Source organism: Quercus robur, chromosome 5 (genome assembly GCF_932294415.1).
Source record: "Quercus robur chromosome 5, dhQueRobu3.1, whole genome shotgun sequence".
Taxonomy (NCBI): domain Eukaryota; kingdom Viridiplantae; phylum Streptophyta; class Magnoliopsida; order Fagales; family Fagaceae; genus Quercus; species Quercus robur.
Window position 1 is genome coordinate 31,309,052 of NC_065538.1, and position 72,089 is coordinate 31,381,140.

Sequence of the window (72,089 nt, forward strand, 5' to 3'; positions counted from 1 at the left end):
CAAATTTATGCCTAGTAGGAAGGACAATGCAATCATTTATTGTTTCCAAACGTAACTCCACTATAAATTTCTTAAAATAGTAACACTTTTTTTTTTTTTTAATACGAGGGATTTAGATTTTATGATGTCATCAATATTTAAATTAATACTATTAAATTATTACTCTATACTATTATTTAAAAGCATTCTTATTGAAGGTGCTAAAAATTCTAAATACTATTTTTTAGCATTTTTAGCACCTCAAATGATAAAAACACACTTCCATCAAACATGCTAGATCTTAAAAAATTTAGCACCAAGGTACAGTGAGCTGTTATCAATAATAGCTCACTATAGCTAGATTGTAAAAAAAAAATTATATTCTCACCAACTCTCATTTCTCTCTTCTCTTTCCTCTCTCACTTCTCACTTCTCTCTTCTCTCTTCTCTCTTCTCTCTTCTCTCTCCCGATGGTTGTGGTCCAGCAATAGTCGTGGGTCGTGGTCTGATGGTTGTGGTCCAGTGGGGTGATTTGATTTTGTGCGTCTGGGTTTGTGGGTCTGGGTTCATGGGGCTAGATTCGTGTGTCTAGGTTCGTGGATCGTCGACTTGACCAGTGTGGATCATTGACTTGATCGGCATGGGTCATCGACTTGATCGATGTCAGTCTCATTGGCGTGGATCTCTGATCGTTGTGGTGGCCATTGGAATTGTGGTGGTTGGTGGCTGGTGGTGGGTAGGATTGCTAGGTTGAGACCCAAGAGAGACAGAGAGAGATAGTGAGACCAAGAGGGAGAGAGGATGAAAAAATAAAAACAAAAAAGGAATAAAAAATAATATTTAAATGAAGTCATAAAAAAAAAAAAAAAAGTTTTGATGTTGAATGTATTATAAAGTGAGATGTTAAATATTATAAAGTGGCTTTTTGAGATGCTAAATGCTAATATTTTTAAAATTCTTGATGTGAATGCTATAAGGAGCTTCCCTTATTTGGACCGGATTACTACAGTTTTCAACCACAAAAAAAAAAAAAAAAATTAAAATAAAACCTAAGAGTATGATGAAAAATTATTTCACCACATATAATACTCATCACACTCCTATATTTTTTTTTTTTTTTTTTTTTTTTTTTGTGATTAGAAAATGTAGTGATCCCAAATTATATTGGATACTCTAAATTAACCTTTACCCAAAAAATAGAAGAGTCTCTGAGTACATGCGTGAGTTTGTGGGTCTTAAAGTGTAGGTGTTTTAATTTACATATTTATCTCTGTTAGTTGAAAACTTGTAAGTGGGTCTGATGAGGGTATTTTAGGCATCAAAATTGAGGAATCCAAATAAGGGAAGCCTCTTAAATAGTAGTATGGATAATGGGTTTTAGGTCAATTTCTGAGTGGGTTTGTTGTTGGATTTCATAGTTTCTTGTTAGGTTTCAATTTGAACGCCAAGAAAATGGTGAAAATCAAGATGCTAAATCATATTTTTCATCTAAGTTTTGTGTGTATTTGTTTCCAAAAAAAATTCAAAGGGAAAATGAAAAGGAGGGTAAGAGAAAAACATGAAAAAAAGGAAAATGGATAAAAACTTCAACCAAAAAAAAAAAAAAATTGTTAAGTACAGTATATTTTTTTTAAGTCACATCAACCAATACTCATATATTTCTTCATAAGCATTCACCAAGTCCTTAAAGAAGAAGGCCCTCACTTAAATTGAACCCAATCACTTTTTTTTTTTTTTTTTTATAAAATGAAAACTGAAGGTTTGGACCACGACGACTCAAACCTTAATTCATTTGTTAGTGGTTCATGTATAGCCCAGAATTCAGATAGCTACAAATTCTATCCTTGTAACAATAACAATTAAAAAAAAAAAAAAGTGATTGTGTTAATAAATATTAGGACTAAAATTCCGTACTAGTACTAAATAAACTAATTAAATTAAAATTTAACATAACATTTAACACAAATAAACCAAATTCCACCACTAGGCCATGTAGCCTGGTGGTACTCAATACCATGTGTATCTATATATAGGCATCAGCATACAGTTGACTTTCTCAGTTTCTTGTATCGTCTTTCACACAAGTTGAAACCTAGATGAGAATTCAGAAACCCAACTCTGTGATCAATAATGTCTAAATTTGTGAAAATGGAAAAGAAAATATTGTTGTCCCAGGAGCGTGTCCCCAACAACATCCTAATTGGGCTACCATTGAAATCCTTAATCCAATTCAAGTGTGTTTCTAAATCTTTTAACTCCATCATCACCAACCCCAATTTCATTACCACAAATCTCAACCAAGCTATATCACTATCCAATAACAACAAAAACAACATTGGTTATTTTCTATATATGTAGGGCTGTAAATGAACCAAGCAGATCATGAACAACTCAGGCTCGGCTCGAGAGAAAGCTCGTTCATATTTATTTGTTTATAAATAAGCCAAGCTTGAGCCTTAGTTTTAGGCTCATTTAATAAACAAGTCAAGCCCAAGTAAAAAAATTTGTTCACAAACAAGCTCGTGAGCTATTAGGCTTGATACAAAATAATTCAAGTATATACTCATTTATAATTTTATATATGTTAACTAAATATACTCATTACACATATCTTAATAATGACATGACCAACATGGGACCATTGCCCATTACCTTAATTTTTTTCCTTCCCTCTAAACTGACCAAGAACCATTTTAGACTATAGTTACATTTTTTTAAAAAAAATTAGTTAATTAAGCAGGCAACATATGATCCTTTTCTAGCAATTATCTAAAATAAAGTTATAAAAAATGTTAGTATTTTATCATTCATAATAGTTACAAACAAGTATTTTTTTTTTTAGTTCTTTACCGTCTAACATGAATGTAAAAATTGTATTTTGAATAGTAGTAGACAAGAAATGATGAATAAATTAATTTAATTATATAAATTTTTAATTTGAATAATGACTAATCATAAGTAGGACCAAAATATCGAAGACTGTTTCCTTATACTTAGCAGAGTTAGTCTTACCCTATTGTCCACTCTTGTTAGTATTTTGCAAGAAATAAGTGAAAAACTCATTCCAAAACCTTATTAGTTCCTTTTTTTTCTACCTCTTTTCTAGGCATATCATCATGATAGAGTAACCAAGTGTTTGTGTGTCATGTCTTTCCTTATTTTTTCAGTTGACAAAATTGTCGTAGGAATGGAGACCCTTCAATAGAGCGGAGGCGAATTGATCAACGAGAAAGAAGCCCTACTCACTATAAACGAATATACCACAAGATCGAACTGCACTTATGCCTCTCTCGCATCAAGTTGACCGACCCCCTCACCCCTTACGTACATGATTGATAGAATCACTACGTAGGTAGGGCCCTCCACTTTGATTGATATATCATAAAAAAAGAAAGCCATTTGCACCAAGCGCACTACACTTTCCCTTGCCCGGATATACAATTTTTTTTCTTATTAGAAATACTGAATGATTGTATTGTATTTCTCAAGTAATAGAATATATATAATTGTCTTTATATAAGTAAGTGTGCTATACAAGTAAACAAGGTGGGCTCAAAGCCCACATACCCTAATACACATTAACAGCCCCCCTAAACTCAAGGTGGATGTGAGACCAACTTGAGGTTGTCAACCAAAGTACGAAAACATCCCTTAGGATGTGACTTGGTGAAGATATCTGCAAGTTGATCTTTAAAGGAAACTGAGATCAGCTTGAGAGCACCATGGACAAGATGATAACGGATAAAATGACAATCGATCTCCATGTGTTTAGTCTGTTCATGGAAGACATCATTGTGAGTAATATGAATGGCACTCTGGTTGTCATAATAAAGAGAAGTAGCAGAGGATGTGGACACACCTAAGTCTTTGAGAAGCTACCGTAGCCAGAGGAGCTTAGATGCGGTATCAGCAAGGGTACGATATTCTGCTTTAGTACTGGAGCGGGCCACATGAGTTTATTTCTTGCTTCACCAAGAAATCAGAGAAGAACCAAGAAGAAAGCAATAACCAGTGGTGGACCTATGATTAGTGGGATCTCCTGCCCAATCAGCATCAGAAAATGCACCGAGAACAAGAGGAGACTGAGCAAAGTAGAAAAGACCATGGAAGAGAATGCCCTTTAGGTATTGAAGAATGCGTAGAATATCAACATAGTGAGTCGATCGTGGAGCAGACAGATATTGGCTCACCTGGTGAACAGCATAGGAAATGTTTAGACGAGTGACAGTGAGATAAACTAGGCTGCCAACCAAGCGTCTGTAAAGAGAGGAATTAGACAATGGTTTCCCCTCTGACGGAATCAGATGCGCATTAAACTCAACTGGAGTATCAACAGTCTTGCTATCAGTGAGTCTAGCTCGAGACAAGAGTTCAAAGGCGTACTTGGCTTGAATAATATAAAGTTCATCTATAGAATGAGTGATTTTAAGACCCAAAAAGTAGCTGAGATGTCCAAGATCTTTCATCTCAAACTGCTGACTGAGAAAATCCTTGAGTTCTTGAATGCCATTAAGGTCATCACCAGTTATGATCATATCATTCACATATAGGAGAAGTAAGAAGTAAAATAGTGCCTTTATCAGTGCAACGAAGAAATAAGGCAGAATCATAATGACTGGCCATGTAACCCAAGCGAGAGATGGTAGAGCTGAATTTGGCAAACCAAGCTCGTGGAGCTTGTTTAAGGCCATAAAGTGCACACTGAATGTGACAAAACTTGTTTAATTCAACAGAAAGAGCAGGAGGAGGTTGCATATAAACTTCTTCACTTAAATCCCCATTAAGGAACGCATTTTTGACATCCATCTGAAAAATGTCTCATTTACTAGTAGCAGCAACAGCTAAGAGGGCACGAACAGATGAGATACGAGCAACCGGAGCAAAGGTCTCTTCATAATCAATCCCATACTCCTATATAAAACCTTTTGCAACAAGATGAGCTTTGTAGCACTCAATGGACTCATCAGAGCGAGTCTTAATCTTGTAGATCCACTTACAACTAACCACAAATTTCCCAGGGGGGGGAGTCACCAAATCCTAAGTATGATTTTTAGATAATGCATCAAGTTTCTCTTTCATTGCAATTTACCATAAAGGGTCAGTGGAAGCCTCACGATAGGTGTGAGGCTCGTGCAATGTAGCAAGGGCAGTGTAACAATGATAATCAAGTAAATGTGTAGGAATGGATCTTACCCGAGTTGAGTGACGAGGTGGAATGTCTTGTGTAAGATCTTCAAGCAGAGTAGAAGCAGGAGACCCAAGCTTAGGGTTGGATAGCTCATCTTCAACCTATGCATCTTCCACCTGTTCATTAAAGGGTAAACTAGGAAAAGGATCAAAGGTATCTAGTGGTTGGACAGAGAAGTCTATAGGAGAATCAAGAGCAACTACAGGAGGATCAAAAGTAGCTACAGAAGGATCAGGAGCAACTATAGAAGAAATATATGCCTCATCTGGAAAAAGATCTAAAACAGAGGAGGAAGATAGGGTGGCACGGAAGTGAGAGAGCTCGACAAAGGAGCGATGTTCCCAAAAGACAACATTGCAGGAGATACGAAGATGATGAGAGACAGGATTATAACACTGATACCCCTTTTGAGTTTCTTCATAGCCAAGAAAACAACAAAACCTTGACCGAGGCTCAAGTTTGTTATGCTCATATGGTTGAAGAAGAACGAAACAAGCAGAACCAAAGGAGCGAAGGTGGTGATACTCTGGAGAGGACCCAAAAAGGCACTCATATGGAGTTTGATTTTGAATAACAGGACTTGAAATGCGATTAATAGTATGAACAACATGAAGAGCAGCTTCGCCCCAAAAAGGAGCAGGAACTTTGGCAAAGAGAAGAATTGCACGAACAGTGTCAAGAATATGACGAAGTTTTCATTCGGCTCTACCATTTTGCTGAGAGGTGTCTGGACAAGTTAGTTGATGAACAGTGCCATAGGAATGCAAGATAGTTTGGAAAGCATATTGAGTATATTCAAGAGCATTATTAGATTGAAAATTTTTGATACGTTTGGAAAACTGAGTTTCAACCATTTTTGCAAAATTAGAATATACTTACAATAACTTAAAACGATGTTTCATATTAAAAATTCAGCTATAGCGAGAGTAATCATCAACAAAGATAACAAAATATCGAGACCCACCAATACTAGAGACAGAGGAAGGCTCCCAAACATCAATATGAATAAGGTCAAAGATATCAGTGGATATTGATTCACTAGTATTGAAAGGCAAAGCTAGTTATTTTCCTAACTGACATGAAACACAATCAAAATTTTCTGTAGACACTGAATCTAACAAACTCCTAGAAGCCAATTGTTGAACCCAAGAGGAAGATGCGTGACCAAGTCGAGCATGTCAAAGTACAAGGGAAGGAGTAGAAGAAGCTGCAGTAGCTGCAGCAACAGAAACAAGAGCAACAAGTGGAAGACAAAGGTTGTCCACGGGAAATATACGCCCAACTCTAAGACCAGTCCCAAGCTCCTGTCCCATATTTGGATCCTGCACAATACACTCAGTATAATCAAAGATAGTGCGATAACCTAACTCAGCTAATTGTCCCACAGAAAATAAAAATCAGGAACATTAAAGACACTAGGAACCGAGAGATTGGAGGTCGAAATGGAACCTATATTATGACCAAACATTGTGGAACCATTTGCTGTGTGAATATTAAGAGGGTGTGGTGCAGGTTTAAGTTCAGAAAATAAGGACGAATGAGGAGTCATGTGATTGCAACAAGCAGAATCCATAAGCCAAGAGAAATGAGACATGCTATATAAAGTTGAGAGAGAAGAGGAATAAGATGCATTACCAACCATACGAATGACATTGACGATGATATTTTTAAGGTCATCTGTGGATATGGTGAAAGTGCGTCCTAAAGACTTAGACTGTGTAGAGATGGGAGCCATTGGTTGGACACTCTCAGTGGTAGCAACAGTAGCAGCAGAAATTGAAACAACTAATTTATTGCGATGATAGCAAGTCTCAATATTGTGGCCAAAACGTTTGCAAAAATTGCAAAAATAGTTGCTAGATTGTCTGCGATGATTGTAGCAACAAGAAGAAGACTTGTCCTTATTCTTCATTTAGAAGCACAATATGCAAAAACGGACTGTAAAAATGAAATCTACGCAAAAAACTGGGTAAAGAGCACCTAAACTGCAAAAAGTCAACTCTGCCAAAAAGTCAACGGTCAAACTAGGTCAAAGTCAACAGATGACATCAACAAGCTGATTGGCGATGACGTCAACAGAAGAGAAGATGACATCAGCAGCAACTTGGACGATGATGTCAGCTAGGGCTAACATGGTAGAGTGACGTCACAAATGACGTCAGCAGCATTAAGGATGGCGGAGCGTGTAGCGCGTGAGACGCGTAAGAAACTTGCTAAATACTTCAACGGCGCTTGAGAGTGCGTGGGAAGTCCGATGAGGCCAATTCTTTGCCGGTAATGTAGATCGAAGAAGGACGATTCAGATGACGGCGGCGGTGAGATGATCGGAGCAATACAAACAGCGCGTGAAGCGCGTGGAACAAACTGCCGAATATTTGACCAGTGCGTGGCGGCGCGTGGAAGGTCAGATGGTGATGATTCCGGCGGCATTGTGTAGATAGATTGAAAATCTATATGGTGATATGTCTTATGTCCTAATCGAAGGTCCTTTGTGGAAGATCTGACGAAGGCAATGATCTTTGTGGCGGTGATCGAGCTTCTTGCAGTGAGGATTCAACCTTGAGCACCTCTGACGACGGTGGAGCAGTCAGGAGAGGGCACGGAAAAGGTTTACTAGCCAAAGAATTCGAGACAGTGGAAAACACCAACAAAGATAAGACTGCAAGACACAAGAAAGTTAGAGCAATGGCTCTGATACCGTGTTAGAAATACTGAATGATTGTATTGTATTTCTCAAGTAATAAAATATACATAATTGTCTTTATATAGGAGGCAGAGTGTGCAGTACAAGTAAGTGTGTTATACAAGTAAACAAGGTAGGCCTAAAGCCCACATACCCTAATACACATTAACATTCTTCTTAATTTTAGAGATTTAAACATTTGATAATGTAATTTTTTTAGATTTCAAGCTCAAAACCTTGACCTAAGCTCGAGTTTAAACTTGATATTAAGCTTGAGCATGGCTTGACTAATTAATTAAGCTAAACCAAGCCAAGCTAAGCTCAAGCTTTTTAGCTTTCCCATGAGCTCAAGCTCAAACACTATTATTAGACTTATCACAAGTTCAAGGCAAGTTTGAGTTTTTGACTTTTCCTGACGAGCCAAGCTTGAACATGTACAACATCGTTCATTTGGGGTTAAATTAAATCCAAAAAAGAAATGTGTACGGATGTTTACAATAGCGACCACACTTTGATCGATGTTTCTAGACTTGAAATCCCTTCTTTTGGTTGTTTTAACAACATGGTTGGCTTCTATAATGGCTCCCTTTGTCTTGCTGATAATATGACTTCTCCTAATTGCAAAAATATATTCGTGGAACCCAAGCATTAGAAAGTTAAACATGGTTCCTGCTCATACCTTGCTTGACCACTTTTTGGTTGCTAATTTCACTCATGTCACTCTTGGACTTGCCTCTGACTCCAAAAACAATGACTTGAAGATTCTTAGATTTGATAGCTTTGAAGGATGCCCGACTGAGGCCTAGATTTATTCGTTGAGTACGAGTTTGTGGAGAAAGATTGAAATACCTATGGATTCATATGGGACATCTGTTACTTCTATATATCCATCACCCTGTTTTTTTTTTCAATGGAGCTTTGCACTCTTTTTGGTATGTTTTGAAGGGGACATGGGCACTGAGGTGGAGGCTGTGGGGGACATGGAAGAGGATAGCCGTAAATTCAAGGCTGTGGGGAACGTGGAGGAGGATAGCCGCAGATTCATTTTGTCCTTTAACATTGATGATTTTCATTAGATAAAGCTGCCTGAAAAAAATTTACGCAAAAAACATTCCGAATGTCTTGCAGTGTTAAAGGGATCACTAGCTTTCATTGGTTTCAGTCTTGCTGATAGTCGGAGTGGTACTTGCTTCATATGGGTGATAAAGGAGTCTGGTGTGTTGGACTCCAATATGTGTATCAATGGCAATGGATGGACGTGAAAGTTTGCTTGGATGCACCGTTAATGGTGAACTTCTTATTAAGGGTTCAAGCCCTATAAGGGACCAGATTGTCTCTCTTGTCCCTCAGAGTTCAAAAGCGAAAACTCTTACAATTCTATCAAGCACAGATGTGATTTATACTGCTAATTTTGTGGAGAGCTTAGTTTTACTTGATGGGTAAACATTGAAAACCAATAAGTTCTAGTTGGCCTTCATCTTTTTTTTAATTCATATTGACAAGTCATTTTTGATGTTTTTGTATTTGTGTAAATGAATCCGTTATTATCTTGTGTTTTCTCGCTCTTTGTTATAGACTTGAAAGTAATGCTTTTGTTGTAGAAAAATAAATATATAAAATAAAAAATTATCCCTTTGGGGAATGAGACCAAATTTCATCTAGTTAATTGGGCTCCAGTTTGTGCCCCTTTTCCCTCTGGTGGTTAGGCTATTAGGGGTTTGAGGTGCTTTAATAAATTATTATTGGGGAAGTGGCTGTGAAAGTTTGGGCTTGAGAAGGATGCATTGTGGCAAAGAGTGATAGAAGTGAAGTATAGTTGCGAGTGGGGGGCTGGTGTTCCAACTCAGTGTTCGGTTCCCGTGGGGTGATTTATGGAAGTATGTTAGAAAGGGTTGGCCTACTCTATCAAGCTATCTCTAGTATAAGACGGGATAATTCTAGAGAAAAGTTTTGGCAAGATCTATGCTGTGGGGAAAACCCTTTTGCTATGTGCTTTCTTAAGTTATTTAGGATTTGCTGTGACAAGTGGGCAAGTGTGGTAGATCTTATGAAACTCACTAATGGAGTCCTACATTAGGATATGAATTTCATGCAGGTTGTGCAGGATTAGGAGTTGGGAATCTTTGTTGAATTGCATGGATATGATCTATGGGGCATTTGTAAAAGTGGGGAAGATAAATTGTGCTGGAGACTAGATCAGAAAAAGAGATTTATTGTAAGTGGTTAATATCGGGTTTTACTTTATAATAGCAACCAATATTTTCCTTGGAAAAGCATATGGATACCAAAGATAACTTCCAAAGTTGCTTTCTTTGTTAGGACTGCAACATTGGGGAAATTTCTGATGATTGACAATTTAGAGAGAAAGAGTGTGTGGCTTTTGGATTGGTTTTATATATGTAAACGCAATGGTGAATCATTAGACCATTTATTATTTCACTGTCCTATTGCTACAAAATTGTGGTCTATGGTGTGTCTAAGGTGTTGGGCTAATTTGGAGGACTGTGGTGGAGTTGTTAGCTTGTTGGCTAGGGTTTTTTTTGGCATCACCAGAATGGTCATTTGTGAATGGCTACCACACACTGCTTGATGTGGTGTCTGTGGAGGGAGAGGACCAACTGAAGTTTCGAAGATATAGAGAAAACTGTGTCTGATCTCAGTTATTTTTCCTCAGAACTTTGCTTGATTGGATGTTAGTTTTGCATAGTCAGCCTTTATGACAGATTTATGTAATTTGCACAATTGATTGTATAGTCCCTAGTTGTGTACATGATTATCAAAATTGCGATCCTGGATCCTACACTCCTAAATTGATTTGGATTGCTATAGGATTAATCAGGATGTAGAGTCAAGATGGGATCGTGTGCCAGAGCATAGGATCGCAACCTTACTGGGATTATGGGTGATTCTACAACACATAGAGAATGGATCAATTTTTGTCAAATGGGTCTCCCATTTAGACCCTAAATTGAGACTATTTGGGCTCAATTTTATCAATGCTGGTGTCAGGGTATGTCATTCTCAAACAGGACCCATTTTATCTTTTGTGTTTTACTGTGGTTGATGTGCAGGGTGGTGATGATAATATTAGTGGTGTTGCTGATGGTAATAGTGATGATGATGAAGTTTGAAAGAAGACAACAAAAAAGCTACCACGAAACAGGCTAAAGGAGAGAAGGCATCCTGGAAAAAAGTGCAAAGCAGTCAAAATAGTAAGAAGCCAAAGAAAGTAAAGTAGGTAGCTATTAACATATTTAGAAGGTTGTCAATCCCATTGTGTTTTTGGATGATTAACATTTACTGTTGATTTATCTGTTCTTAATAGTTTAGCCTTTTTGTCATATGGATTTTGATCAATCTTGATAATGTGGCTGCCTTGCCGGTGATGCTCATGACTTCTGTTATGTGTTAACTTCTATATGGTACTTGGGAGCATGGGATTATTTTAATCAATTGCAGCTAAAGAATGTCCTAGTCTATCGTGTATGAAATGATCAATTTACTTTGAATGTTTTATTACCATCTTCTGCCGGGAAGGAAAAAAAAGAAAGAGAAAACAAGTATCTCCCTGGTTTTTCAGGGTGGCTGAATGTTCAACTTAGTTTCGTCATGGTCTTGGGTTCAACTGCAGATTCTCACACTACATTCTAGGAAATCTCAAACTGTTACTGCATTTCCTGATTTTTTAAAATAAAATTTAGTTCGGAAGCTTAACCCTTTTTAAAAATCCAAAATTTTAAATAATTAAATGCTGATGAACTTCGAGTGCATTGCAGCAATGCTCTGAAACTTGCAATTTATAATGAGATCAAGTGACAGTGACGGGGTGATGATCACTTCACTTATTAGGTGGCTTTCTTTACCTCATCATATGCAATTTTAAAAAATAAAATAAAACAAAAATTCAAGGGGAAAGTCGTTGAGGGAATGTTAATGTGTTATACAGTCCAAATATTATCTCCTGGATTTGATCATGTACTACCTACCTCAATATATATATATATATATATATATATAAACTAGCCTTGTTGCACGGATTATACGTGTCCTCAAAGACTTTTAATTTTTAAATTTTAGTGGTACTACAAATTTTACTAATTGAACTTACAAATTGATGCATTAGCAATCACAAAGAGATAACTCAAATATTAATTTATGAGGTGGTTGAAGCTCACAAATCACATTTATTGCTACGTTAGCTTGTAATTTCTCCCAAAAAAAAAAAAAAAAAGCTTGAAAGTTTTATATGATTAAACTTGTAGTACTTTCAACATTTTTGTCTTTTATTATTATTATTTTTGGTTAATATCAAAAATTTTCATTTATCCCAATTTGGGATTTGTGCATTTATCCAATTTGATTTATGTGGTTGGCAATCATTGAAATAGAGTTGGGTTACTTTATTTTTATAAAATAGTGAGTTTTAACTAGTTTTGATTTGCCAAAAAAAAAAAAAAATCAAATTAAAAATATATTTATAATAATAATAGTTGTTAAACTAGGATTTTAGTCTGGAAAGCAATATTAACACACGATTCAAAGGAATAAATTCTCACTTTAAAAAAATGAGAACAAAAAACTACTCTCCACTTTTAAATGGAAAATCTTGTGTTGGAATTCACCTTCTACTAAACTCAACTCTAATGGCTCCTTCTATGGTAATTACTTATAACATTTTTGTCTTTTATTATTATTATTATTTTTGGTTAATATCAAAATTTTTCATTCATCCCAATTTGGAATTTATGCGTTTGTCCAATTTGATTTATGTGCTTGGCAATCATTAAAATAAAGTTGGGTTACTTTATTTTTATAAAACAGTGAGTTTTAACTAGTTTTAATTTGCCAAAAAAAAATCAAATTAAAAATATATTTATAATGATAATAGTGGTCGAACTAGGATTTTAGTTTGGAAAGTAATATTAAGACACAATTCAAAGGAATAAATTCTCACTTTAAAAAAATGAGAACAAAAACCCTGCCCTCCACTTTGAAATGGAAAAGCTTGTGTTGGAATTCACCTTCTACTAAACTCAACTCTAATGGCTCCTCCTGTGGTAATTACTTATAACATTTTTGTCTTTTATTATTACTATTATTATTTTTGCTTAATATCAAAAATTTTCATTCATCCCAATTTGGGATTTATGTGTTTGTCCAATTTGATTTATGTGGTTGGCAATCCTTGAAATAGAGTTGGTTTACTTTATTTTTATAAAACAATGAGTTTTAACTAGTTTTAATTTGCCAAAAAAATCAAATTAAAAATATATTTATAATGATAATAGTGGTTGAACTAGGATTTTAGCCTGGAAAGCAATATTAAGACACGATTCAAAGGAATAAATTCTCATTTAAAAAAAATGAGAACAAAAACCCTGCCCTCCACTCTGAAATGGAAAAGCTTGTGTTGAAATTCACCTTCTACTAAACTCAACTAGGATTTTATAATAATTTCTTCTTTTAACATAAAAAACAGGGAAGTAGTTTATTATCAACATGGGAAATTTTTTTCTCGTTTATCAAATAAAAAAAAAATATATGGGAATTATTTATTATTATGCTCCAAACTCTTTTAAGCTTAATATTTCCTCAGACTTTCTTTCCTTTTACTCTCAAAGTGTAATAATTTTATTATTATATAAAAAATTTAATAATTTAATTTTGAATCCCTTCCCTTCTCTCCACTTGTGATTTGAGAAATGAGAAAGCCTTTTGCTTTTCCTATGGGCTGGAGGCAGTTATTAAAGTGACACTTAAACTTAAACATAGGGCATATTTTATGTCCAAAACCAAAACAGACGTCTAGGTTTGTTTGGTACGGAAATTTAAACATATGTTTTTAGTTTTTAAATAATATTATACGTATTTTTATACATTTTTTCACTTACATAAATTTCTAAAAAAACTGAAAATTATTATTTAAATATACATACCAAACGGGCCTCTAAGGGTGCATTTGGATTGGTATTATAAATAAAAATTATTTCACTCTTCAACTTATTTTTACTACTATTTATTAGTTCATTTCACTTTTTGACACTATTTATAAGTACTACTATACTATTTCAACTCACTTTTACATTTACCTACAATACTTTTAATAATAATTTTTCAATTTTAATAAAATAAACGATATTTAAACCTACCCTCAACGTCCAAACACCAGTGGGAAAACCATTGACCAACAAAGAGAAAAACAAAACACAAAGCCCCCAAAAAAGGAAAAGAGAAAAGGCAAGGCAATCACAATATCACACGTGGCAACAAAACAGAAGTTACAAGAAACACACCATTAAAAGAAGTTATTATCATCATCTCTTTTACATCAATCACCTTCTCACCCATTTTCTGTCTTTGCTCTCACATTGTGTCCACACACACTCTCTCTTTACTACCAGGTGATGAAGACAACCTCGTAGTCATCATTGAGGTTGTGGTGGCACCGACTTTGAAGCACTTCTGTTCTGTTTTATTGTAAATTACTTCATGGGAATTTTCAAAATTTTGTAAGTTGTTATCTTATTGATAAAATTCATAATATATGTGAAATTTCCTTGCCTTAGTATTAATTCCCAAACCCCAATTTAGTACAGCAACTATAATACTGTAATTGTCTGTAATACATGTACTTTTAGTTTTTATTTTTTATTTATTTATTTTGGGATTCAACTTTCAGGTGAAGAGCTTTGGAGATGATGCAACTGAAGTTGTTGTTCTAAAAATTCTCAAACTTGTCGAAAAGAAGCGATGTCGTCTCCGGAGGTTTCTGGAATCTTGGAGAACTCAAAGGAGCTCGATCGGATAAGGAAAGAACAGGAGGAGGTGCTTGTCGAGATCAACAAGATGCACAAGAAGCTCCAAGCCAGTGAGATTTCTTCTTTTAACTCATTGATCCAAATTAAAAAAAAAAATTAAAATAAAATTTGAAACTTGAGGTTCGGTCTTTATCTTTTGGTACCTTGGATTAATGGGTATGTGTTAATGTAGTTAATGTTTGTGTTCTTGTTTAGATTTTTTATATTTATGTGTTTGAATGTTTAAAGTTTGTGTTTTTGGAGATGGGTTTGGTTGAAATTAGCTGCTATTTGAGTTATGCTAGCTGGGTTTGTTTCTGATCATGAGCTTTGCTGACAATTGGTTTTAGTGTCATTGAATGTGGATATGTTATGAAGGGATGGTTTGGGTGGTTTTTATCAATTTGAGAGTGTGAGAAAGTTTAAATTACTGTCTGGGTTTTCATTTTTGGGAAAGCCAAGATGGAAATTATTTGATCATGGGTTTAAAATGTGTATATTGTGGACCTGGAATTGGTCACTGGGTCGTGATCAATGAGGAGCTCTCCACTTCAGCTAAATTTTGTTGTTTAACTTAATAGTTTGAGCTTTGTTCTAAGACTGTGGAGGTGCCTAATTTGGAGTATTAGAGTTCATAGAAAATTAACTTTACGGGTTATAGAAGCTTAACTTTGTTGGGTTTCCTTAAGTGATAAATCAACGTAGATTTAAGACGACAAGAGGGGTCATTGTGTTATTGAGTATGCTTGATAGGGATATCGGTTGTATCGAGAATATATCATCAAGGCAAGACAGCTAGTTAGATCCTCTGATGATTATTTGCATGTATACAGTCAATATTTCATATAATGACTGATGCACCTTTTCACATGAACCTCTTATGATTATCTTCAGCTATGTATTACTTTGTCATAAATGATATCATTGTATCTGGTTGGTGGTGTTGTGTATCCATAGTTTACTCCAAAGGGGTGGGTCCAAAGGGCACTGCCTTTGTGAGAATCCATGTCATAAAAAAAAAAAAAAAATTTGATATCATTGTACTTATATCATCATATGTTACGTTTTATTACTAGTCTCAACCTATTTATGTATTACTAGTCTTAACCTATTTATGTTAGGTTAGGAAGGGTAATGTACAACATTATAATAAAATATCTATGCACGTCAACTCGACCTTAAGATAAATGGGTACATGTAGAAGCAATAATTTCTCCGTAAGCATCCATTTGGATCTGTTAAAGAACGAAGGAGAGTAATAGAAAAGTTTAAAAATGCTTAGTTAGGAATCTAATCTCTTGAGCAATCTAGTAATTTCCTTTTTCTCACCTGAATTCTAAACAGAACCATCCTATGCCGACTTTGGAAAGTTTATGTCAAATAATTGGGTAGTTGTCTTATATGCATATTGGATAGGCATGAGCGGAATAAGCGAACGTTTGAGGATTTGGAGTATACAGCAGATCAGATCTTAGCTTATTGTTGGTACTTTGTTTGATTGGGCGCATGCTTGGGACTCACTAATAAAGATTAAATTCCTATGTTTATTGAGTCTTTATCTCTTTGTATATAGAATTTTGTATTTTTTTTGTAATTCTTTAGGCAATTCTTTTTTTTCTTTTTTTTTTGGATAAGAAATTCTTTAGGCAATTCATCATTCATGCCTGTTTTTGTATGAAGCAGTCCCTTTTTTAAATAAATTTTTTATTACCTATAAAAAATGAATATTGAATGGAAAAAAGAGAAGAAAAATAAAGTCATGCCGTTGATTCAGTTTAGGAATAGAGCCAGAGAGTACATCAATTTAAAAAATAGAATGAAGATAAATTGTTTGGGGATATCTGTAAATGGCTAAATCCTATGCCAGTTTCAACCTGTGTAATAGTCAAGTATTTGACAAAGGAAAAAACCACCAAAAAATAAAAAGATAGATAACCTAGGAGTCAGCTCCAAGTATGAGAGAGCAAACCTCTAGGAGTTAGTATCTAGGGTTGGCTGGAGTCAACACCAAACCATTATAAAATTCCAAGATAAATTTTATCAATCGGTCAAATTGTAAAACAAAACCGAAGCCTTGGATTATTTAAATAGAAACTTATTATCCTGGTAGGAATAAAAAATAACTTTACTTTACTTGCAAGAAAAGAACTTAACCTCCTAAATCAAATAGGAATAGAAAACATCAAATTACATAAAAGAAATCATAATTATTACATGACTGGGATTAGGTCTGTAGGTCCAATTAGTAGTAGGCTCCGTCTGTGAAGCCACAGGTTGGTCCATCTTCTTTTTACACCTATGCCTATAGGTCTACACAATCAGAGGCCCTATATCTTGTGTCCACACCTTCGCTTGGTTCCTATTAATTCTTACAAATTAGCTTCTTTGTGATGCATTTGTATGTGTCTTATATTATACTTCAATTGTACGGACAATACCTATGAAAACAACACTTCCCATGATGTTGCCAATGTAAGCCTACTCCTCAGATGCTTTCAGCAGTTATCCACTTTGCACTTGGCTGCTCACTGTTTACCGTGGGCATGATAACTAGTACACCAGAGGTGTGTCCTTCCCAGTCCTCTCATACTAGGGAAAGGTCCTCTCAATGCTCTAACACCCACGCTGGATATGGACCGAACTGTCTCATGACGTTTTGAACCCAGCTCACGTGGTTTATTGTAAGAGGTTATATGGTTCTAAATAGAGCTAAATGGTGGCATGCAGCCAACCCTGAGTAATTAAGATAAGCTGTATGAGTTTGGTACTCTAGTTGAATTGGTTGATGTAGGAAATTGAGACATGGCATAGATACAGCTCAAAAGAAAGGAAAGAAGTGTAGGGGGGACACAATATAGATTAACTGTGCTAGGTAGATCAAACTTTCTATAACTTTTGTAGACTTTTCTATGTGTAAAATGTATTCAAGTTGGCAAAGTAGAGTCATACTAAACAAATTTATAGATTGAAATTATTCATTTCTAACTGTCGAAGATAAAAGTATAAGTGTCAATATTGTAGGATACGTCACATGAGGAAAAAGTGACATCATCTTCTATGCTGGGAGTTAGATAGGAATGTGTTTGGGAATATTTAATCTGGAAAACTTCACAATTTGCTTTGTTACTTTTGAAAAATGTGGAGAGGAATATGTGTATACATATTACTCAAAATTTCAGAAATAAGATGTGCATAACAAATTGTTACGACAGTGCATCTATGTGTTGGCATCATCAGAGATTTTGGATAATATTTGTGGAATATGTAAATATTTCTTTGGATCTGAATTTATTTAATTAAAATAAGCTAAAGAGAACTATGACATAAAGCATGGAGGCTTCAATCAACTAAAAAATCTTCTTCCTAGAAGCGCTCTAGCCTTTATCTGTAACTGTGTATAAAAGTCAGTAAAATTAAATTCTATAAAAGATTCTTAACAAACATCACGAACTTACTTTATTAAGCATATTATGATAATTTTTTCATACTAATGTTGTTACTCATCTCCCAACTCATAGCTGCTGCTGACTATGTTTGATTGCAAGATGGTGAAGGGAAGGGAAGTACCTTCCTTTAAAGTGTTTGGCTTTCTTGGAAAAATTGGAATTGGAGGAACTTATGTGATTGGTTCCAAAGTTATTAACAACTGAAACAGACTCTTTTTCTTGTCTGTTCTTCCCTTGTCTCCAAGTTGGGAGGATAGAAAATGGAGGGCCCTGGAGGGAGGGGCTTCATGCAATCTGCCATCCTTCTTCCCCTTCACCCGATTACACAAAGAATAGCCACTTTTCTCCTTCCCTTTTCCATTACCCACCTTTTTCCCTCCCTGCCTTCCATCCAAGCAAGCATTGCCCAAGTCCCTCCACTAACTAAATGGTTGTTTGATGCCAATCTAACTCCATAAATTATAACAATAAGCTAACATAACTTATATACTTTAATTTATGATGATTCTTGTTAATTATTTACCTAAAGCAGCGAATTGACAACAGCACTGCCACCACTATAATTGTCTCTCACTGTAGTCACTGCTGTCTTAACTATTACACAATTACTCCACTTCTAGTTTAGAACAACCTTTCCACCATCTTTTTGCTAGCCCTTAAGACCGTTGTTGCCACCATCACTAACCCACTGCTACTATTATCTTGGCCCCATACACCACTATTATCATCTCAAGTTCAACCATTTACCTATTCCAACATCACTATTATTGTTGGCAACCATGCAACTGAATTCCACCACTACCATCTCAATGTCTCCAGCAGTATACTATATGTGATCCAATATTCTTCCTTGATCACAATCTAGTTCTGTTTTCTTCTGTAGCTGGGTTTTATATCTTTCTTTGTATGTTGGTGCAGCTCCTGAGGTGGTTGAGAAGCCTGGAGATAATTCATTATCTAGGTTGAAAGTTTTGTATACTCTTGCGAAAGACCTGTCAGAGAGTGAAATAACGTATGTCCATTCTACAGCTTTTATGATATTGATATTTTCTACTTAAAAAAAAAAATTTCAGAAACATGTTTTGCACCTTATATAATTCTCATTATTGTACTTGGCTGCAGCATTTCCAGCATGTTGTTAAATCAACTTGATCATCTGGTTCCTCCTGGGCCTCAAGGACAATTAAGAAGAAGGCTAGGTTTGTGCTAGAATCTTTGAGCTATAAGATATTATGGGAACATTAGTGAATGCTGTAACCTTTTGATTAATCTTTCCCATTTTAGGTTTTCAGTTATAAAAAGCTTTTATATATATGTGTGTGTGTGTGTGTGTGTGTGTGTATATACACATAAATTGTTTTCAAAATAATAACCATCTTATAAATGTTCCTAGCCTAGGTTTGTTTTTAATTTACCTCGTAATCCATATCCTACTATCCATAAGGAGGCATGAATCTGTAACCTTTTAATCAAGCTTTCATGTTTTAAGTTTTTAGGGTTTTATTTATTTTTATTATATATTGTTACTTTCCAATACATATTCTACTAGTCATGTGAAGTTATGCATTTGGACTTGACGGGAAGAAATTGGAGTGTAGATAGGCACATATGCCAAATATATTGTTGAGATAAAAGAATCCGTGTCTCTATCATTTTGAAATTCTCTTGATTTAGTTGAGGAACTTAACTATTTTCATGCGTACTTGTACATTTAATAAAAAGGTTATGTTGTTTTCATTACATGTAGTCTTTAGATTTCTATTTAGTTCTCTAAACAGAATTAAATACCAATAACTTCAAGCTATAGCCATCTTAAACAGCACTCTTAAATTTAATGCTGAGCATTTCATGACGAGCTAATAACTCAGATCTTTTGCTTAGTTGATTGAAGCATGTTTTTCAGTTCTCAAGATTACTCTTGAATCCTGTTGCTAATCCTCGATTGTGTTAGCTATAGCGAATTCATTGTGATAGATAGCAGCATCAAGGGACATGGCATGCTATCAATTTTTGGTGGATGACATTGAATTTTTGTTAGGATGAGCGACGAACTTCTCACAAATAATTTTAGAAGGGCACATAAATTAGCATTTAAGTTTCATCAACCCGTATAGCTTTGCTAGTGAATATAAAAAATGAAGCCAATAAAATGCATTTTAGTGTCTGATTCCAACGAGATGCTTGTCTTGTTGTTATGGGAATTATATACTTTGTTCATTTGGCTGACAATTCATAAATTACAGAAGGCAATGATCCGAAAAGGAAAAGAATGAAGACTGATTCAGATATTTCAAGGATTTCGAATAATGTGCGAAGTCAACTAGAGGCTTGTGCTAATTTAAAGGGAGAACAGGTATGCATATATCATGATATATTTTTTAATCATGCATGATTTCATTAGAGTTAGCACATCCAACTAATTAATTCTTTCGGCAAACAAGTTCTTTCACTTGGATGATATTTTGTGCAGTTCAGTTTTATTAATGTGAACTGTTATTCCAGGTAGCAGCTAGAGTCAGACTAGATGAGGCTGATAAGGATGAGTGGTTCGTTGTAAAAGTTCTGCATTTTGATAAGGAGACAAGAGAGTAAGTTCAGTTCCTGTAAATAGGACATCACCATGTCATGATTTTAACTTTTTTGACGAATTAAAGCCCTTCTTCAAGATCATCATGATAACTGATTGATCTATTTGAGCTGGCTTATCAAATTATAATTGTGTTGTTTGAGCTTCAGGCTAGCTCAAGAAAGAAAAAAAGAAGAAAAGAGCCAAGCTCATGTTATGACTTTCCCATTTATCTATCAAGTTTGATTATGGCCCCAATTCAATTGCCTAGTGATAAATGCCTGGCTCAAGGTCAAATTGAGGCTTAAGCTATGAAATTATTTTGAAATGAATTATGGCACGGTGTAGATGTAACTTTTCTAATGATTAAGTGCAATGTATACCCATTAAAACACATGCCATATGAATATAACTGTCTAACTCAGAGATGTTATATGCTCCATATTCACGTGCCTAAGTAGCCCTTGAATGCTTGTAGATGAGTTGTTGAGGAATGAAACCATAAGGGTTAGTCTAGAATGGATTAATATACGAATTTGAATGAGCTTGTTGTGGAGATAACATCAAAGTATCAAACTGTTTGTGAGCTGGTTGCTATATTTTTACCATAGACAGAAGTTACTGCATTTATCTTGTGTTGCCAGTAATTAGTGATGGAACAAAGGGGTAGAAGAATTTTTCTTGTTGCAGAACGGGTAATATAGAAAATGGAAAACAAAAACAGAAAACCCTAGGCTTCAAACTATTCTTGGAGTCTCTTTTTAATGGGTTTCAAGGATTACATCAAGCCTCAATTACATTCTTTAAAATCCTCAACAACATTAAAGCCCAAATTCAAAAGTTAATAAGAAATCTACTTCAAAATTTGAAAAAGAAATATGGTATCTTAAATAAGAAAAATATATTAAATAATGAACACTAAAATAATTTTGATTGTGCTGCCTGCATCACTACTTTAAAGCCCAAATTTAAAATTCAAATCTGAAACACGGTCTCTCAAATAAGAGAAATTCTGAAATAATAAAATCTAAAATTATTATGGTTGTGCTGCTTGCATCGCTACTCTAGGTATTTTTTTTTCCCTTCAGAAATTACTTTATTCCTTGCTTATGAAGAAGCAAATGTGCAGATTTGAAGTCCTAGACGAGGAACCAGGTGATGATGATGAGGGTGGTGGCCAAAGGTAGCTTTCTTTTATTGACTCTAATTTGATTGCCCAATTTAAAATTCTATTTAGATACTTCTATGTTATCTTTCTATTTCCATAATTTTGTTTAATTATTAATTACTTGGCTTAACTATGCGTGCTACTTGACTTGCATTGAGAACTCTATTATATTTTAATGGTTTTAGGTTATAGAGTGATCTGGGATTTATTAGATTACTAATAATTTCTTGGACAACCAACACCACCCCCCCCCCCCCCCCCCCCCCAACGCCACCTTTTGTTCTTTCTCCTCCTTGATGCTCCTTTGTGACTTATGCCCTATAGTGTTAAAATTGCTTTTCTTTATTCTTTTCTCTTTGGCCTGATTTAATATTGGTCTTTCAGCAGGTCAGTTTTGTATGAAGAGACAAAAAATTGTTGATACTTGCTGGATAGAACTTTCTATTTTAGATATATTTAAAGAATGTGGATAAGTCTTTCAGGGTTATGACTAGAAGACTAGAACTTACATGGTTCCTAATGAGCTGGATTGGCCCAGAGATGCTGAGTGTTGTCTTTTCTCCACCATTTTTTTTCTTTGGCTTAATGATGAGTGCCGGTTGTCCTACTGTTAAATGCTTAGAGTAATAATATGGTTTATGTATATATTTTACTTCTCTATGTAATGAACTATTTTCATCTGAGAGTGACATTCCTTTTTCCTTGCTGTTCTTAGGAAGTACAAGCTGCCCATGTCAAGAATTATTCCTTTCCCCAAGAGAAATGATCTTAGTAATGTACAAGATTTCCCTACTGGAAGTCAGGTTTTGGCTGTCTATCCAGGAACAACTGCACTTTATAAGGCAACTGTTGTTAATGGCCATCGCAAGGTGACAATTCTATCTAATTTTTTTACTTGAACAGAAGTTATTATTCATTTCCTTCGAATTCCAATATTCTATAGATTCTTATACTTCCTTTTGAAAATGCCTGTGAGTTTTGCATGAATCTAACTACTTCTTGTAATTTTGCATATTGTGGCCTTCTATCAATTGTTCCAAAATATTTTCAGAGGAAGACGGATGAGTAAGTATATCATTCTTTGTCTTTTAATACTCACTGTCTATAATTTTTGGAAAGAGTGCATTGTCAATTTTGCCATAGCTTCTTATGTAATTTGATTTCATTAGTAAAATTGATAACCTCAATTTGTTTTATTAGTTTCTCTTCAGGGTAGATTATGGATTCTAATGTAATTTGATTTCATTAGTCACTGAAATGATAAACATATAACCAAAAAAAAAAAAGGATTCTAACATTTTTTTTAAGGAAACAAATAAGCTTAATTTATCTAGCAAAGTAATTTCTTCATATAAGGAAGATGTAGAAGAATGATGACACTGCCATGTGCTTCCAAATGAGGATATTTTTCTTTAAGATCTTTATATTATGTTGTCAATAATACATATTTCATGATTTGGTTGGGCAGTTATTTACTGGAATTTGATGATGATGAGGAAAATGGATCATTGCCTAAAAGGACGGTACACTTCCAAAAGGTGGTTCCTCTGCCTGAAGAATCTCGTCAATGAATTCAAGCTGTTTATAGCCGTGTATGAATCTCAAGTGTTATGTAGCATTATGAAGCTGGCCTTTAGCGTGCCTTACGTTACTTTTTTATGTTATATAATCATATTTATTTCTTATTCCTCTCAAGTATTGAAAATGTTAAGACTTTCTGTCATTCCGTCCATTCCCGTTAACTTTTATCTTACGTGCCCAAGTGTCATTTGAAATTATTCCTCTCTTGGGAAAAAGTTTTTCTACCAAGAAATGAAATATTCAGCCAAAAAATAAAAATAAAAAAGGAATGATTATAAGAACGTATCACTTGTGGTATGTGTAAATTTTGTTTCTCAGTAAAATAAAGAACAAAGTGCTAACTTTTGTTTAAAGGTTGGGGTTTCTACTTTCTAGTCTTGGAACAGTTTCAAATTTCAAACAAAATGGCCAGAGCCTCAGCATAATGGAGCCAAAAATTGCCTACCAAAACCAACTGTGACCCAAATGGAAAGCTGCTAAGGGCATCTCCAACAGGTTCGGTATCTGGGTTTGTTAGCTAAAATTTAGAGAATTTGTGTACTGTTCATGCTCCAACAGGTTTGGCATACCTAGATTTTTTTGGGCTAATGAATGGTAGCCCATCAAGTCTGATGGGCTACTGTAGATTAGCAACTGATTTTTTTTCATTAAAAAATTCCAGCACTTAATATTTTATCACTTCTTTCTCTTTCTTCTTTGATTTGTTTCTTCTCCTAGAACAATTCTTGCTCTCACAAAACAATTCTTGCTCTCATAAAAAACTGATTTAATTTAAACAACAAATCTAAAATCAAAACAACAACAGATCAAGAACAGAAGAAAAAAAAAATAGAACAACAATAAAAGATCAAGAAAAAAAAATAGAGACGTATGTGTGTGGTGGAGCATCAGCGGTGAGGAGGAGGAGCAGTGGTGGTGGTGTGGTGGAGTAAGGGCGATTTCTCCTTTCTCTCCATGCGTGTTTTTGTGTGTTTGAAGATTATGGTAGAAAAAGAAAAGAAAAAGAGTTGAAAAGGAGAGAGCTGGAGAAAGATATAGAGAGGGAGGTTCTGGAAGTGAAAAAAAAAAGGAGAGGAGAGGATGAGATGTATGGGTATACGTGTGTGGTGCAGAAAAAACAAGAGAAAAAAAAAAGGAAACATATGGATGAAAGAATGGAAATACTACTACAATATTTTTATAATATTTTCACAATAAATTTTAAGCAACAGATTGTTATTAGTTAATATTGGCGAATAAAAAAATAATTTCAGTGGTGAGTTTAAATTAGAACTAGTAACAACTTTCCACATAAATTTTGTTGTGAAAGTATTGCGTAAAATGTTGTGAACATAACACTTCTCATTGAAAAATATAGTTGTTAAAAAAAGAATAAATGATGATTAAAAAAAGAATAAACAATGAATGAAGAAATAATATTTAAATGAGATAGAGAATATGATAGAGAATCTGTTGGAAGTGCATTTGAAAAAGTTGGTAGGTAAAAGCTAAATGTCACTGTTCATTCTCCAAACAGTACAAAAATTTGGAAAATCTGCTGGAGATGCTCTACCTGCATATCCTATCCATTCTACCTAGAACCGACTCTTCTTAACTTGCTGTTAAATTAAGCTGAAACAGCCTACCAATCACATAATATGGCCAAATCTATACATGTAAAGACAATGTCATTGTAAGTTCTCAGCAATTTCCTCTCCCTCTCTCTCTCTCTCTCTCTCTCTCTCTCTCTCAATTGAATAATTATGCATATGCACACACATCTAGACAAAGAAACCCCCCTGCTTTATCTTTCCCTCCCTTTGTAAAGTGCAACACATCCTTTGCCATAACCCCTCCTCTGTCTTACAAGAAAAGCAAAGAGTGGAATATCTTTAAGGGAGTTCCCATCAGTAAGTGAGTGTTTTTGAACACTGCAACTTTGTCAGGCAAGCAACTATCATTTACTATCTTTAGCATCTTCGACAACCAACTTTCTTAGTTTCCATCTATGAATATTATATTTATACACCTTCTTTAAACTTATATGCACTCTTTGAAGAAAAACTTATAGGTAGCTAAATTGTTCATTGATAAAAGACTAAATGTTACAATAATATTCTTTTTGTACTCACTTCAAAAAAAAAAAATTCTTTTTGTACTCTGTATTTGCTCCAAAAAAGAAGGAAGTTTTGCTACTCTTGGTTGCATTCATGAAAAATATGTATGCTCATTTAAGATACCATTTTTAGTGTTCCACTTACAATCTGCCAATTACAGTTTTTTTCTCTTTTCTTTTTTCTTTTTAAATTTCATTTTAAACTTTGGTTACTTTATAAGAGAAAATAAGTATTTATGATAGATTGTGAATACAAATCCTCTATACCACTTTTTGTATTCTATTTTATGTTCCACTAATTATGGTATGTCGTTTGTTTGTTTAATTTTCTATTTTAAATTTTGATTATTTTATAAGGAAAGTTAAATGAATATAAAGCATACTATGATTGGTGAAATATAAAGTAGAATACAAAAAAATGTAGACAAGATTTGTATTCATAGATTAATATTAATAGAGTATAAAGTGGAATACTTAGAGTAGGATAGAAGATATTGTTATATGTTATTATTATTATTATTTATTTCTTTACATCCGATAGACAATGGTATTTTAATGTAATGCAGACTTCAGTTAAAAAACAAAATATGTACTCACAAAAACATATACTTTGTGTAGGTGAAATGGATATCACCTCACTTGTGTTAGAAATTTCTTCGTCAGTGGATCTTTCAAGATTTAAGAATTTCATGACAGTGAGTAAGGGTAAGAGTAAGCATAACACTAATGATGCATACAGATCCGGAAATGAAATCTTGTGGGATTTCATCAAGAAGTTTGACAAGCTGTGTGTTAAGGCAGATGCAATGACGGGAAAGGAAAAACAACTCAAGTTGGAAATGAATAGTTCAAGTGATATAAAACTGTTAACAGATTCAAAGGCTTCAGATTCAAAGAAAATTGTGAAGCCAGTGAGTTGTTCAGGAGGAAAGGTTTGCAATAATAGTTCTTGCAAGGGGAAGGGAATCTTGCAGGCTGGTGTTGTTGAACACCTTAATGGCCGACTGAAAATCCTTGAAGAAGAAACTAAGACTATGAAACAAGATATCTTGGAGGCTCTGGAAGAAAGGAGAGAGCTGGTGAATGATATATATGAGCAGTTTCAGATTATACATAGTCACCTTCGCATACGAAATCAAGTGATGGAAGAGTCTAGTTATGATGATACTTTGATTGCAAATTCTCCAAAGGTAACTCTTTCTGCTATGTAGTGATATGTCTTATCCACTAATATATAGAAATTGAGTTGTACTTCAATTAATTTTGTTGTGCCTGGCCTGCAAAGATCTGCTTTTAGTCTTTTCTTCTCTGGTTACTGAAGGCATCACTTTGTCTTTACTTTTTGTGCCGGGAAGAAGTTAGCTGTTTGCTGTTAGTTATTGGTGAAGCATGAGTTCCTGATCCTAGGCTTGTGGATCAATGTCACTAACCTTCTATGCATCATTTACTAATTGTTTTTCACCCAAGAATATTAAGAACAATATTTATCTTATGAAAGAATACCCAAAAAAAGGGACTTGCTTCGCCTTCAACTTAATATTTGACTTTTATGGTATTTGATATTCTTAACTCTTAAGGTCTGGTAATTGGTAAATGATGTTTGTGCAGCCCGTGGTGGGGTCTAATAGGCCATCTTGAAACATAGAAATACAAGGAAAGTTCCTACATACACGCTCATTTTCAAAGAATCTATGCATTTGAAACTAGGAACACAAATGACAAAACATCTAAGTCGCATTATAAAGTTGCTATTGGTCTTCACGGCACACCCTACTTCCAGCTCTTTTCATGCTGAAAATGGCAGATTTCAAAGCATATTGCATTCACTACATTAGTTTTGTAGTAGTCAAACAGTTTGCCCAAATTATTCCAATAAATTGAGAGTATTCATTTTCAAGAGACCCAAGACTCAACAAGTTAAAGACTTATTCTAACTTCTCTAGAGTTTCTTTGGTATGACTGACTGTTTGGTTGCGGAAGGATTGAACAAAAAGAAACTGAGAACAAAATTAGTTGGTTTGTGTAAGCTTTGCTCTATCAATTTTCAATACTTGTATGCATAACTTTTACATGTTTGTGGTGTATAAACAGGATGGAAGAATAATTGGGACTGGTATAACAGAAATTTTTCTTCAAGAACCAAGTATGTCTCTTGTCACCAGAGATCTTAGAGCTGGCACTTTAGAATTCCAAGAATCTGCTTAAGTAGTGCATGGACTCTCAATGAGATGATTTTTTTTTTATCTGAAATTTTATGAAAGTTGTGCAACCACCTGTTTTAGTTTGTGTTTTTTTGGTGTGTTAAAAAAAAAAAAAAAATATATATATATATATATACACACACATACATATATATACAGTCTTTGGAGTCCACTATAAATTTTACTATGTTTATCAACTGTTTCTCATATAATAATATGAGTTTTTGGCTGAATATTGGTAAAAATTGAGTTTATTTGTGATATGTGTAATGTTCAAAGTTATTTAACTGCTTGAGGAGAGAGATGAATTTTGGTAATGATGTTGCCAAAATTGTGAGAAAAAATAAGAGAGAGAAGATAGAAATGATGTGACAAGGGAAGGAGAGAGAAAAGTCATTTTGGCAATAGTATTGTTGAGATTTCTACTGCCCAATAAATTTGTATTGTGGCAATACCATTGCTGAATAGGAGAGAAGAAGAAAAAGAAATTAACTGTTGCAATGCAAGTGCCTAAATAGGAGAGATGAGGGAGGAAATTCTTTTTTGTATTTTGGCAATCACAATACCCAAATATGAGAGAGAAGGGAGATTATATTTTGTTTTTTTTTTTTTTTTTTGCCTAAAAGAGAAAAGAGACTATTTCCAAATATTATATACATATTTATATGGTTCGAATAAAGATCTTCATTGTGGATGGTTGCAAATATATAATGAAGAGCTTTGTTGGGTTAAAATAGATTGACTCCAGTTAATTAATTCAATTACCCAAGTTGATTAATTAGGTCAAATTACATGCAAATCCCAGAGGCAACCAACAAATCACCAATAACTAATATGCAGCAGAAAATAAATTAACATGGTAATTTGTTGACAAATAGGGAAAACATCTCACAAGGCAAAAACCCCACCGTGTGAATTTAAGGTCACCACTCCCAAAAATCCACTAATTAATAATCAAGCGATTACAAGTATAAGGAATCTTACCATTACCTTGGCTTGTTCCAAAATACCAACCTACAATTAAACATTTACTTCAATACACAATTGAACTTGATCTTGTAGTAGGCTTCTTTGTTTTGCACAAATCTCCAATCTGTGACTAGTTCCTTTGCACAGAGACTAACTTCAACAACTTGATTGATTGTTGTTGGCTGCAAAATTCTCCACTTCATAAACGATGAAGATCAAGAAGTACTTGGTTACAAAACCCTAAACCTTATATATGTTTAGGGTTGTAGAGAGAGAAACCCTAATCATTCAAATCATCATGGGCCGAAATTCAGATTTGAGAAATCTGAAATTATAATTCTCGATAGATTGAGCTTGTGTCAAGCTTGTATCAAGCTTCTTCATTAATCTTCAATAGCAGCTAGTGTCAAGCTTTAATGAAATAAATTTTCTTCACTTGTTTCTTGGATCAAACTTCATGTCTTTAATGCTATCACTTGATATGTTAGAATAACATATTTCTTGATACATTAAACTCAACTTAGATTTACCCAATTACAAGTAAAATGCGTTTTGTCAAAAGATTAGCCAATTACATAGAAAATATGACCCTAACAAGCTTCAATTGCATATGAAGAACCTAAGGAACAACACTTACTGGAGAGTTAAACAACATGAGTCTAAAAGTTGTGTTTGTGTTTTGTTTTTATTCTTTCTAAGGGTTTGTTTTATCTTTTTGTTCACATTTTTAACTTATCCACTACACTTGCTTGATTGACGAGGAATTCAAAAGATAAGAGTTGTGGTTTCTAATTACTTTGATAATCTGTAGAAGTGTTTTCCAAACCGCACAACACACTCAAACCACTTGCAAAATGGAAAATATAGAGAGTAAGAAATATATAGAGAGAGAGAGAGAGAGAGAGAGAGAGAGCGATCTTCAAAATTGTTTGTCATTTGTTAAAAGTCTTGTAACTCAATTAGCACTTCTTAATGTTTTTAAATTCCAACAAACAATTCTCAAAAAAAAATTCTAACAAACACATACAAGGTTTAAATTCCCATCTCCAACTATCAAATTATACCAAAAAAAAAAAAAAATTGTTCTCCTTAATCCCTTTAATTAAAGAAACTACTGTTACAAATATGTCTATTAGTATTTTCTCTATAATACTAACTATTTCACTAGGGGTAATTTCCTAAAACCTCTAAAATATGATCAAATAACCATAACAAACTCTCATTCCCAGATTTGGATTAGGTGCAATTATCCCATTTTCCTCGCTATTTGTTTTTTTTTACTATTCTCAGTTTCTCACTACTCCATCTCTCTTCTAGGCCAGCCTCAATCTCTCTACTTTCTTTCATTCACTTTCCAAACAAACAGATCCAACATCTCAAATCCATATCGGAGTCTCATTAGTCTCTCCCCAAACAAACAGATCCGGCAAAAAAGAGAGCTTGGATTTTCGACAACCATTTTTTAGCACATTTTTTTATGGGAAAGAAATCGGCAAACTAGTAACAAGTTTGAAAATCGGAAGGTTGATTGTGGCTTGAACAGTTTCCAACCAAAATGACTTTTTGGATTTGTGAGTTTTAAAAATCGGATTGGTGGTCAGTCCTTGATTAACATTTTTTTTTTTTTTTTTGTTGAGAAAACAGTCCTTGATTAACATGGTTCGACTGGCTAGTTCGAGTTCAAAACTTTTTCCAAAGTTTTATAATGTTTGATAGTCTAGGAAAGTAAGGTTAACGAAAAATGCAAGGCTTGGTTATAAAGCATTAATTTCAGCAAAAAAAGGGTTTTTATTGGTGAAAAGCGTTTTTCTAAAGCCGCACATGCATCTAAATAAATAAATAAATGTGTTTTCATCTTTCACTCTTCCCTAATTTGTGTCAATGGTGAGTTTGAGTTAATTCAACTAGAAAAGTCTCTTGTCGTTGAATAAGAAATTTAAGGTTTGATTCTCGGTATACATCAAAAACTGATTGATGTTTTAGTCCAAAAATTAAGAGCAAACACCATAAATTGAAACTATATATATCAACTGTTTCTTTCACTCCCACCCCCTAATCTCATTAAGGAAGTGTTTAGTTTGACAAAAATTTATTTCTAGAAAATATTTTTCGTATTTACAAGTGTTTGGGGTAATGGAAAATGTTGGTCAACAAAAAGTATTTTCTGATTGACCGTAAAATAAAGACACTTGTGACATAAATTGGTTTAGGTTTTCATTTTTTGTCAACCATTTTCTGCCTCACTCAAAATTTATCAACCAAACATCCACCCCCACTTTCCACTGTTTGCCACCTAACTACGACACCCCAACTAATGTCTTTGGTGGCCAACCACTACAACTAGAGGCTGCTGACACCATTGGTCCCCAAACATAATTTTTTTTCTTAATCTAAAATTTTATAATTTTTTATTATATATATGCTTGGGCGATGAAAAAATTTGAGAAAGTAGTATAAAATATTTTTTTTATAATATTATCAAGAATGCAACCAAATACTGTAAAATATTTTCCAAAATATTTTTAGAAATGTAATCAAACACTTGAAAATAATTTTTTTTCAAAAAATATTTTATAAATAAAAAATATGTATCATCAAACCAAACACAGCCTAAATCACCTCTTCCGTCTTCCCTACGCTACTCGATTTGTCTCATTGTCAGTTATCACTTCCACTTGATTTTTCTCATCCTAGGTGTTTTCATGTAGACACCCATTTTGAAACCGTTCAAAGGCCAACCAAGACCACATGTTTGCAAACAACTCTTGAATTGAATCTAATCATTTCGAAAAGAAGTCTGGGCCTCTTAAAAACAAAATTTGAAGGTGAAGTGTACCTTATAGTCCTCATCAAACTTATGAGAAAATCAACTTGAGTACTATAGCCCAAGTCTTCCAATAGTGCATTGGAATTTCCTCAAATACTTGGGCAACTCTTCCAACACCAGCTAAGGGCACAAATGCATGACCCAAATACGTGAGTTTGAGAGATATATATTAAAAAAATATGTTCTCGTAATCATTTAGGATCTTTTTCTCGTTTTGTTTTTAATTTGTTGAAGTTATTTTATTTTATTTTATAGGAGTTTGTTGAAGTTGTTTGACTTAAATGGTCTTAAGTTGTATTAACCTTGTGATGGACCATCCAATAAAAATGTTTTTCCATGTTTTATTGATTTTCATGCTACCACTTAATCTATTATTTTCATGTTATTAATTTTTATGGCATAAGTTGATGCATCTAATTGAGATATTAAAGGTTCAAATCCCCCTATTCTTAAAAAAAAATTAATTTTTAATTTTTTTAGAAAGAAAAGGATATTATGCGTTGACTTACTTGAACTTGAGCCAACACATTGTTTTTTTTTTTTTTTTTGGGTTAAAAAAGCTTCATTACAAACTAAGCAGCAACAATACAATCAAAACAGATTCTATTACAAAACACCCCATTGAGGTCATCCTCAAAAACATCTAAAAGGTCCACAAGCGGACTATCAAAGGTAGAAAAATCAGCATCTAGACAATAGCTTAATCTAGCAAGACTATTCGCACACCTATTTGCCTGCTGGAAGCAATGATGAATACAAACCTGCGGAATGTGCGAAATCAAAAGTTTGCAATCATCCAACAGAGGCGATATGACATTATTCACATAAGAAGGATTATCCAAAGCATCCACAATAGCCTTGGCATCAAGTTCAACTTCAAAAGCATTAATGTTAAGGTTGCTGCATAAAAGAAGACCCTCCCTTAAACCCCATAGCTTAGCGGCAAAGCTGCTGGTCATGCCAATACTCCTACTAAAACCCATAATCCACCTACCTGCATCATCTCTGATGATGCTGGAAATAATACCACCAGTGAGTCACACGTTCCTCGTACGATCGCAAATGGCACCTGCACAACGAAAAGGAATAACCTAGCGGGGGGTACCGGTGTGGTACCGGCCAAACACCCTCCGAAGGTCAAGTTAGACTTATTCTCACTGCTCTAGAGTGCTAGAGAGGGTAAATTATGCGTACCTTGGTTTGTGAGGGCGCTTGAGTTTTTATAGTAGCGAGGGCTGCCCCTCTTTTCCTTGGAGTAGAAGTCTTTTCCTTATAGGAGTCTTCTTGGGCATATTTTACGGGATTCTTTCCATATAGGAATCCTTAGGTTTCATGAAACGTGGGGAGCAAGTTATTTACTTGTACACGTAAACATGCAGAACAATCATTCCGTAGACTGACGCCGTCAGTTTATGTTATCCCGTCAGTCTACGCTTATCCCGTCAACTTTAGGACGTTCAGCCCTGTGTAGTTCTTTTACTTCACGTCACCGTCAGCCTTGGAGGAATGCTGACGGCAAAACCATCTCGTCACTCTTGTCAAGTCTGTTCCGTCACCCTTGTCAAGTCCGTCCCGTCACCATTGTCAGCATAATTTTATCCTCATCAATCTCTAATCACCCCTCCACAACCTGCCATACCAGTGTTACCACAACAAGAGCCATCTGTGTTAAGCTTCCACCATCCTTGAACCGGCTTCTCCCACCTAATCCTCCTTAAAATTTTCCGAGTCATTAGCCTTGGAGAGGAAAGACAATGAAAAAATTCCACTGCTTGGTTTATAATCACCAAATCAAGCTTCGGATTCCTACTTTTACCATTGAAGACCGCATTGTTTCTACTCTTCCAGACATTCCACACAGCAAAAGGAAAAACAGCATTCCAAGGAGGGTGGTTAGCACCTAAACTGTGCTTAAATTTACTATTTAACATCATCCAATCCTGAAGGTTGCTACTCCAAAAGGCTTGATTAGAAGGTAAAATCCCCAACTGGTTCCACAGGCCTCTTAAAAGAGGGCAATCTCTCAAGGCATGTAAAATGCTTTCAACTCCTTCTTAGCATAAAGGGCAAGTAGTATCATGACTAATACCTCTCATCTCAAGGCAAACCTTAACTCCAATGCTATTATGGGCACACTTCCAAAGAAAAGTTCTAATCCTTGGAAGAGTATTCACTTTCCAAATCCAACGAGTTGGGAAAAGATCTATCCCTTCATCCCCCATGGCAATCCTATAAGCACTCTTCAAATCAAAGGTGCCTTTAGGAGATCCCGACCAAGCCAACTTATCAACACCTCTACTCAACAAAGTCACTGGGGTTGCTTGAATCAACCTTCTAACCTCAATAGGAAGATCAAAAGGAATCTTCCCTCAATCCCAACCAGTGTCTAACATAAAGTCTTTCACTTCTAGCTAACTAGCCTCCCTCATGATAGGACCCTGAATCAAGCCTCTAAGAGATCCTCCACTAGTCCAATTGTTTTGCCACACATTAAGCCCACTATCCTTACCAACCAACCATCTGCTACCCTTATTGAAAGTGTCCATACCTTTTTTCATCGCAACCCAAATGTGAGAACAAGGAAGCCTATTAGCATTGGTAGCAACTCTTCTTCTCGAATTACAATACTTCATATTCAAAACTCTAGCCCAAGGGGCCTCCTTCTCAGTATGGAATCTCCAATTAAGCTTAGAAAGGAGAGCTATATTCTTCCCCTTTGCAAATTGCAGCCCAAGCCCCCCTTCCTCCTTAGACTTTATCACCTTATCCCAACCAACCCAATGGATCTTCTTGGCAGCCTCAGAAGAACCCCACAAGAAATTTCGATTCAATCTATCTAATCCATTCAAAATTCTACCAGGCAACAAGTTACATTGCATGACATACGAAGGAACAGCAGCTAAAGAGGCTTGAATGAGAACATTCCGCCCCGCCAGAGAAAGCATGTTAGCCTTCCAACCCAAAAGCTTTTGTTTAGCTCTATCAAGGATGAAGTTGTACTCTTGAGAAGAAGATCCAGGATGCTTGAGAGGAAAGCCAAGATACTTCCCCAAGAAAGGAGTGGAAGCAAAACCCAGAATGTCACAAAGAGATTCCCTTGTGTCACGGTCTACATTTGGGGAGCAATACACCCTCGACTTTGCTTCACTCACAGATTGCCCCGATAACTCACAAAAATCATCAAGAACATTTCTAATGGCGGCACAATTAACCCAATCTGCCTTAGCAAAAAGGATGAGGTCATCCGCAAAGAAGAGATGAGAGAATTCAGGACCACTTTGAGAGGCTTTAATTGGATGCCAAGTCTTCATATTTCACTTCTCTTCTATTAACTGACCAAGGAAATCCATGCAAATGATGAACAGATACGGGGAGAGGGGGTCACCCTGCCTTATCCCTCTAGAAGGAAGAATTGGATCCAAGACTTCCCCATTAAACAAAATGGAGGTGGAGACCGTCGACACACAACTCATTATAACATCTATGAGCTGTGTGGGAAGGTTAATCCTAATAAGCATGCTCCGAATAAAACCCCACTCAAGCTTGTCATAAGCCTTCTCCAAATCAATCTTTAAGGCCATGTACCCCGTCTTCCCTTTCTTCTTCCCAAGGGAATGGATTATCTCTTGGGCAATGATGACATTATCAATACCCTTTCTACCCGGGACAAAAGCCGTCTGAAGGGGAGAAATAATCTTATCCAAAAAAGGTCTCAACCTTGCCACAATGATCTTGGTCACCACTTTATACACTGTATTACACAGGCTAATAGGTCTGTAATTACCTAAAGTCTCTGGACCTTGGATCTTAGGAATCAAAGCAATAAGAGTCTTATTCAGATGCCCAGGCACTTTCCCACTCCTAAAAATCTGCTTAACTTCCTCAATCATAAAGTCCCCCACAACCGGCCAAAATTTTTGGAAGAAGCCCGCATGAAGACCATCCGAACCCGAGGCTTTAAAAGGTTTTAAAGCCCACAAGGCAGCCTTGATTTCTATTTCAGTAACCTCTTCATTGATGCTCTCCCTCTCCCCATCTGATAGGCTGGCCTGACACTGGACAAAACTAGTCTCATCCCTTGAAACAGCCTCATGAGATGTTGTGTATATCCCACTAAAGCCGCTTCTAATAAACTCTTTAATATCATTCTCCTCAAGGATCCACTCCCCCACTAAATTCTTAATAGCCATGATTTGATTCCTTTTCCTCCTAACCAAAGTTGAGACATGGAAGAAAGCTGTATTACGATCCCCTTGAACCAACCAATTAACCCGAGACTTCAAAGCCCATAACTCCTCTTCTTGATTGAGAACAAGATCAAGATCCCTAAGGAGATCCACTTCTAGCTTGAGAAGAAAACTAGAAGGTTTAAAAGCAATAGCCTTCTGAATACCATTGATTCTAGCCATCAAAATTTTCTTCCTTGTAAAAATATTCCCGAACTGATTTTTATTCCAATCCATAACATTCCTAGTGAAGCTCTCAACGGCCTCAACAAGATTATCTGCAGCTCCCCAAGCTTGAGAAACAATAGCAGGGAATGTAGGGTCAAGCAACCAACACATTTGAAACCTAAACGGCCTCTTCTTCCCCCTACTTACACTTGGTTGCATCTCTAACAGAATAGGGCAGTGATCAGAGTGGTATCTAGGAAGATGGGTGATTTTAGTATCCGGATAAAGCAAACACCACTGAGGGTTCACAAAGAATCTGTCTATTCTCTCCTGAATCAAGGCTTGAATTTCCCTTCTATTGGTCCAAGTGTATCAAGGACCCGCAAAGCCGATGTCCATCATACTACATTTATCTAAACACTCCTTAAACAAAAGAGAGCTGTTCACACTAACCGCTCTACTACCAAATTTGTCATCATTAACCAAAGGTTCATTAAAATCCCTTGCTATAACCCAAGGTATATTATGAAGATCTGCTACATTCATAAGATTATTCCATAAAATATGTCTTTCAGCACACCTAGGACTAGCATACACAGCAGAAAAAAGCCAAATAACATTTGAACTGCGTACCTTAACCGTAAAGTGAATTTCTTGTTCAGTACTGGCCAAATGGGCAACGTCAACTCTTTCAGAATTCCACAGCACCCATATTCCACCAGCAAACCCAACTGCATCAGAGCGAATAACTCCATCAAAAGGGAGTCTCCCAGTGATTTCCCTAGCTCTATTAACCCCAACACGCGTTTTCATTACCACCAAAATAGCCGGATTATACTTCTGCACCATCTCCCAAACACGCTTCTGAAAAGAGGGCTTTGAAGCACCTCTACAATTCCAAATAATGCTATTCATAATGACAAATAAAGCTGGGACCAAGGTTATCAATTCCGTACCGTACCGGCTGTACCGGCCGGAATATACCGTACCGACCAGCAATCCGGTACACTCGACCCCCCTGCTTCGTACCAGAAAAAATACCGGCTGTTCCGGCCGTACCGGCCAATTTCGGGCAATACCGGCCAGTACTGGGCGTACCGGCCGGTACAAAATTTTTTTTTTTTTTTTTTTTTTTTTTTTTAGTTTTGTAATTTTTGAATTTTTGTTAGGACAGAATGATAACTTATTTGTATTAACTTATTAGTATTATTTGTTTTTTTAGTATGCAATGGTAACTTTTAAGCTTTCTATTTTATTTTTTTTTTTTTTTTCCCTTTTAATTGATACTAAAGTCTAAAATCATGAATAATTAGTTCTGAATTGAGGAAATGTTTTATGGTAAACTTTTATATTTATTATAATATATATATACACAGACACATACATACATACATACATACATACATATATATATATATATATATTTATAAATATAAAAAATAGCGGTAAACCCGAAACGGTACACCGGTATTGACCGGTATCCGAAATATATCGTACCGGTGGCCAAACCGGTACGGCCTCCGGTACGGTATTGACATCCTTGGCTGGGACAAGACAAAACTCAATGGTATGACCCATCATCACATCTTCCTTCCAACACCATCAGGTCCGCACCAAGTGCTATACATCCCCCACTCTCATCCCTTAATGAGCCATGATCAGATCGAGCTACTTGAAGACCCTCTCCAAGGTCGGTACAAACACCAGGACAGCCCAACATGCCGTCATTGCCGCCAGTTAGCTCTCTGTCCAAACCTTGAACTTCACTTTGTCCAAACCCATGATCCCAGTTCATACTCTTCGCCTCACAACCACTCCAATCACCCTGATTTTTCCCGGACCCGCCTCTTCGAACCAGACCCATCTCGGACTCTTCGATGGCAACGAGCTGAAGCTCTCAATCAGGCGACGGTGCGTTGAGTTGCGCCATATCAATCTGCCTCGAGTCCGCCCTTCTGGCCTCACAGTCACTCCTAACACCAAGCTTATCCCCGACACCACCTCTTCGAACCAAACCCATCTCAGTCTCGTCGACGGCAGCGAACTGAAAATCCCCACCAGGTGATGGCGTACTAAAATGCGCCATATCGATCTACTTCAAGTCTGCCCCTACAACGGCGACGACACCGGCTTGGCTCGTCCTCTGCGTTGGCGAGCTGTCCCTAGAGGTTTCTTCCCCAGCAGCACCGACCAATCTCATGCTTCCAACCCTTGAACGTGCCTCCATCTTCATAGCTTTGACTGAACCAGCTTTACGGGCTTTACCATTTTTTGGAATATTGACTTTCTTATTTGCATTGTGGGCCGACTCATCTTGGGCTTCCTTCCCAATTCTAAGAATGGCTTGCTCCAATTGGGCTTTCTCCAGAATCCTTAGAGGGGCCAGCTTCCTTTTTGCCTCCCTGTTAAGCCCGTTGGCATCCTCAGGCTTCTTAACATCAATCCAATTTCTCCTATTAGCTAGGAGAATACCGTTACTTCTCTGCTCCAAAGCATGACCGTGGCCAGGTAATGACCCACTACTTCTCTGGAATTTTGTATCTTTCTTCCTACGTGCCACGACCACCCAAGGTCCATACGATCCCTCATGCACGTCCTCTTGCACGGCATCGTCCTTTCCATGTGGTCCCAATTTTTTTCCAGCACTGTCAGCATCATGCACACCGTGTGTGCTTGCCCCTGTATCCCCTGCATCTTCCTTCTCCGCTGCCTCACACGGCGGCACCGGCCTAATAACATACGGACAAGCCTCTCTTTTATAGCCCATTCTTCCACACTCAAAACATAAATTATGGATGCCCTCATAAGTAACAGTTTGCTGGAGTTTACCTATCATCACCGTAGTGATAAGCGGTTTATCTACATCAACTTGGATACACAGCCTTGCAAACTTACGTCTAGATTCAGTCGCCGTGAAAGTATCAATCCTTAACACATTGCCAATAGCCTTCCCTATGTGCTGTAGAGCCTTAGCATTGTAGTATTCAATAGGTAACCCACTGAGTCTTATCCAAACTGCAATAGAAGACACCTTGGCTGATTTAGGCTTGAAATCTGGTTTCCATGGTCTAACCGATAGGAAGTGGTCTCCTAAGAACCAAGGACCTTTCTTCAACACAGTCTCAACATCCTCTTTCAATGACAACCTTATGAGGAAGAAGCCATGTTCAAGGTCTACAACATCTATACGCCCTGCTGGCTTCCACAAAGATAATAATCTAGCTTGGAGAAAATTTAATCCAACAGCTCTACCGTAAACTTTCACAATCAAAGCTCTTGCCCAAGGTCTTCGGATCTCTTGTTTAAGCTCCTTCGAGAACTTCACAGCTACCATACCTTGCCTAAGAGTTTCCACTTCGTCATCCGACTCAGGATCGTCATCCATGAACTCTTCAAAACAAAATGCCTGCGTGTATGCACCAGGTATTTCACCCACAAGCTTATCTCTAAATGAAACATTTTGGCTGCCTTGGCCCCCAACGAAGCTAGGAGATGGAGACCCCGAGCTATGGCCTTCACAAAAACCCGCATGATTCACATTTTTTACTTTTTTATTGCTTCGGGCAAGTTCCGCTTGTTCCTCGAGAGAGAGAGAGCGTTCCATGGGAGAGAGAGCCTTCATTAGTGCATGTCTGTTTGTGAGCCAACACATTGTTGGTATCAAAATTAATGACCTATTTATCTGAATAATTTTGACCTGACACAACTTCATTCAATTGAACTCAAATCCAACTGGATCCATTATTAGGTTTAGTCAATGTAGATAATTGTAATTTACACAAAGGAAAATTCAAATTTAACTCTATCTCTCTTGTAAAGATAACATTACAAGTCAAAAGTCTTGTAAATCGATTGCAAATGAAGATGTACAAAGTTTCAATCATTTATCTCTCAACTATCAAATTATGAAAGAATGAAAAAATAATAATGTGGGGAGATATAATGGTATTACTAGCACAAATGCCCAATGCCCAACAAAATAGAGAGAATGGGGATAAAGGGATACTGGACCAAGCCCAGTATAGACACTAAATGAAAGGGGGGTCAGTTGTTGTTAAGAGCTTGGGAATAGAAAAGCGTGACTCGCTAAGGAGTCCCTCTTCCTTGGAACATGGCTGAGGAACTATGTCATCTCTAGGAAGGACAAAAATAACAACGAGACTGACGAAGAAGGACAGCCGAGGAGCAAGAAGAGGTAGCACCTAAAATCGAGGTATTGTGCATAACAGATGTCTTCAGCCATTCAAAATAGTAAGTTAGGCAACGTTTGAAATAATAAAGGAAATTAGCATCTCGAGTTTCTAAAACTCGAGATCCATATTAGAACTCGAGTCTAAAAGACTCGCTCTGCGAGTGTGAAAATGCCACATAGATCTCGAGTCTTTAAAACTCGAGTTTCATGCAAAAAAATTTAACCTATAGTGGCGTTTTTAAGTCTTACAGTGACGTTTTAAAGCTCTATAGTGACGTTTTCCTGCAAATTTTTTTTTTATAAGTATAGGTTTACGGAGTCCTATAGTGGCGTTTTTAAGCCCTATAGTGACGTTTTATAGACCTATAGCTGCATTTTTATTCAATTTATGGAAATCGAGTCTTTAAAACTCGATTTTTAGCTTGATTTTTTTTACATATCGAGACTTAAAAACTCAAGTTTTATCTTGGAACTCGAGTTTTAGACACTCGAGATGCTAGTTTTCAACATTGTTTTGAAACGTGACAATTAACTAAATTTTTTTATATTTTTTGTTATTTAGAAAAAAAATTCCCTAAAATCAGCTAAAGTTCTCTATGTATTAAATTATTGTACCTACTAGACAGATGCTGCATTAAATGCCAAATGATCTGTCAGCATAGCGTTCTCCATCCAACACTCATTTACTCCTTGAAAAAGGAAGAAGAGAACTTTGATGGACAAGTGTTCTCCTCTACATCTCAAATCTATTGAGAAAGGAGCTGGAAAGTAGTATAAATACTCTCCTCCCTCCACAAAAGGGGATAGAAAAAAATCAGACAAGTATATATATATATATATATATATAGAAAGGAGCTGGAAAGTATTATAAATACTCTCCTCCCTCCACAAAAGGGGATAGAAAAAATCAGACAAGTATATATATATATATATATAGAGAGAGAGAGAGAGAGAGAGAGAGAGAGAGAGAGTTTTAATTTTAATTTTAATTTTTTTTTATATAAGATAGATATTTTATTTTAACTTAATCCAAATATATATAAATATATATCTGTGTGTGTGTGTGTGAAGTTCTTTCTTATAGACTTGAACTCGGCCCTTGTTTCTAACACTCCACAAATACTTAAAGCATTCGCATTAGGTTTCTTCAAACTATTCTATTTTACCATCTCAAAACCTACTTTATCATTTATACCATACCATTTTACATCACTCTCAACATCCCAACTTTTATTTTCCTATTCTACTCATTAAAATAATATATCTACCTAATAAAATATATTTTTTCCTTTTTTGTTTTTTCCCAATTTTCTACTCCCACGCGTATACATCTTCCAGACTTTTCTTAACTTTTCACCTTCTTCCAGACTCCTCCACACGCGCCTCCACTGCTAACAAGCTAACAAGCTCACAAGCTCCCTCAACCTCTAGCACCGCGCCTCCATTGCCCAATCACCACCACCGCACCTCCACCATGCCCACCACGCCACCACTGCCCACCAAAATCCCACCGAAACAAAAACTCATACATCGCCGATCAACACCGAAAAAAAAAAAAATCAAAACCTAGACACTACCACCACTGCCGTCGCTAAATCAACGTTTCCTCCATCGTTGATCAACCCCGATTGGCAAGAATCACAGCATCACAACAAGGAAAATATATATATATATATATATATATATTATTTTGTGGAAACCAGACGTGTCAATCACAACATCAACATTTCCTCCACTGTGATGTGTGATGTTGATGTTGGGAGGAGGATGATGTTTGGGTCTGAAGAGAGGAGAGAGCAAATGAGAAAGAGAGAAGGAAGAGAGAGAAGAGAACATAAATAATGAAAGAGAGGAGAGAGAAATTTCGGGGAAAAGCACTTAATTTTTTTTTTTTTAAATATTGCTACAGTGCAATTCTATCTTTACAATTACACTAAAGCAGTATTGCAAAAAAATTTGCAATACTTGGTTTTTGCAATCCCAGATGCTGAGTACTTTAGGGCTTGAAAATGTCAAATTCTCTTTACATTTGGCATTTGCAATCCCAATGCTGATACTCTTATAATTGTGAGTGACCATCGTACCAAAAATATGCAGTGATCTATCAAATTAGTTAAATACTTGTGAATCTATCTCTTTAGTTCATACTCTCTTATTTTCCTACTTAGCTATCTCATTGTGAATTTCACAGCATTAAATAAAAATTAATTGTCAATGTTTTCTGCTGAATAAATTAATTGGGAGTTTAATAGTCTGTTTTTAACCCCACAAATAACTTTTCAAAAATTTTGGCTAATTTCCCTTAATTTTATTCTTGTTATTATAAAAAGAAGAAAAAAAAGAATAATAAAATAAAATCCATATAAAACGGACGTTCCCTTTACCCCTCTCTTATCCTTCTCTGGTTCAAAAAAGTGAGGTTGGAAAATTTCATCAAATCTCAAATTTTTATTTATTTTTTTTGCCACCATCCACTAAAAAAAATCCAAATGCCAACAAATTTAAACCCCTCCGCTCATTTTCTGCAACCCCATTTCTTCCCTCCGTTTAATTGCTAAGAAAACGCAGGAATAACAAAACAATAATTTTCTCAGCAACCAAACACTCCCCAACAAATGGAAGTGGAAGTGAAAGTCAGACTCCCAGACTCAACCTCCCACCAAAAACTCTCTACACTCCTCTCCTCATTCCACACCAAAACCCTTCTCCAAGAAAACGTCTTCTTCGATGGCTCCGACTCCCAACTCTCCTCCAACCTCGCCGTCCTCCGCCTCCGCTTCATCACCGCCACCGCCACCGCTCCTAACCACTGTGTCCTCTCCCTCAAGGCCCAACCCGTAATTTCACAAGGAATAAGCCGTGCCCAGGAGCTGGAAGAACCCATGGACCCCACTCTCGGTCGCGCCTGTATAGCCGAGCCATGGCGGCTCTTGTCAGTCACTGACTCCGCCATTGTTGAGAGAGTGAAGCAAGAGTTTGGGGTTTCTGGGTTGGTTTGCTTAGGTGGGTTTAGGAATGTGAGGTCGGTGTATGATTGGCAAGGGTTAAAGATTGAGGTAGATGAGACTAACTTTGATTTTGGGACGTGTTATGAGGTGGAATGTGAGACTGGTGATCCTGAACGGGACAAGAAGGTGATTGAGAAGTTTTTGGAGGATAATGGGATTGGGTTTGAGTATTCCCAGGTGTCCAAATTTGCGGTGTTTCGTTCAGGCAAGTTGCCATTGTAAGTCTGTCTCTAATGTTTTGAATTTGTTTTTGTTCTGTGATGCAGTACTAATGTAATCATAGGTCTTAGAATTGGACAGGTTTTTGTTTGCTCTAATGTGTGTGTTTGTTGATAATTGGATAGTTACAACAGGGGGAGGTGAAATTAAATTTGAACCTGAATGTTTTAGTTGAAAACAGCAGGAGGTGCCAGTTAACTTTTGAGTTTAGTTTGGTGTGTCCTACATCAGGAAAAAAGAAGAAGAAAATTTCCTCTTCTCTAGGTTACTTCTAGTAATAAACAATCAACAAAGTATATGTAAAGTCACTCGAAATAATGTTTTAGCTCATGGATAATACAATCTGCTTAAGATAATGCCTTGTGAAGCAGAGGTTATTGGTGTGAATATTCTTATTTCCCTTTCATTGGGGTCAAAGTCACTAATGTTTGATTAAGGTTCCTAGTAGCAAGGTGGAAATGTTATGCATGTGAAGATACTGAAAAATGAAGAGTATTTTGCAAGCTATTAAATGGGAAGTAAAGTTGAGTTGTTGCAAGAGGGAGAATTAAAAACACAGTTCTAAACAGGGCTTCATGCTGCTGCTGGGGGATCCCAGTTTCTGTCCTGAAGAAGACCTCTAATTAGAGCTCATATGTGCAATGCTTATATCTGAGTAGGGACTTGATTTGGGATAATTTGTGTAGTTTAGCATATTGCTGAGTATGGCATGCTGGCTCAGTTGTATTACTGACTTCTCTGTGGTGTTTATGCTCAATAAAATTTCTGCTTACTTTAAAAAAAGGAAAAAAGAAAAAAAAGAAGAAAAAACATCTGGTAGCTGAAAAGGGCGTGTGTATCCATCCTTTTTATGTATGTTCTTTCAGATGCTTAATGTAAGTTCATATTTTTCCCCTCCTATATGTCTAACTTCTTTGTATATCTTTGTCTGTAGTTTTCAGTCATGAGTATTTCACTCCTAGTTCATTTGGCTACAATACGTGAGTCATGAATGTTTTCTTGTCATTGTTGTAATGTTTACTACTCTGTCTATTGTCTATTTTGTATTAGTGAGTCAATAAAAGATGAAACTCATTAGCCTGGTCTAAGGAAAGTTCTAATGAGGATAGCCTAGAATTTTCTTATTTGGTGGCATGATATTAGATTCTCTATTCTAACAATGATTGTTTTTGTCATGTTGTCAATTTACTGGCAGAGTCATCACTATAGAGATCACACATTCCTGAACTTTTCATTTAAGATAATGACTTTGAGTTGTTGGTGGTTCCCTTGATTCTCTGGATATGAATTGCTCAAGTGTGTCTAGAGAAGTAGGTACGCTTATTTCAGTTGTAGAGAGGGGGAATATAAATGGTAATATTTGATTACCTTCCACATAGGTGCATCTCCCTCGTCAACACCTATGGGTTAGAAGAGCCAATGCTTTCAAGTTTATCTAAAATTTGACATTAGTTTTGCTGGTAGTTGATCAGTCAGTTAATTCTGAATGGCCTCCTTTCAAATGGTAAAATTACCTTTAGCATAGGTGTTGATATGAAGAGTTTGAGCCTTGGTGCAATGGCAAGTGCCTTCCACTAAAAGCGATAGGTCGCAGGTTTGAGTTCGGAAATCGGCCTCATCAGTAATTGGGGGTAAGGCTGCCTACAATTAATTCTCCCAAATTTCACAAAAGTGGGAGTTTTGTGCACTAGACACAATCTTTTCATAAGTGTTGATATGAAGCCCAATGACAGAATGACCAGGGTGGATATAATCTCAACCCAATGTCTTGTATTACGTTGCATGACTAAGATTTCTGTAACTATACTCATGTACTTGGCCCTAGTCTCCTATGATATTTCCTGTCCGCAGACTTCCTTTTTTCCCCCTTTTCTTTTTTCCCCCTTTTCTTTTTTCTTGACTCTTCATAATTCTCTTACATTTCTTTGTAGGAGCTCTTGAGTTTGAATAACTTTGTGACTGTACTCTCTGAACTTTGGGGTGCTTTTGTTTTGCTGTCCACTATATTGCTGCAAGTGAAGCTTCAATTATCAAATTGTTACTTTTATTATCATCCAGTTCCTCTCTTTCTTTTACTTTGGTTTCCAATAGATACCAAAGGATTTTTTTGAGCATTTTTGCTTTAGCTAAAAGTGGGTGGAAATTTATAATCAATAAAAGGAAGTTTCTTTGAGTGGCATTAAATTCACCTCAGATAGCAAATAAGAGTTCAAGTGGCACTAAATTTAGCTTATCTTCAAAGAACAGAGTTACATTTGCAGGACTCAATTTCTTGGGTAGCCACCATTGAGATGCTCAAGTTTTGGCATGCAAAGACATTGCTAAATCGCTCTCTCTCCCCCACCCCCACCCACACCCCCCCCCCCCCAAAAAAAAAAAACTGAAGTTTTGGCATATTTAGGTTATATTGCTTATCACTAGTGAGGCATGTTTACTAATTCTATTGCGGTTGGGGTATGGGCAACATAGAACCAACCACTTTGTCCCGCAGTTGACCTTGTCTAGTCCTCCTTAGATTGTTGCTTAGTTGAGTAAAGACCTCCGTCACTTCTCAACTGTCCAGTAAGGTGGAATGTGACCAAGGTGTTCATGAATGGCTAAGGGAAAGAGATTTTTCTTTTTATTTGGCAAAAAAAATACAAGAAGCCCATTTTTGTAATAGAAGGTTCTAAAGATTAAGCAAAAGGAAACCCAAATCAAAGAAGAAAAAAAGAAAATTAGACCTAGTAAAGCTCACCTTTATTAAAAACAGAAAAATAGGAGTTAAAATGAAAAGATGGTTATGATAGAGAGAGGGAGAGAGAAATCAAATTTATGGTTTCGCCGGTTTGATTTTATTTTTTTTTTTTTTAAAAATCTATTTATTATAGGTTGGGTTTGGGTAATATCTGAACTTGATTTGCCCCGATTCCCTAATGGGCCTGGCAAAACCCATTCCATTCGGGCAAGTGCCAATGGGATTGCCATCCCTACTTCATCCTTGTCAGTATGTGACAATTGTTGAACATATTGGCCGAATGGCTTGTATGCCTTAGTGAATATCCAAATAACATCTAAACCCAAAATATCACTAAGTTAAAGAGTTCACAACGTGACTTAGGAGTACTTTGGTGTAGCAGTTTGTAAGGTTTCTGGTATGGCACAATGGTTCATCGTTCACCTAAAAAATTGTTAGGGATTGTTCCTATGAAGGCTTGGGGCACATGTTTCATCAATTTGTCACTTGTGGTTAAAGGTACAATGGCCAAGTGTCACCCACATCGTTGCTAACTTATCATTTGTTTTGTTTGAAATTTTATAATTTGCTAATTACAACAATGGGGGAGGGACTCCAAAAAGAGAATATGTAATATCACTGAGTTATAAGGTTTTTTACGTTAGCGTATCCCTTTCATTTCACACCACACTTTTGAGACTCCAAAACCATTTTTGGGTCATATTATTATAGATGTTCTTGAACTCTTGTTCCTTGAAGTATTGAACACATCCAAGATCTACCAAATTACAAGTAAAGTGCGTTTTGTCAAAGGATTAGTTAATTTTATATGACATATGTTCATAATAAGTTCCACATATGTCCTAACAAATGAAATTGAAAAAAAAATTACACAGCATCACGCGAAACAAAGGGAGCTATATCTTTAGGAACATATTCCATTTTTATAGTTGTGTTTTCCTTTATACTTGACATGAGTATATGCTATGTGTGAATGTATTCACCTTCTTTTGCACATAGATATACTAAATCTAAGGGATTTAAAGGAAAAATCAACCTCACACCTTGGTAAATCTTCATATCCTAAACTAATATGGTGAGTGGAGATTACTCCTTGTGCACCACCATTTTGGTTCAACTATGATTTTAAAGATTTAGCTAAGGTAGGTCTTCTTAGACTAATCTCTAACACCAAAATCAATGTAGTGAGTGGAGGGCTATCCTTATGCACCACCATATTTGATTTTCCATGGGTGTGAAGATTTATTCAAGGGGGTTTGGCTTACTTCCAGTACTTTTTTAACTGGAATCTCATTTTATTTTAATAAAAACTGCCGCATCATCCACTAATTAAATAAAATGTGGAGATTAAAACTCACTACCACTTGTCATTGTACATTTAAAATATAAGGACATATCTAGTTAAAAAAGTACTGGAGGTAAGCCAAACTCTATTCAAGGAAGATTTCATTTACTTTTTGTCTTTAAATTCATATATTGCTTTTAACTTCCACACACACACAATATATATATATATATATACGTATGTATTTACATTCTTTTATTGCTTTATGTCTTTACATTAAGCCCTATTTATTTCCCTTGTTTCCTTCTCAGCCTAAATCACCAGACAATGAGAAGTTTGATTCAAGCAAACCTCTTAAAATGTTAAAAAATACTCCAATAACCATCCCTTTTCAATAAATCTTTAAAAGATGCAAACATTTTAAGTTCACCCTTGAATAAAAAGCCTTTCAATGAAGCATTTTTAAAGCTTCAATAAGTGCCATTTTCAAAATAAATCTTAAGAAGTCAAAATAAAACTCTCTTCTTTAAAAAATAAACAGAAACCATGGATTTTTACTTCCAAAAGGACCAAAACCATCTTTTTTTTTCTTTTTCTTTTTTTTCTAAAACATGGAAACAATTTTCTTAAAACAAATCCCTTTTCTTGAATAGTTTTGATTTTAATCTTGGATATGGTTTCTAAAGTGCATAAAAATATTTTTTTAAAAAAATATAAAATTGCTCTTTCTTTATGTTTTCCCCTCAAAAGCCTTTTTTTCATAAAATTTCAAGAGAGAATCCCTTTTTCAAAATTCCTTTTGCCAAAATTCCCTTTGTTTTAAAATGAGAATTTTTCCAAAAAGTCATGATGTTTTCCAAAGGACAATACTCATCTTTTCAAATGTAAGTAAATGGTGTTTTCTATCTTTTGTTTTCAATCAATTTCTTTTTTGCACAATTTTTAAAGAGGTTGATATGTATCCATGATTCATTTTAATTGAATTGATGGTATGTGATCAAGCTAACATATCCCCCTCCTTCCTACACTAACCATTTTGGTTTATTGTGTTTGTGCATAGGAGTGAAACTTGGAGAATAAACTTGGCTTATTACTCTAAATGCATAATGTGATATCTTTCCTCTCCCTTCCTTTCTTTTATGTTGTATAGTATTATATATTCACATGCTAGATACATAATAAATATAATACTCACATGCTAGTTATATATATTTACCTTCTTGCATTTTAATTTTCACATATTATTTATATATACTCACATGTTTGCTTGTAAATTACTCTTTGCAATAATATTCACATGTTATTTAGATATGTAAATAAGATATTATGTATATGTATTGTTTTGTACAAAACATTTTCAAAAATAAATGCCAAGTATTCTATTTATCTTTCTAAAATACGAATGTTGTGATTAAATTAAAATAAGGTGCTATTCTTTTGATAAGCAATGTAGGGTATTTAACACCTTTCCCACCTATAACCAAATTTTCAAGTCCAAGAATCTTTGGTTTGAGACTCTGGTTACCTTAATTAATTTAAGAACCCTTGAATTGGTTTTAGTTAATTAGGTGATTAAAACAAATTAGACAAATAGGTGACGAATCACACTTAGAACAAAACCAATAATTGGTGACAACTCCATAAAATAAAAATAGGAAAAAAGATTCACACACACACACCTTACCTTAGTAACACGTGCACATTTAACACATTGTCAAATGCCCAAATGTGCGAATACTTGAGAGGGGAGAGCTCAGAACTCTCATGCCTCTCCCAAAATCTCACCCAAGGGCATCTACACTATAAATCCAATAACCATAAGCTTATTCAGAGATGGATATTAGGAATTAATGCCCCAGACTTGCTATAAAACATTGTCACCAAACTATGCATTTATCGGCAAGATTTTACCTACCTCACCAACCTTATTCACTCTTCCAAGCTTGAATCCAATCTTCTGATATAAGAAGCAACATATTCCAAAGGTGATCTAGGGTGTGTCATGGAGCAAATAACCTTCTCTCTCCTTCACCAATCCCTTCTTTATGCTCATTATATAGTGATCATAATAACAATAATAAATATATTTTTTTTAATATTCTCCTTTGTGATTTAGTGTCTTGTGTATTTCTCCACAATGTAGTGATGCACCATTTGCTTCCATTTTTCAATTGGAGTGACTAGTGAGTAGTGGGCTTGACTCTTTTATATATATATATATATATATATATATATACACTTTCAAACATATGTTGACAAGCTCAAGTTCATTTTCCCTTCCAAAATCAACTCCAATGGTTGTTTTTTAAGAGATTAAACGTTATTTGAAACTAGCCTCATTACACGCGCTTTGTGCATGACTCTTTTTTATCTTTTATTTTGTCCTAAGTGTCATTTAAAAGTGAGATAGAGATAATGTCCTAATTTTTAGGATCTTTCTCTACCAAGTTGTTGATAAAAGTTTAAAATTTTGAATTGAAAATAAAAAATGATAATTTAGATTGGAGAAGATAAAGGAAAAAACCTAAAATTTTGAAATTTTTAAAAAATAGTAAATTACTCTTTTAACCATTTGTGTTTTTTAAATTTAAAATTATTTAACTAGAAGATAGGAGGCATTTTAGAGGGTTAAAGAATTTGTGTGAGAATATTTTAGTGTGCAAAATGATAAAACCCAAATAAAGAATCATGTTATTAATAGTATATATGATGATGAAGATTCCAATTACTGTAATTAGTTGTTTATGATTGGATCCCAACCAATCAAAACTAGAAATATTTAAGGTTAGTTTCAAATAACGTCTCTAAAAAGAGGCAAAATTTGCTCAACAGCATCTTTTTAGAAAAATATTAGATAAATAGCATGCAGTTGAAAGTATTTAGTAAGTTGAACTGTTTTTGGAACTCGAGTTTGTCAAACTCGAGTTCCAACCCAAAATCGAGTTTCCCAAACTCGATTTACTCTTGGATAACACCTGGCGTGGATTAAAAAAAAAAAAAAACAAAAACGTGGAACTTGAGTTTAGTAAACTGGAGTTCCATGCTTTTAAAAAAAATAACGGAACTCATGTTTCCTACACTCAAGTTCCATCTGGGTTATTTTTTTTAAAAGCATGGAACTCGAGTTCCACGTGGTTTTTTTTTTTTTTTAATTTAATTCCACGTCAGGTGTTATCCAATGGGTTGGAACTCGAGTTTGACAAACTCGAGTTTCAAAAAAGTCCAACTTACTAAATAAGTTCAAACGCGTACTAATCATCGAATTTTTTCTCAGAAGTGTACTATGGGGGCCAGTTAATCAGGAGGTACTGTTAAGGCTATACTAACTGGGCCTATGGCCCAATCCGAGGACATTAGCTAATTAGAGGATGGCCAAATAAGATTATAAGGGGAACAGAATAAAGAGAAAAGTAGAGATAATATGAGATAAGTCCAACGAATGTCCGAGGGAAAAAGTCATCTCGGAAACAAGGGTCCGAGGTCAGTGAGAGTGTCATATCATCATAGACTTTCTTCGAAATTACATCACAACTAAGAGTTGGACGTTGGACAAGGGGTAAGAAAGGAGAAGGGAAACAAATATCTTCAAAAAGCTGCTGCCTCCACATTAAATGCCTCCCAACTAACTCTCTGGCCGCATTAATGTGAAAGTGATGCCTGAACGGTGGTCAAGCAGCCTTATAGCTACTAGTTGATGGCTCTGGGAGGTGTTGGATGGGATAGGAAGGAGTTCCCAGAATCTAACCTACACGTGTATGGTAGGGATGATACCAAGATTGTAGTATATAGCATGGAAAGATGAACTAAAAGGGGGTATAAAAAAAAAGTCAAGCAATTTTTGCAATAAGACTGTGAACTCTTGTAACTTTGTTTATAAACAAGACAATATAATATAAGCTCCTCCAGCCACTTCGAGGACAAATTTTCTTGTCTAACTTGTGTTTAATAGCCTTAAATTAGCAAATTTTATAGTTTTTCTTCTGGAGTAGATCTAGTTCTTTCATCCACGCTCTACAAATTTATTGTTTGGGCTTTTTTGGGCTAAAATTCAATCCTATATTGGTCCAATCCAATTTGAGTCCTTACAATTGGCGCCGTCTGTGGGGAGGACTTGATTTATTCTGAAAGAAATTCAGGTACAACGTTCATGATGGAGGAAGCAGGTCCCCATCAGGCAGCAGCAGGGCCATGCCAGGTAGATGCTAATCTACATCAAGCCGAATCAAGGGGTTCTCAGCGTAGCGATCCGCGTAGGAGCCTTGAACGAAGAAGAGGCTGTGAGGGAAGTGTGCACACAATTCATATCAATAAAAGTCAATCTTGAGGGAAGAGCCATGTTTCCCATGCAAAAAATGACAGAGACATGCAACATGAAATTGACGAGTTAAAGAGGGAATTGCGTCATGCTCGGCGAAGACGTTCATCGCCTAGCTCCGAACCGTCCTCTGAAGAGATAGATGGTGCTAGTTATAGGTGGAGATCCAGAACTCTGCCCAGTGAGACCTTTTCCTACGATGAGGAGCACCACCATAGACGTAGATACAAAAGCCCGCCTTGCAAAGGCTTGGGGAATGATGCCATGAACAAGGCGCTAAGTCAAGTTTCTAAGTCACCCTTCACACAAAACATAGAAGATGCGAGTCTTCCTCGGCGATTCCATTAACCCACGTTCACCATTTATAATGATCGAACAGACCTGGTAGAACATGTCAACCATTTCAATCAAAGGATGGTCGTTCACTCCAAGGATGAGGCCTTGATATGTAAGGTCTTTCCATCTAGTTTGGGCCAAGTGGCGATGAGGTGGTTCAACGGTTTAAAGGCGAACTCTATTGACTCCTTTAAGAAACTCATCTGGGCTTTTGGTGCTCGCTTTATTACTTGTAGCAGGGTTCCTCTGCCTTTGGGATCATTATTATCTATGTCCATGCAGGAGGGTGAGACTTTGAAGGCTTATTCAGATAGAAATTGGGAGATGTTTAACAAAATAGAAGGAGATTACGATGATGTGGCCATTAGCACTTTTAAGGCAGGTCTTCTAGCCGAGCATGATTTGAGGAAATCTCTAACTGGTAAACCTGTTATCAGTGTACGCCAATTGATGGATCAGATTGACAAGTACATAAGAGTAGAAGAAGACCAATTGCAGGGGAAAGGAAAGGCTAAGGTGGTCCCTCAAGAGAGAAGGGATTTCAGGTCGGACCGGTACAATAGTAATCGACCTCGGAAAGACTTTGTTGGGCAGCCAGGATCTGCCAACACCCAGGTGGTTAACGCTGTATTTCGAGAGTCAGTGCAACAGGTGCTGGAGAAGATTAAGAATGAGTTGTTCTTCAAATGGCCAAACAAGATGGCAGGAGATCCACTACAACAAATATGACTTTTTTCAAGGGTCAAAACCCTTAAAAAAAGTATTAAAAAACCTTGAAAAAAATTATTTTAAGAGTCCAATTGACCCTTGATAACCTTCGAAACATATACTGTTGAAAATGAAATTTTAAAGGCCTTCGTGGCCCTCAAAACAAGTGCTCTAATCTTATTTTGAGGGTCAAGAGACCCTTAAATAACCTTTTACCAAGGTTTAAAATATTTATATTTACAACCCTTAATAAATGAGGTTATTTAAGGAGTCTCTTGACCCTCAAAATAAGATTTTATTTTATTTAAAAAAAAAAAAACCACAATAATGCACAAAATATATATATATATACACACACACACACACACACAAAAATTCACAATTGTTGAGATGATATGCTTTGATATTGATTTATAGCAAAAGTATTGATACAATTACACTTTCTTTAATCTCTAAACTCAAACCTACAAATTAACATATTAGGGGCCGCATACAAATAGTCGATATGTCAATTATTGTTTAAGAGAAAAAATATCAACAACCACATTTTGTACAAAGACCAAATTTGTCCAAGAGTTAAAAGTTTTGATACATTTTATTCTTCATCATCATCTCCAAAGCAAGAAGTTATCAGTTAGTACAATTGAACATTTCAGCCATTATGGGTGCCCTCAAGTTTCTGAAAAAAAGAGAATGATACCAAAAGTTTGTTAATTTCCCAGCAAATATATCTACACACCTTTCCACAATATTAAATTCAAGATACCCACAATTTCAAAAAGAACAAAAAAGGCACAACAGAGTTCATATATCTAAATAAAACATGTTGATTAAAGAAACGTCATTCACCAAAAAGAAGAAAACTTGGAAGAGAAGAATACCAATACTCCATGGAAAGGGATATTCCAATCCCACACCCAATAGAAACCCCAAAAGAAAAGAATTTTAACATGAAAAGAGAAACTCCTATTCACGTAAAGTCTCATCTAAAAGTCATATTAACTCGATCAATATTAACCAAGCAAGCAAATTTAACATCTATACTCTAAAACCCAGAACAGGGGTCACAATCATTAACAATCTTTGCTTAGATATATTAAACCCAAAAAAAAAAAAAAAAAAAGTCCATCTTTCAACATACCAAGATCATAAAAAAAAAGAGAAAGATTAGGACAACTTCAATTTTTTTTTCTTGGGAAACAAACAGAGAGTTAGATAGAAAGAGACCTGTAATCGAACGAAGAGGTGGAGGAGATGATATTTCCGACCACCGTGCCCTTAGCTCGTCATCGGAGATGATATCGTTGCCCATCGTGCCTTAGTCGCTGGAGCTAAGTCGTCGACCACCGCACCTTTAAGTATTCTGAGAGAGAGTTGGAGAGCTACGAATCCACGAGTTTTAGATCTGACTAAATGAAATGGTTTTCTCCTTTTATTTTTCAAATTATGGGCTTTATTTCGTTGATTGAAAATTTTGGAATATCTTTATTTTGAGGGTCGCGTGAAAGTGGTGCTGAAAAATGTAATATTTTGGAGCCAAAACTCTTGCGAGAATGCTGCTAAAACTGGTTCGCATTTTTTTATAACGGTTTTGTTGGCTTATTTCAAGGGTTTTAATGAACCTTTAAATAGAGCTAGCCATACATATTCACTCATGTCTATTTTCAGCGTCTGTTTGGACCTTTTTAGGAGACCCTTAGAAATAGAGGGTCAAAAAAGTGAAGTTTTTTGTAGTGATCCTATGAGACGCAACCAGAACCTTTATTGCCACTATCATCAAGATCATGGACACATTACCAAGGATTGCAGAAACTTGTGGGACTATCTGGACCAATTAGTCCGAGAAGGGAAGTTGAAACAACTCTTGCATCATTCCAGTGGTCGGGGAAGCCAAATGGGTTCAGAGCTTCAGGGAGATGCTTCTTCAAGACTCCCCCTTGGCACAATAAACGTTATTTTTGCTGCCCCGGGGAGGACCAGATCTTGTCCTTCCAAGGTGATGTCGGTATCCCGTTATCCAGCTGAGGAGTCTAGTTCAATAACTAAGAGAGCCAAGATGGGCATCCCGTTAGTGTTAGGTTTTTCAGATGAGGACAAAGTTGGAACCATATAGCCCCATGATGATACTCTAGTGGTTACGCTGAGAATTGGTGGGTACGATGTGAAAAGGGTGATGATTGACCAAGGCAACGCTGCTGACATAATGTACCCTGGCTTGTATAGGGGGCTAAACTTGAAACTTGAAAACTTAACAACCTACAGTTCTCCTCTGGTGAGTTTTGAGGGTAAAATGGTCGTCCCAAAAGGTCAGATCAAATTACCTGTGCAGACCGGCACGGATGTGGTGGAAGTGGACTTCATCGTCGTAGATGTTTTCTCTCCCTACACGGCCATTATGGGCAGACCCTGGCTTTATACCCTAGGGGTCGTCTCCTCTACTCTTCACCAGAAGATGAAGTACCCATCTAGAGACTAGGTTTTGGAGATAGTAGGAAATCAGACTGCAGCTAAACAATGCCTAGTAGCGGCTATCCAACATTGGCCTGAGGTGGAGACCTCAGCCACACTTGATAATGGTTTATAGCAATCAGAAACCCCGGCGTTGCCCTTCAATGGACCGGCCAACGAGGCGAAATGTGAAGATCTAGAGAGGGTAATCGTTGGTGATGATCCGGAGAAGTTCTTTCAGGTTGGAGCTAAACTGCCTTTGCAGGAGAGGGGGCAATTGGTTGAATTCCTTAGAGAAAATGTTGATGTGTTCGCGTGGAGTGTGTATGAAGCCCTGGGTATAAACCCGAGTTTCATCTATCATCATCTAAATGTTAACCCTTCCATTACCCCGAAAAGATAGCCACCTCGGCGTCCGTCAAAAGAGCACGCCGAGGCTATCAGAAATAAAGTAACCAAGCTCAAGAAAGCAAGGGCTATCAAGAAAGTTTTTTATCCTCAATGGTTAGCCAACATGGTGGTGGTAAAAAAGAAAATTGGGAAATGGCGTGGTGCGTGGACTTCACGGACCTCAATAAGGCCTGTCCCAAGGACCCTTTCCCCATGCCTCGAATAGACCAATTGGTGGATACAATGGTCGGTCATCCTCGGATGAGTTTTTTGGATGCCTTCCAAGGATATCACCAAATACCATTAGCATTGGACGATCAAGAAAAGACAGCTTTTGTCACTCCCATTGGAAACTATCATTACAAAGTGATGCCCTTTGGTTTGAAAAATGCAGGGTCTACTTATCAACGGATGATGACTAAAATGTTCGAACCACAATTAGGTAGGAACATTGAAGTCTATATCAATGATATGGTTGTAAAGAGTAAAGTGGTGTCTGAGCATATGGGAGATCTTACAAACATTTTTGGAATTTTGAGAAAGCATAAGTTACACCTGAATGCTTCAAAGTGTTCATTTGGTGTAGGCTCCGGAAAGTTCTTGGGCTAAATGGTGACTCACAGGGGAATTGAGGTGAACTTAGATCAGATTAAGGCCATTAACAGCTTGCAAGCACCTCGGAACCCTAAGGAGGTCCAGAAACTGACAGGGATGATTGCTGCTTTGAATCGATTTATCTCCAGGTCAGCTGATAGGTGCAGACCCTTTTTCCTTTTACTACATAAATGAAAATGATTTGAATGGACTGAGGAGTGTACTGTAGCCTTTCAGCAGCTGAAAGAGTACCTATCTCGGCCGCCCATCATGTCCAGTCCTGAGGTGGACGAGGTTCTGTTTGCCTACTTGGCGGTAGCCTCTCATGCGATAAGTTTTGTTTTGATACGAGTAGATAGTAGCATCCAAAGACCAGTCTATTACGTAAGTAAATCACTTCATGAAGTCGAGGTGCGGTATTTATCCCTGGAAAAGGCCATCTTGGCAGTAGTGCATGCTACACGAAAACTCCCTCATTATTTCTAGGCGCACACTGTGATTGTTCTAACTCAATTACCGCTCAAGTCCATACTTCGGAACACGGATTATACCAGGAGAATTGCTAAATGGGGCATGATTTTAAGGGTTTTCGACATCAAATATATGCCTCGTACCTCTGTGAAAGGCCAGGTCCTCGCAGATCTAGTAGCCGAGTTTGGTGAACTTCCAGAAGAAGCAGAGGTGAAGCAACATGGCATGGATGAAAAATCGATTGGCCTAATCTCCACACAAGACTCCTCATCCTGGAAAGTATACGTGGATGGAGCAGCAAACCAACGAGGAGCAGGAGTGGGGCTAGTTCTGGTATCCCCTAAAAGGATCACCATTGAAAAATCCCTGAGGTTGAGATTCTCGGCTACAAACAACGAAGCGGAATATGAAGTTTTGCTGATGGGAATGGCGATGGTCCAGAAAATGGGTGGTAGGGCAGTGGAAATGTTCTCAGATTCAAGACTGGTCGTAGGCCAGGTAAAAGGGGAACTGGAAGCCCGAGACACAAGAATGCAAGAATCTTTGGGTCAAGTTAGGCGTATACAGATTCCTTTGACTTATCACATATCCCCCGAAGTGGAAATACCCATGCAGATTCCTTAGCTACCCTTGCCACTTCCTCAGCACAGAATTTGCCCCGAGTGATAATTGTCGAGGATTTATGCACCCCCACCCCAACGAAGAAAGATTTGCTCCAGATCCATTAAATTAATTTAGGGCCGAGCTGGATGGACCTTATAATGCTATTCCTCGAAAGGGATATATTGCCTGAGGAGAGAGCAAAAGCTGAGAAAATATGAAGGAAAGCTCCTCGATTTTGGTTGTCTGAAGACAAAAAGTTGTATAAACGTTCGTTTTCTGGACCATATCTGCTTTGTGTACATCCCGAGGCTTCAAAGTCACTCCTAGAGGAACTACATGAAGGAATCTGCAAAAGTCACACGGGGGGAAGATCTCTATCTCATCAGACCATTACTCAAGGATACTGGTGGCCAGGCATGCAGAAAGAAGCGCAAAACTATGTTAGAAAATGCGACCAGTGTCAAAGATTCGCTCCAAATATTCACCAGCATGGAAGAATTCTTAATCCTTTTTCCAGCCCTTGGCCTTTTGCTCAATGGGGTTTGGATATTTTAGGTCCTTTCCCTAAAGCACTAGGAAATAAAAAGTATCTGCTGGTCGGCACATATTATTTTACCAAGTGAGTCGAAGTTAAACCTTTGGCTAATATCAGAGATGTAAATGTCAAAAGATTTATCTGGACGAATATCGTAACTCGATTCGGGGTTCCCCATACCCTCATCTCGGATAATGGCCTTTAGTTTGATAGTAAGGCCTTCAGGCAATACTGTTCTGATCTGGGGATAAAGAACTGATATTCCACTCCGGCCTATCCTCAAGGAAATGGGCAAGCTGAAGCTGTCAACAAGGTTATAGTGAATGGACTTAAAAAGAGGTTGGACGAAGCAAAGGGAAAATGGATGGAGGAATTACCACATGTCCTTTGGACTTATCGAACAACGCCTCGACGATCAACAAGAGAGACCCCTTTCTCAATGACATATGGAGCCGAGACTGTAATCCTTCCGGAAATAGGTTTCCCGACGTTGAGAACTAATGCATTTACCCCGGACGGTATCGATGGATTGTTGGAAAAAAGTCTGGACTTGATCAAAGAGCGAAGGGAGAGTGCAATGGTCCAACTGGCTTACTACCAACATAAGCTCAAGTAAGGTTACGATACCAATGTAAAGCTGAGGCCGTTGGCTGTAGGAGATCTGGTACTGAGGAAAGTTTTGGGAACCACTAAGAATCCAGCCTGGGGAAAATTGGGGCCTAATTGGGAAGGACCATATCATATCACTTCAGTGGCAGGAATAGGTGTATACTATTTGGAGGATCTAGATGAAAAAACTGTACTCCACCCTTGGAATGTAAACAATCTAAAAAGGTATTATTATTAATAAAAATAGTCCTATTTAGTTTCCCTTTAATTTATTCCGATCATATATCATGTGTTTCCTCATTTATTGAAATATTAAACAGAAACTAAGTTATGTCAGGTTTTTTGGACCACAAACTTAGTGGAAATTAATACCCTACAACATCTATTGAAGTATTAAACAGAAACTAAGTTATGTCAGGTTCCTCGGACCACAAACTTAGTGAAAATTAATACCCTATGACATCTATTGAAGTATTAAACAGAAATTAAGTTATGTCAGGTTCCTCGGACCACAAACTTAGTGAAAATTAATACCCTATGACATCAATTGAAGTATTAAACAGAAACTAAGTTATGTCAGGTTCCTCGGACCACAAACTTAATGGAAATTAATACCCCTCGCACTGGATTATGATCAAATTTGTAAGCCAAAGTAAAATCTGTAAGCATCACTTGAAGCATTTTTAGGTATCCTGGGCTTGCCTGTTATTTAAATGTTTTGATATTTTCTCAGAGTTGGAAACTTATTAGAATTGGTAAGTTAAGAACATGTCTTGATAGTGCTGTGGATTCAACAGTCATGATTTACTCGGATTCTCAGTTAAAATATATAAAACTGTTTTTTCCCTCATATCAGTAAACTTCATTCTTCTATGGCATATGGTTATGTATGAACAAAAAACAGACAAAATAAAAATTGCATAAATAAAAGATAAGATAATAATAACACATATAAATTTGGAAGGATGAAATCTACATCTCATTAAAACTTGTCCTAAAAAGAAAAAAGAGAATTTCATTACATTGACAGCAACTACCCTATGTAAAAATAAAGAGTTATGGTTTTAACTTGATTTGGAGCTTGCCCTTGGAGGCTTTTTTAGCTGCCTCAGGAGGGACAACTTTCTCTTTCTCCTTAGGGACTTCTCCAGCAGGTATGGTGGTTGAAGCTAGAGCCTACTCGAAACTTTGAGAAGTTGCCCTATCCTGAGGAACCTTTGCAGCCTTGTCCGAAGAGGTATCTTTAGGAACTTCAGGCTTTTTGGACTGCTCCGGCTGATTGGGAGGAAGAGGATCCTGAGTTTGGGCTTCCTCAGCGGTGGCAGCAACCATAGAGTCCACCTCCCCTTGGTTGGGAGGAAGGTTCGAAGCTCGTATGGCTGGGGGGAAAAAGATGTTTTTTGGCCTTCTCAGCTCAGAGGAAGCCTCAACCCCAGCTCGGTTGAGAGCTTCCTCCCAAGCCTGAGCACAATAGGCACGACATACGACAGGGACCTCTACCCGGAGGGTGTCCTCGGTCTCGGCTACGCTGATGTCGTAGCCATGCTGTTCAGCCTCTTCCCTCGCCTTCTCGGCCTCTACCCTTGCTTTCTCCGCCTCGGCCTTTGCTTTTTCGACCTGATCCTTAAGCCTTTGGGCTTCTTCCAGTTGTTTCTTGAGAGCTACCATCTGTTCCCTAGAAGCAGTCAATTGATCAGTGGCCTCGCGCAGGCGCTTCCTCTGGTCTTCTGCTTGCCTTTATGCACCCTTCAGGGCCAAGTCAACACTCCTGTGGGCATGCTCCTCATCGGCCAGCTTTTTCTTCAACTCAGCATTGTTGTGCTCAGCAATGGTGAGTGTTTGCATGGCTGCTACCCGCCTTTTTCTTTCATCTTCCAATTGCTGGTAGCATGAATTGGTTATCTCCTCAAGCCTGAAAGTGGCTTGGACAACCTAAAAGAAAATGGTTAATACCATAACAAATAAAAAGTATATATATATATATATATATAATAATTATAAGTAAAAAAAATAAAATTAAATTAAAATTAACATCATACCATGCCCAAATATTTTTTACAATTGAGGAAGACTTCATTCTTCCTAATATTTCGCAGCTCGGTCATGTCTTTTGGAAGTAACAAGGCCTCCTCCACGGCCGAAGCAACGTGGCACCCAATGCCCCCGTTGAAGTCCCTGAGTGATGCATCATCTCTCAAGGGCTCACCGCCGAGCATGGGTGCTAGGAGCCAAGCCTGTGACTTTAGAGGTTGAGTGTCCGCTCTCTCCATGCCTCGTTGTGACATGTGGCTAACTTTTTGCTGCTTCACAGTTCGCTGAGCTTCGTCTTCACGAGTTGGACGAGACCTCCCGGTCTCCATCACGTCTTTACCTTTCTACTCTCTCTTCCTCTTTGGATCAACAGGTTCGGGTCTAGAGGGCAGAGAGGGCTGAAGAGGAGGGAGAGGAGATTTGGGAGGAGGAGGAGGAAGTTTAGGTTGAGAAGACTTCCCCAGTGCACCTCTTCCGGGTTGATCCTCTATTAGTTCCATCAAACTCTTCTAAGGCTTCCTTTGGATGCCCATTTCGTCTGATATACTCTCGGGAGATGGTGGTTGGTTGAATACTTCAAATTCGTCCAAGGAGTCTGTTAGGTCCACAATACCCTCCGAACCTTTTTCTTTTTCTTCTTCTTCTTCTCTTTCTTTCCCTTCCTCAAGAATGAGTTGAGATGAGGATGCTCTTATTGAAGGAGTGGCCATAAAGAGTGGTTAAGTACGGGGAGTACCTTCAGGAATTGGGACACCCTCTGGAATAACGAACCCTTGGTAGGCAACACTGATACGTTGGAGCCGAGGGTCGCGGGTTTTGATTACGTACTTAGGGGCTTGGAATGCGAGCGAGAGGGGTGTGTACCCAAGAATTAAGTGGGTGGTTCGGAGTTAACCGTCAGCTTCGTTCACGTACACCTTGACTTGCAAGATACTATCTAAGCTCTCTTTGTTGACTAAGCTGAGCTTAGGTTTAGTAGAATTTCTATTTGCAAAATCATTGAATTAGAATAAAAATTTCATAAAAAACAGGAGTGTTGAGAAACCAAAAAAAATAATAATAATAAAAATACAAACTAAGACACATAGATCTACGGCTATACCCCCACCTGGTTCTCCTTCCTTAGTTGGACAGGGTAGGCCATCGTGCCATTCCCCATAAAAGATCAAGAAATCCTCCTTTAAGTTTTTGTTTGAAGTGGGGAGACACTGGATTAACCTTACTTCAGGATGCCTCGACTTAAGGTAATACCCATGTCCGTTCAGGTGGTGCAAGCTGTATACCTAATTCACATTGTGATGGGTCAAATTTAGGTTTATTCTCTCATTTAAAACTTCCATACTCCCCAGGACCCTAAACATATTTGGAGCGCACTGAGTGAGAGATAGTCTAAAGAACCTAAGTTAATTCCTAGTGATGGTCCCCATAGGAATAGTCATCCCTCCCTCTGTGAAAGCGATCATGGGAATGACCACCTCTCCGGTTTTTCTAGCACCTACCCACTCCCCCTAAGCAGCGTACCTCATGTCTACTGTTGGTGGGATCCTATACTTAGCCCTAAAACTCTCCATACCCTTCTCGGACTTGACTAAACGTTTGGACTTACCCATTTTTCCTAAAAGGCTTCGAAGAAAAATTAACAAGTTTAAAATGAAAACTAAGAGGGTTTGAGAAAACTTACAGGTTTAAAAAGGAGGTCCTCAGACAAATTTCTAGTATTTGTAGACGCTCAGGGAGATGAAAGAAGGAGACAAGTTCAATGTATGAGCTCTAGGATTGTGTGATTGTTGAAAGTAGGAAAATGAATTGATTTGAAAAGCTATATATAGCAGTGCAGAAATTAAAAGCGGGAAAGTTCCCGCTCGTAAAACAAGAAAAATCTTCCACCGTACGATTTACATCCTACCGTTGAACGTGGGGAACAAGGGTGCCGCCAAAATTTAATGATGGCATGCTCTGGACGCCGAAGTGTCAGGAGCGTGCCTTGAGCAGGTAAAAAGACATGTAGGAGGTCAGGTTACGGGATAGGACCATAAACAAGATGAGCTGAGGACGTCAAAATCATCCTTTCCTCCCGAGGAGTCGAAAAGCAAGATTTTGAGGGGCTATTGTGGGGGCCAGTTAATCAGGAGGTACTGTTAAGGCTGTACTAATTGGGCCTATGGTCCAATCCGAGGACATTAGCTAATCTGAGGATGGCCAGATAAGATTATAAGGGGAACGAAATAAAGAGAAAAGTAGAGATAATATGAGATAAGTCCAACGAATGTCCGAGAAGAAAAGTCATCTCGGAAACAAGAGTTCGAGGTCAGTAAGAGTGCCATATCATCATGGACTTTTTTCGAAATTACATCACAACTAAGAGTTGGACGTTGGACAAGGGGTAAGAAAGGAGAAGGGCAACAAATATCTTCAAAAAGTTGCTGCCTCCGCATTAAATGCCTTCAAACTAACTCTCTGACCGCATTAATGTAGAAGTGATGCTTGAACAGTGATCAAGCAACCTTATAGCTACTAGTTGATGGTTCTGGGAGGTGTTGGATGGAACAGGAAGGAGTTCCCAGAATCTAACCTATACGTGTATGTTAGGGATGATACCAAGATTGTAGTATATAGCATGGAAAGATGAACTAAAAGGGGGCATAAAAAAAAAAGTCAAGCAATTTTTGCAATAAGACTGTGAACTCTTGTAACTTTGTTTATAAACAAGATAATATAATATAAGCTCCTCAAGCTACTCTGAGGACAGATTTTTTTGTCTAACTTGTATTTAATAGCCTTAAATTAGCAAATTTTATAGTTTTTTTTTTCTGGAATAGATCTAGTTCTTTCATCCACGCTCTACAAATTTATTGTTTGGACTTTTTGGACTAAAATCTAATCCTATAGTGAATCCAATCCAATTTGAGTCCTTACATGTACTACTTACCAAAATTTTCCTATGAGAACAAGGAGAGGGCTTTGTTACCCTAGAGTTGTTGAAGACAAGAACATAAGAGTTGTGGAGTGAAGGAGAGATTTCGCGGCCGAACAAGTTAGTTTCAAAGGCTCAATACTACAAAGCCAGGTGTCCAAAAACCAACTCACATATTATAATTTCAGTCCGAGTAAAACACTCAATGAGCCTCTCCTCTAACACCTATATAGTAAAACCCGAGGTTGTCGAATCAATCTCCAACTTGCTCTTTCTCTCTCTCTCTCTCTCCCTGTGCTAGGGTTTCATATTCGCTCTTCAATTCTAGGTTTTTTAGATTCAAATTCTCTCTCTCTCTCTCAAAATTGGTTTCAATTCTTTGCTTCAGTGATTTTCTAGGGTTTCGATTCTTTTTCAATTTTGCTCAATTCGTTGAGTTTTATTCGAGCTAAATTAAAATTAGGGTTTTTTTTTTTTTTTTTTTTTTTTTTGGTTTTTGGTCAAATTTTCAATTTTCCCAATTTTTTTTTGTGAAAGTTTGAGTCTTTTTGTTGGTGAAACAATGCCTCCACGGACTGTGAAGAGGGGTGCGGGATTGGCGGGGCCGAAGAGGACGACGAGAGGCACAAGAGGAGCCCAGAAGGCTCAGGATCCGCCACCGGAAGAGGTGGCTGTTCTTGTTGCGGCGCCGCCGAAAAGAAGCCGGAATTCTTCTGATATCGCTGGAAAGCGTGACTTGTTCGATTCCTTGCCGGACGATCTCATCATTTCCATTCTCCGCAAACTAAGCTCCTCCGCCACTTACCCCTCCGATTTCGCCAATGTTCTCCTCACGTACGTCCTTCTCTTCTTCCTTATGATAAATAAATTCCGACCATTCCACCGGAGTTTCAATCGGAACTGTGGTCTGAATTTCATTTCCGAAATGTGAAAAACATTAAAGACTATTCTAACGTAGTAAAATACCTGATATTGATTGGTTGTTTTTGAATTTTGAATCTGATGTAACTGATTGTTGTATGCAACGAACTTCTTTTACAGGTGCAGGAGGTTAAACGGTTTAGGACTCAATTTCTTAGTACAGATTCGTCAAAGAATCGTCGACAAGATGTAATTTTCCTCTCTCTCTCTTGCTTTTGCTTTTTGTTTTTGTTTTACATATTTATGTTTACGGGTTGTGTTTGGGTCCGAATCTGATCAAATTGGATTTATTCATTAGCTTAATTGATCAAGTTATTGACTTTTTTGGTGGAAATTAGAGAACTTTACAGCAAAATCTTCACTTTTTGATGCCACAAACATTTAAGAATACAGAGTTTAACTGGAAATAAAAAATTCTAGTAATGCTTTGATCAAAGGTTTTCGTGAGTGTAGTAAGGGCTAGGGAGTGCTATGAACATCACATCGCCCTGTTGTGTCAGCTTAGTTATCCTCATGAATTGGAAGAGCGCGAGAACGCCAGAGCTTTAATTATAACTAGTCTTTTTGATATATCACACATATGTGACGATAACGCAGGAGCTCTAAGCTCTAATTATAGCTAGTTCTTTTTGGATATAACAAAGATGTTACTGACGCATCCCCATGTACTCATTTATATATAGTCCAGATTGGCATAGTACATTCTCGATGTCAAACTCAGCATGTGTACATATAACTTCATCAAAATCGTAGGGGTTGTTACCACATATACTCCTTCCTTTAACATGAAACTAGGCCCATCACAACCCATTAATCATGTGAAGGAGTTAATTTCCGTTTCAGATAGTTTATTTTTAAAAGTGTGGCCTGTTTTTATAAGTAAGTTTTTAATTAGCTATACTAAGGTCAAAAAAAGCAATGCTTTTAAAAATTGTTCCTAAACAAGCAAGGGGAAATAAACTCATTAAAATAAGCGGTAACAAACCTGGTACAACTTTATGGGTTGTGTTTGGGTTTGATGGTTTCATTTTCTTTTTCTTTTTTTTGATTCCCCTTACATTCTACTCATTAGCTTAACTGGTCAAGTTATTCATTTTTTTTGAAGGGAATTAGAACCTAACTGCTTAATCTTCAATTTTGATGCCATGCATTCAACAACGTAGAGTTTAACTCAAAAACTAGTTTTGATCTGAAGGGTCATGTTGTAAGACCTCATTAAGATTGTGAGGGTGCTATGCAGTAAGAGTGCAATGAATATAACATTTACATTGAGTACGTAAGTATGGCAGGAGCTCTGATTATAACTAGCTCGTTTGGGATATCACATAGATGTGAGTAATGAATCTGCATTTGGTAGCAATAGTAGCTCCATGTACTACTCATTTGTATTTATATATGTCCAGATAGACCTAATTTATTCTCAACATAAGACTCCAAACATGTCCATACAACTTGCAAAAAATCCTAGGGGTTACCACAAATACTCCTTCCTTTTGAGCGTGCCAATATGGTGGGAGCTCTAATTATTACTAGTCCTTTTGGTTTATCACACAGATGTGACTAATGAATCTCCATTTGCTGACAATATTATCTTCATATTTCATTCTTGATGTTAGACTCAACACACATCCCTACCAAAAAAAAAAAAAAATTCCTAGGGTTACGACAAATACTCCTTCCTTTCACATAAAATTAGGTTCAGCATGTGAAAGAGTAAGTTTCCATTTCGGATAGCTTATTTTTAATAGTGCACCCGTGTTAATATGAAAGGTTTTTTAATAAGCTATAATTAGAAAAAAAGTAAAGCTCTAAAATAATTGTACCTGAACAAGCTGGGGAAATAAACTAGCCAAAATAAGCAGTAAGAAACACACAATTATTACCCTGTTTGGTTAGCCTTAAAAATAGAAATAAGTTAGCTTATTTAATAAGTACAGCTTTTGGAAGCCTCACATTTTCTATGTACAGCTATACTTTCATATAATAAACATTTTAAACAAAATAAGCTACTGAAAAAAAAACTACTATTTCTAAACACAAAGCTCGAGTCTTCATATGCTTAGATTCTCATTGTCTTTTGTTTGACTAACTCTACATTCAACATTTTGAATATTGCATGTAACTGAAATGTTTGGTTTTTAAATATTGCTGTTAGGCCTGTATCTGTGCTCTGGCTTACTGATGGGACTTGTGCTTTCATTCCATATATGAGCTTGATAAAATTGTGTACTTGTAGTAGCTTTTTATACCATAACCAGTATTTTATTGCAGTTCGTTAATTAAAAAAAAAAAAGGAATGGCATAACTGGAAGGATGAAAACAAATATTCAAAATATTGTCGGAAAGGCATGTGGTAAGTGTAGATGATCCTCATATGAAGAAAAATAAAAATCCTTGGAAATTTGACAATGCATCTACTAGTATAAGAATCAGACATGACTTTGAAAGAAAGTATTGTATCATGGGAGTTGGCTACAAGGGCTAATAATGCTATATTGTGAGTTGGAAACAAAGGACTTGAGTGCATCACCCAAATATAGAGCTGGGGGTAGAATTTGTTGTGGAACACTTGAAGATTTCCTTTTTACAATCTTCACTTTCAATGCCACACACATTCAAGAACACAGTTTAACTGAAAAGCTAGTCTGCAGTCTGCCCCGAAGAGTAATGCTTTGAGACCCCCATCAAGATTGTGAGGGCGCTACGTAGTAGAGGTGCAATGAATATCACATTGGAAGAGCGTAAGTATGTGGGAGCTCTAATTGTAACTTGTCCTTTTGGGATATCGCATAGATGTAACACATCCCCATGTGGTGACATTTGTAGCTTACTTTAACATAAGACTAGGTCCAGCACAACCAGTAATCATGTGAAAGACTAAATTTCCATTTCAGATTGCTTACTTTTAAAAGTGCTATCTGTTTTAATTAGTAAGGATTAGCTATACTAAGAAAAAAAAAGTAATGCTCTATAAAATTTTATCTAACAAGCTGGGGGAAATAACTCACCAAAATAAGCTGTAACATACACACACTTGTTACCCTGTTTGGTCAGGTTCAAAAATCGAAATAAGCCAACTTATTCCATAGGTACAGATTTTGAAAGCCTTGCATTTTTCTAAGTACACCTGTACTTTTAAATAATAAACATTTTAAACAAAATAAACTAGTGAAAACAACGAAGCTATTCCAAACACCAAGCTTGAGTCTTTGTATGCTTGGTTTCTCATTTTCTTTCGTTTGACATTTTGAATATTGTGTATGACTGAATTAACGCTTTGTTTGTTTCACTGTAAAATGTTTCAAATGTAAAATTTTTTACAATAAAGTATTTTCTTTTGAAAACATTTTACAGAAAAACATTTTCAAGTGTTTGGTAATTGGTATGACAAAATTTTCCAAGCACAAGCCATCAAAACCGGTGCCTCCTAGCCATCGTCAGTGGCTCTGGTTTATCAGGTTCATATATGGAATGCGTTTTTTGCTTTAACATTTTTGTTAGGCCTGTATTTGTGCTCTGGCTGGTGGGACTTGTGTCTCTCTACTCAATCTAGGATGCATGGACATGGGTGTGGGTACAATTTGGCGACATGAGCAATTTTTGAAAAATTATAACATGAGACGGCAAATAGTACACTGTTACAACACAGTTGCGGCACCCCAAATGAAGTGTCCGTGCTTAGCTACTCATTCCATATATGAGCTTGATAAAGCATGTGCTCGTAGTAGCTTTTCATACCATAAGCAATATTTTACTGCAGTTAATTATTAGAAAAAACTGAGGAAGGGCATAACTGGAAAAAGAAGAGAACAGATATTCAAATTAATGTCAGATAGGCTTGCGGTAAGTGTTGATGATCCTCATATGAAGAAAAATAAAATTTCTCGGAAATATGACAAATGCATCTACAAGTATAAGAATTGGATATGACATTGAAAGCAAATGTTGTATCAAGGGAGTTGACTACAAGAACTAGTAGTGCTATATTAGGAGTTGGAAACAAAACACCTGAATGAATCACCTAAATAAAGAGCTAGGAATACAATTCGTTGAGGAACACTTGGGGGTCTAATATATGGAAAGCAAGGTATCATGTTAGTTGACTAGGAAAACATTTTCTGTTGACAGATTTTCCATAGTGAACCTTGAACAATCAAGTGCTACTGTTAATTTTTTTCAGAGAAAAAAATATTGGGTTTTTGTTCATATTTTTAAAATTTCATGAAATTTTATTTACTTGTCAAAAAAAAAAAAAAAAAAATTCTTGAAATTTCATGTGGTTTCTTTTCACATTTTGTTGCTTTAAGTTCTGCACTGTCAGCATAGTTTAGCAATTTGGGTCTTTTTTCTATAATAGCTTAATTGTGCCTGTATGGTCAGTAACATAATAAGAGTATCTCCTTTTGTGTATAGAATGGAAACTTTGAAGAGGCATCTCCCTGTTTCTGGCCAAGAGGCATTACATGAACTCAGGAAAATTGCTATAAGGTTTGAGGAAAAGATTTGTACTGCTGTCACAAGCCAGTCAGATTATCTACGAAAAATATCTCTGAAAATGCTTACAATGGAACCTAAGTCTCAGAATCCTATAGGCAATGCTTTGCCATAGTAATAAGTCCCCAGATGTAGGTAAGTACATCAAAGAATTATGTGCATGGTTTTATTTACATATTAATCCACCCTGCTTCTCTCTCTGGTGTTGTGCTTTTGACACCGAAATCATTCTTTCATGTATCTTCATGGACTTTATACACGCACGCATACTTCCTTGCATATGTACATATACAGAAACATAGATATATGTTTATATGTGTATGTGTGCAATTTTTTTTCTTCTTGGACATGAATCCGTAATTTCTGTTAAAATGTCTAAAGATGTTATTTTTGTGACATCTTGAAAAGTGATGTTGCCTTTGTTTTTCAATTGAAATATATTTCCATTTTTTTTTCTGTTCCATTGTTTTTTTTTTTGGGGGGGGGGGGGGGGGGGGGATGCGGGGGGCCTGGCTTTAGTCCTTTCGCCTTTGCCCATGGTATAGTATGAGTTTTTATGTATTCTTCGTTCAACTTTTTTTTTTTTTTTTTAATTTATATTTTTAAAATATTTTATTTTTTTATCCTTCTACATTTCATATAGCTTCGTGTCTGTTTTTGTTCTTTCATATGCAATAGGGATGAGTATGCAGCCCCAAGTTCATAATCCAGGGCAATCACTTCCTATTCCATTATCAGCTAATCAGTCTCGCCAACAGATGTTATCTCAAAACATTCAGAATAACATTCCATCTGCTGGAGTTCAAAGCACTGCCAGTTTGCCATCTGCACTGCCTCCTGTCTCTGGTTTAAGTCAGAATCCTTTCCCAAATGTTGTTGGCCAGAATACCAATGTGCAGAATATGCCTGGTTCACAGAACTCAGTAGAAGTGCAATGAATATCACATTGAAACTGCGAAGTATGTGGGAGCTCTAATTGTAACTTGTCCTTTTGGGATATTGTGTAGATGTAAAACATCCCCATGTGGTGACATTAGTAGCTTACTTTAACATAAGACTAGGTCCAGCACAACCAGTAATCATGTGAAAGACTAAGTTTCCATTTCAGATTGCTTACTTTTAAAAGTGCTATCCGTTTTAATTAGTAAGGATTTATTGAGCTATACTAAGAAAAAAGAAAGTAATGCTCTATAAAATTTTATCTAACAAGCTGGGGGAAATAACTCACCAAAATAAGCTGTAACATACACACTTGTTACCTTGTTTGGTTTGGTTCAAAAATGGAAATAAGCCAACTTATTTCATAGGTACAGATTTTGAAAGCCTTTCATTTTTCTGAGTACTCCTGTACTTTTAAATAATAAACATTTTATACAAAATAAACTAGTGAAAAAAAAACGAAGCTATTCTAAACCACCAAGCTTGAGTCTTTATATGCTTGGTTTCTCATCTTCTTTCGTTTGACATTTTGAATATAATGTAGGACTGAATTGACGCTTTGTTTGTTTCACTTTAAAATGTTTCAAATGTAAAATTTTTTACGACAAAGTATTTTCTTTTGAAAACATTTTACAGAAAAACATTTTCAAGTGTTTGGTAATTGGTATGGCAAAATTTTCCAAGCACAAGCTATCAAAACCGGTGCCTCCTAGTGATTGTTGGTGGCTCTGGTTTATCAAGCTCATATATGGAATGTGTTTTTTGCTTTAACATTTCTGTTAGGCCTGTATTTGTGATTTGGCTGGTAGGACCTGTGTCTCTCTACTCATCGAGGATGCATGGACATGGGTGTGGGTACAATATGGCGATATGAGCAATTTTTAAAAAATTATAACATGAGACAACAGATAGGGCACTGTTATGACATAATTATGGCACCCCAAATAAAGGGTCCGTGCTTAGCTACTCATTCCATATATGAGCTTGGTAAAGCATGTGTTCGTAGTAGCTTTTCATAACATAACCAATATTTTACTGCAGTTAATTATTAGAAAAAACTGAGGAAGGGCATAACTGGAAAAAGAAGAGAACAAATATTCAAAGTAATGTCAAAAAGGCTTGTGGGAAGTGTTGATGATCCTCATATGAAGAAAAATAAAATTTCTCGGAAATATGACAAATGCATCTACAAGTATAAGAATTGGATATGACATTCAAAGCAAATGTCGTATCATGGAAAGTTGACTACAAGAACTAGTAGTGCTATATTAGGAGTTGGAAACAAAACACCTGAATGCATCACCCAAATAAAGTGCTAGGAATACAATTCGTTGGGGAACACTTGGGGGTCTAATATATGGAAAAGAATTGACCTTTGCCCTTTTTAAAAAAACAATCCAGTATTTTGCCCAATTTTCCAAACTAATTTGGAAAATGCCCCTCTTTTGAACTCAAAATCGAGTTAAGCCCTATAGAAGCGTTTTTAAGGAGCCTATAGTGACGTTTTAAGGACATATAGTGGCGTTTTGAAACTCGAGCTCCTTGAAATTGAGTTATAGGAAAAAAAAAGAAAAAATATTGCATGAAACTTGACTTCATGGAGATTGAGTTACAAAACGCCATTATAGGCTCCTTAAAACGCCACCATAGGGCTCCATAATTTTTTTTTTTTTTTTTTAATAACTCGATTTTGAGAAAATTGAATTTCAAAAGAGGGGCATTTCCTTAATTAGTTTGGGAAAGGGGACAAAATACTAGATTTTTCTTTTGAAAGGGGCATTTGCCCATTTTCTCCCTAATATATGTAAAGCAAGGTATCAAGTTAGTTGACTAGGAAAACATTTTCTGTTGACAGATTTACCATAGTGAACCTTGAACAATCAGGTGCTACTGTTAATTTTTTTCAGAGAAAAAAATACTGGGTTTTTGTTTATATTAATGTAGCAGCTTGATGAAGACAATAGCATTAATGTAGCAGCTTGATTGAAACAATACTCATGGGTAGTTACACTTTAGCTCCAACAATGAAGGGAAGGGTAGTTAGGTAATTATGGTTGAAGACTCATTTTCTCTCCCTATTTTCTCTTCAATTTGGAGAGATTGTAATTTGGTGGACCCGGGTGAAACTGCCAATTTTCTCTTTAATTTCCACTCCCAACCAAACAAGAGAAAATGAGTTTTCTCCCCACTTTTGTCTCCCTCTTGTTTTCACCTCAACCAAACAAATTGTAAGTCTCACTCCATCCCACTTTAAATATTCACCCCTCCCTCATCCATTTCATCATCAGCTACTAATACCTTTCATCATTTCCAACTTAGGCTAGACTACAAAAATGTTTTTTTCTTTTCCCTAAAAATTGCAGCACACATTTAAGCCTTCATTCACCTCTTAATTGTCCCTTAAGTAAGCCCATTACCCATTTTATTGCTTTATTAGTCTAGGATT

General features: G+C 36.5%; 5 protein-coding genes and 1 long non-coding RNA gene across 8 annotated transcripts in view; 5 read left to right on the plus strand and 1 right to left on the minus strand.

The window, feature by feature from the left end:
- The first annotated feature begins 14,163 nt into the window (after nt 1-14,163).
- On the plus strand, nt 14,164-23,550 carry LOC126725793 (SAGA-associated factor 29 homolog A-like). 2 transcript variants are annotated; one of them, XM_050430716.1, is made up of 10 exons: nt 14,164-14,359; nt 14,530-14,718; nt 19,012-19,105; nt 19,216-19,292; nt 20,340-20,446; nt 20,596-20,681; nt 21,789-21,842; nt 22,543-22,696; nt 22,879-22,892; nt 23,296-23,550. In XM_050430716.1, the coding sequence occupies exons 2-10, from the start codon at nt 14,601-14,603 to the stop codon at nt 23,396-23,398; spliced, it is 807 nt and encodes a 268-aa protein (XP_050286673.1). In that variant the 5' UTR covers nt 14,164-14,359; nt 14,530-14,600; the 3' UTR covers nt 23,399-23,550. The 2 variants fall into 2 exon arrangements, with proteins under 2 accessions (XP_050286673.1, XP_050286672.1); XM_050430715.1 differs by having other exon boundaries at nt 14,165-14,359; nt 20,337-20,446.
- Nucleotides 23,551-25,093: 1,543 nt separating this feature from the next.
- On the plus strand, nt 25,094-27,967 carry LOC126725794 (uncharacterized). Of its 2 annotated transcripts, none has more exons than XM_050430718.1 (3): nt 25,094-25,301; nt 26,122-26,693; nt 27,595-27,967. In XM_050430718.1, exons 2-3 carry the CDS (start codon nt 26,127-26,129, stop codon nt 27,706-27,708), a joined length of 681 nt encoding a protein of 226 aa, XP_050286675.1. In that variant the 5' UTR covers nt 25,094-25,301; nt 26,122-26,126; the 3' UTR covers nt 27,709-27,967. The 2 variants fall into 2 exon arrangements, with proteins under 2 accessions (XP_050286675.1, XP_050286674.1); XM_050430717.1 differs by having other exon boundaries at nt 25,096-25,333.
- A 4,105-nt stretch (nt 27,968-32,072) lies between these two features.
- On the minus strand, nt 32,073-32,483 carry LOC126728105 (uncharacterized). The gene has a single exon (XM_050433975.1). It carries the CDS (start codon nt 32,481-32,483, stop codon nt 32,073-32,075), a length of 411 nt encoding a protein of 136 aa, XP_050289932.1.
- Nucleotides 32,484-42,478: 9,995 nt separating this feature from the next.
- Nucleotides 42,479-44,211, plus strand: LOC126725797 (triphosphate tunnel metalloenzyme 3-like). Its single transcript, XM_050430719.1, has one exon. It carries the CDS (start codon nt 42,702-42,704, stop codon nt 43,314-43,316), a length of 615 nt encoding a protein of 204 aa, XP_050286676.1. The 5' UTR covers nt 42,479-42,701; the 3' UTR covers nt 43,317-44,211.
- A 19,273-nt stretch (nt 44,212-63,484) lies between these two features.
- Nucleotides 63,485-72,089, plus strand: part of LOC126728106 (mediator of RNA polymerase II transcription subunit 15a-like) — a 13,990-nt gene continuing 5,385 nt past the window's right edge. Inside the window, exons 1-4 of the mRNA XM_050433977.1 lie at nt 63,485-64,123; nt 64,331-64,399; nt 68,624-68,818; nt 69,348-69,635. Coding sequence (XP_050289934.1) covers nt 63,852-64,123; nt 64,331-64,399; nt 68,624-68,818; nt 69,348-69,635 — 824 coding nt within the window. The 5' untranslated portion in view covers nt 63,485-63,851. The remainder of the gene's footprint in view (nt 64,124-64,330; nt 64,400-68,623; nt 68,819-69,347; nt 69,636-72,089) is intronic.
- Nucleotides 69,202-69,848, plus strand: LOC126725798 (uncharacterized). The gene is made up of 2 exons (XR_007655602.1): nt 69,202-69,243; nt 69,383-69,848. It is a non-coding gene; the product is annotated as an uncharacterized LOC126725798 (long non-coding RNA).

Excerpts from the sequence above, each read along its gene's own strand:
- LOC126725793 (XM_050430715.1), top strand. The coding sequence starts at position 14,601 with ATGTCGTCTCCGGAGGTTTCTGGAATCTTGGAGAACTCAAAGGAGCTC. Across the intron at positions 14,719-19,011 it reads GCACAAGAAGCTCCAAGCCA|CTCCTGAGGTGGTTGAGAAG; the intron begins GTGAGATTTCTT and ends ATGTTGGTGCAG. Across the intron at positions 19,106-19,215 it reads CTGTCAGAGAGTGAAATAAC|CATTTCCAGCATGTTGTTAA; the intron begins GTATGTCCATTC and ends ACTTGGCTGCAG.
- LOC126725794 (XM_050430718.1), top strand. The coding sequence starts at position 26,127 with ATGGATATCACCTCACTTGTGTTAGAAATTTCTTCGTCAGTGGATCTT. Across the intron at positions 26,694-27,594 it reads TGATTGCAAATTCTCCAAAG|GATGGAAGAATAATTGGGAC; the intron begins GTAACTCTTTCT and ends GTGTATAAACAG.
- LOC126728105 (XM_050433975.1), bottom strand. The coding sequence starts at position 32,483 with ATGGGTTTTAGTAGGAGTATTGGCATGACCAGCAGCTTTGCCGCTAAG.
- LOC126725797 (XM_050430719.1), top strand. The coding sequence starts at position 42,702 with ATGGAAGTGGAAGTGAAAGTCAGACTCCCAGACTCAACCTCCCACCAA.